The sequence below is a fragment of the Vigna umbellata genome, chromosome 5 (assembly GCF_029865625.1).
Source record: "Vigna umbellata cultivar VRB3 chromosome 5, Vumbellata_1.0, whole genome shotgun sequence".
Lineage (NCBI taxonomy): Eukaryota > Viridiplantae > Streptophyta > Magnoliopsida > Fabales > Fabaceae > Vigna > Vigna umbellata.
Window position 1 is genome coordinate 69,516,984 of NC_142169.1, and position 57,249 is coordinate 69,574,232.

General features: G+C 31.3%; 6 protein-coding genes across 9 annotated transcripts; 3 read left to right on the forward strand and 3 right to left on the reverse strand.

The window, feature by feature from the left end:
- Nucleotides 1-4,854: 4,854 nt before the first annotated feature.
- Nucleotides 4,855-7,367, forward strand: LOC124831119 (transcription factor GTE7-like). The gene is made up of 4 exons (XM_047305017.2): nt 4,855-6,402; nt 6,514-6,733; nt 6,822-6,994; nt 7,077-7,367. The coding sequence occupies exons 1-3, from the start codon at nt 5,089-5,091 to the stop codon at nt 6,878-6,880; spliced, it is 1,593 nt and encodes a 530-aa protein (XP_047160973.1). The 5' UTR covers nt 4,855-5,088; the 3' UTR covers nt 6,881-6,994; nt 7,077-7,367.
- Nucleotides 7,368-7,761: 394 nt separating this feature from the next.
- On the reverse strand, nt 7,762-15,044 carry LOC124831118 (DNA polymerase V family). Its single transcript, XM_047305016.2, has 8 exons — nt 14,431-15,044; nt 13,828-13,953; nt 13,534-13,731; nt 12,744-12,971; nt 11,529-12,653; nt 10,437-10,721; nt 9,120-9,555; nt 7,762-8,867 (listed from the first exon to the last, which is right to left on the reverse strand). The coding sequence occupies exons 1-8, from the start codon at nt 14,941-14,943 to the stop codon at nt 8,035-8,037; spliced, it is 3,744 nt and encodes a 1,247-aa protein (XP_047160972.1). The 5' UTR covers nt 14,944-15,044; the 3' UTR covers nt 7,762-8,034.
- A 2,652-nt stretch (nt 15,045-17,696) lies between these two features.
- LOC124831120 (heat shock 70 kDa protein, mitochondrial) lies at nt 17,697-21,326 on the reverse strand. Its single transcript, XM_047305018.2, has 6 exons — nt 21,095-21,326; nt 20,303-20,367; nt 20,136-20,214; nt 19,487-20,053; nt 18,770-19,390; nt 17,697-18,533 (listed from the first exon to the last, which is right to left on the reverse strand). Exons 1-6 carry the CDS (start codon nt 21,161-21,163, stop codon nt 17,910-17,912), a joined length of 2,025 nt encoding a protein of 674 aa, XP_047160974.2. The 5' UTR covers nt 21,164-21,326; the 3' UTR covers nt 17,697-17,909.
- A 661-nt stretch (nt 21,327-21,987) lies between these two features.
- LOC124831122 (Magnesium transporter CorA-like family protein) lies at nt 21,988-27,227 on the reverse strand. Of its 4 annotated transcripts, none has more exons than XM_088115319.1 (6): nt 26,929-27,227; nt 26,731-26,822; nt 25,681-26,621; nt 24,306-24,385; nt 23,487-23,751; nt 21,988-22,679 (listed from the first exon to the last, which is right to left on the reverse strand). In XM_088115319.1, the coding sequence occupies exons 3-6, from the start codon at nt 26,468-26,470 to the stop codon at nt 22,411-22,413; spliced, it is 1,404 nt and encodes a 467-aa protein (XP_087971445.1). In that variant the 5' UTR covers nt 26,471-26,621; nt 26,731-26,822; nt 26,929-27,227; the 3' UTR covers nt 21,988-22,410. The 4 variants fall into 4 exon arrangements, with proteins under 4 accessions (XP_087971445.1, XP_087971444.1, XP_047160976.1 ...); XM_088115318.1 differs by having other exon boundaries at nt 26,705-26,822; XM_047305020.2 differs by lacking the exon at nt 26,731-26,822.
- An 8,150-nt stretch (nt 27,228-35,377) lies between these two features.
- LOC124831123 (oligopeptide transporter 4-like) lies at nt 35,378-40,919 on the forward strand. Its single transcript, XM_047305021.2, has 6 exons — nt 35,378-35,948; nt 36,636-36,733; nt 37,965-38,531; nt 39,028-39,280; nt 39,807-39,989; nt 40,113-40,919. Exons 1-6 carry the CDS (start codon nt 35,439-35,441, stop codon nt 40,725-40,727), a joined length of 2,226 nt encoding a protein of 741 aa, XP_047160977.2. The 5' UTR covers nt 35,378-35,438; the 3' UTR covers nt 40,728-40,919.
- A 2,972-nt stretch (nt 40,920-43,891) lies between these two features.
- LOC124831124 (oligopeptide transporter 4-like) lies at nt 43,892-53,209 on the forward strand. The gene is made up of 6 exons (XM_047305023.2): nt 43,892-44,575; nt 44,647-44,744; nt 50,462-51,022; nt 51,403-51,655; nt 52,128-52,310; nt 52,436-53,209. The coding sequence occupies exons 1-6, from the start codon at nt 43,892-43,894 to the stop codon at nt 53,045-53,047; spliced, it is 2,391 nt and encodes a 796-aa protein (XP_047160979.2). The 3' UTR covers nt 53,048-53,209.
- Nucleotides 53,210-57,249: the final 4,040 nt, after the last annotated feature.

Sequence of the window (57,249 nt, forward strand, 5' to 3'; positions counted from 1 at the left end):
ATAAATAATAAACATCTACAATCTATGTAAGCTTTTTATTTTATATCTATTTAAAAATTATCTCAACTAAAAGTTCAGATCTTATAAAGTTAATAATAATTAATTATGTATTTTCTAGTTAAATTAATATTGATTTAATATACAATTTTAAACATATAGTACAAGAAGCGCTTTAATGTACTATTCATGCTAAAATAAATCACTATTTCTTAATTTTAACCGAAAAGTAAGAATATAATTCATATTTCATGGTGATAGTAATACAAAAATGACTAATTGATGAAACAAAAAAATAACATTAAATGACTAGTAAAATCATCCTTGATTTTTTTTTTAAGATTAAAATTGGAATGAAGCATGTTTAAGATTAAAATTGGAAAATTTAAGTAGATATGAAAAATCATAACAATATATACTAAATAGAGAAAATGTTGATCACACATTCCAAATGCAAAACCAAACAAAAGTAAACGATGCAATAGTAAAACGAAATTGTCAAAAAAAAAAGTGTAGAAGGACCAAAAGGACCAACCCATGGAAATCTCATTCTCTGTACGAACAATTCAAAAGCATAAGCATATATATATATATATATATTAACGACTTTTATATCTTAAATGGAATGAAAGATAAGTTGAAGTAGTTATGGAAAATAATTTAATTAAAATTAAAATGTGAAATATTACTAATTTATCTACTAACACTAAACCCTGATTAACAATTATTTGGTAGTGAAAAATCAGTTACGTAATAGCACTTTTGGAAGTTAAATAATAATAATAATAATAATAATAATAATAATAATAATAATAATAATAATAATAATAATAATAGTAATAGTAATAGGTAAATGAACATTACAAAACTAATTAATTTTCTATAAAATCGCCTAAGGTTAATTAATATGAAACAAAATCATTTAACCTATGTATCAGTGAATTAATAGCAAACTTAACTATTATTAATATTAATATTAATATTAATATTACTTTTAAAATATGAAAATAATAATAAATGCTGTGTATTTCTATGTTAAAATTTAGTTAAGCTTTTATCCTAAATCAGCATTTCACATCATACGGTACAAATGTTATAGATGCGTATTTATAGATATAATGATAAATAATTTATATAATGATAAAGACATGCTTTACGTCATGTGAAATTTTAGATAAGGATTTAGCTTTTTTCTTTTAAATAACAAGTGTTTACCTTAAATCAACCTGTTATGTCATTCCCAACCAGATTGTGCTTCTACCAATGATTTTAATAAGTGCTTGTGCAGTATGATACCAGCCTGCACATTTTCTAGGGGATAGTTATATAGATTTTTTCTATTAATTTTGCATTCTTATAAAATGAAAATTTGGCTTTTATAAAAGCATGATTAGTTCTTTATATGTTATGAAAATTATAGATTTTTTTTTCATATTTTCTTACAATTTTTTTTATGAACAAAATTTCTTGTAACCTTTTTACTAAAAGGATTACAGATAAATTTTATAGTTTTTGTTCAATTCCAGACAAAGATAAAAATCCATAAAAATAAAATATAGTATCCAAAATATTCATTTAACTTTTTAATAAACATTTCGTTAAATAGCATAGTATAAACTTATTTAAAAAATATTCATTTAACTTATCTATAAAATTATAATAAATATAATGTTGTGTCACTCTTCTTGACTATGTGCGGACTGCTATTGACTCATTACGGTTATTAAATGTCTGTATTTCCATCTTCACTGGTAACAGAATAATTTTTTTTATCATAAATAACAGTGTTAATACAGTATTAATTATACATTTAAGTAAAATAAATGTAAAATTTAAAATATTAGTATCGTGATTAATTTTAGTTTTATCTATTATTAATACAGACATAGTTTAAAATAAATATATTTAAACTAAAAAAAGCAAAATAATATGAAATTTGTTGAGAAATATATTAAAAATTTTACTAGCAGATAAATACATTTTATCCAAAAATAAATGGTATTTTAACTCACTGTTATTTTAAAACGTGGGATTAAAAAATAAATCTTGAAATTTATGAATTTTGAAAAAAAAAATTGTTTCCTTTTCTTTGGTTGCAGATGAGCATGTGATATATATATTTAAATTGTTTCAATTGGCAAAACTCTTTTTTTTTTCCGTCTTTGTAATTTCAATAACATATTTATTATATTTGATATATTATAATCTTAATACTTACAACAACTTTTAAATAATTTATTGCCAACTTTATGAAAAAAAAGTAGACTCCAAAATAGAAAAGTGCATAATTATTTCATTAAAATAAAATAATTTATTATGTTGGTTGATTCTTACAAAAATATTTTAGAAAACATAACAAAATAAGAGAGGACAAAGTAATGAACACAAAAACCTAAGATGCAACAAATGTTAGGAAATTAAGTTATAATGTGTGTAGGAATGAAGTAAGGGAGGCATGCATGAGCCACATTGCTTTTCTAACGCCAAATGGCTCCCAAATATGTCCACTTCCATGACCACAAAACATTCTATACTATAAATATTTTGATACCTGTTTTTTTTTTTATATATAAATTTTTCTATTATATAGACAACACCAAAACGAGATAAATTTTAAGGATATACATTGATGAAAATATAATATATAATAATATACAAAACAAGATAAAATATAGAGTGGTATTGTTGATGTGCTTTTATAAACACGTATATAATATATGTCGTTCATGATGAATAGTTAGAATATTTGATTATGTTTTTAACGTATTTGTCAAAAATATATATATTAATTTTAGTATGCATATACATTCAATTATAATTTTCTTTTACAATTAAAATTCTTGTCCAAGTGATTTAAAAACTAGTGGAATCTTTAAAATTCAGTTAGACCAATTATCTACTAAATTATTATAAATCAGCTTAATATTAAGGGTATTCATAAGATGAGATTACTTAATAATCCAATTCAGTCCAACCTAATTGGGTTAAATTCTATTTATTATTGGGTCAACTCAATTCAACAAAAAAACTAATCTCATATAATATTGATATTTAAGACCTGATCCAACATTCATTTTTATATTTTTTATGAACAAATTGTTCATGATTTTACTTTTCATGTTCTGAATTAATTTGATTAAGCTAATTATAGTTTGACTTGCTAGTTTGATATCTTGAATTATTTTTTGAAACTATTATATTATTTTTCTAATTATATTGATATTTGAAAATTATAATTTTTAATTAATTCAAAATAGTAACCAAACCTAATCCAAACGAGTTGATTTGAACTGGATTTAATATAAAAAAACTGCAAAAACCTAACTCATGAATCCTAAAAAATATATTAGTATATCAATCAAATTAAATAAAAAAATGGTTGATGAAGTAACATAGATTTTTCATTTATTGAATATTTTTTAATTTAATTTCCAATTTCATCTTTACAGCTCTTAAATCTTATTTCTTTTATGCTCTGAAGTAAAAAACAAATATTTTAGCTTTTATACAAACTTTTAATCCAAATGCATATTTTCTTAATCCTGCTGTTTAAATTTTATAGAAACTAAAGGAATTGAAATGATTTGTATCAGAACTAAATAACTTATTTTTTAAATATTAAATAAGTAACATATAATTTATTCACATATAACTTGGTCCGTCTCTTTATTTTCTTCAATTACAAATTCTTGTTTTTTTTTTCTTTTTCTGTTTTATCATTTAATATACATTTCATCACACCCCTATGCATAAACATCTCTTTCTCAATCATTCGAATTATTATTATTATTTATCATTATCCTTATATTCATTATTATTAATATCTTACTTACATTTTTTCCCTATCTATAGAGAAAACCATAGTCAATTAACTGTGACATTATATAACAATTTAACTTATTCATTACAAATATATTTTATATGTTTAAAGAATGATTTATATTGAATTTAGTAAAATCTACATGTTTAAATATTTGTTTACATAAATTTAATTATATAAAAGAAGTTGAAATGTTAAAGTTCTGGTACAAGTCTTAAAACCAGTAAAAAAAGTGGCAACTGAATTTAATATCACTTCAACAAAATCGCTTTTGCAGCCCCTTTTAGCCAGGTTGCTGCACCATCCCTATGATTAACTAAAATAATAGATATTAAATTAAGAGTATAACTTTTAAACAGCTAATTTTTTAAGGTAGTTTTTAAAAATAATACGAAATGCTTATTATTTTCTTAAATAAATAAATGAGATACTAAATTTCAGAATGCATTTTCAGATTTGACAGATTCTAAATTGATAAGTGAGTTGATTAAATTTTATTTGCGTCAGAAAAATGATGGTTCAGAAAATAATAAAAAGCGCCAATATGGGTGATATTATAATTAGGTGAAAACATAAGAATCAAAGAACCGGTCTTCTTCCAAACTACACGTTATTTACTATACTACCCTTCATGCTGACACGCGTTGTCCTCGTAACCACGCGCTGCGCGTAACTTCCCTCCCACACGCTGGAAACGCCAGTTTGGCCTCTATCCACGTCACCAATGTGGGCCCCATCCACTGTCAAACCCTAAATGCACAACACATTCACCCCAAATGCACTTCAAACTCAAATCCAAATCAAAACACGGGTCTACTCCATCTAGCGGTTCAAAATGCAACACGTGGAAGAATCAAGAAATCATCACCCTCCGTGCCAGATCTTGCGGTCAGCTTTCGGGACAGCTGAGAAAACGACGCCATCCGTTAGATCATGAATCAAGAACGAATCAACGGTAGATAGAGCTTCCCGAAGCACCCACGGGCAGATCTCATTGCCTTTAAGAAGCGGCTCTTGCCCCTTTCATTCCTCGCACAGATTAGGGTAACCCGAGCTACAAACCCTAAACGCTACGTCTAAACTTTTCCGACCTTCTCTTTCAATTCGGTGACTCCGCCGGCGGCGCGTAAGGGATTCCGTCAGCGCGTGAGGGTACAGTTCGCGCGTGATTCCTAGTTCACCGCTGACCTATGCGTTGTTCGACCCGCATTGGAGAGTTCACGCCGGAGGGACGGTGGAATCTCACCGGACGGCCGTGATTTCGCACCTCTATGGCTTCCGCCGTCCTTGCTAACCGGAACGAACCGAATTGGCCACAGCATAGAGGCGGTGGAGCTGGATTCATGGGAAAAGTACCTTTTTCTAACCCTAACCCTAATTCTAATCCTAAATTAGCGAATAGCAAAAGGACCCAATCGGCGTCCGACGATGCTTCCTCTATCAACAGGAGATCGAACGACGCTGGCGTAAGTCACTCTCAATACGTGTGCTTCAGCATATCTACGTGCACAAAGAAGGAGCTCAACGACATCAAAAATCGCCTTGTGTCGGAGCTTGAACAGGTTCGCAAGTGCAGAAATCGAATCGAATCCGGCGAGTTACAGCCCGGGCAGAGCTCCAACGGCCACCCGAAGAAACCGTCAAGCAAAAAGGTTTCCGGCAACAAACGACCCTTACCGTTGAATTCCGTTAAGGAATTGAAACGGTCGCATTCGGAAGTTGGGAACACGATGAAGGTTTGCTCGCAGATTTTGCAGAAGCTGATGAAACACAAACATGGGTGGATCTTCAATGTTCCTGTTGATGTTGTCGGAATGGGACTCCACGATTACTATGATATAATTAAGCAACCCATGGATCTGGGTACTGTGAAGTTGAATCTCTCTAAGAACGTGTACTCCACGCCTTCGGATTTCGCTTCTGATGTGAGGTTAACTTTCAACAATGCACTGACTTATAACCCTAAGGGCCATGACGTATACACCATGGCGGAGCAGCTTCTGGCAAGGTTTGAGGAGCTGTATCGGCCGATGCGCGACAAATCTGAAGGTTGGATTAGACAAGATCAAGATTACGATGAGGAATTGCAGGCTAGTTCTTGGAGCCACGTGGAGCCGGAGAGGGTGAAAAAGAAGGAGAATCCAATCCCTCCTCCGAAATTGCAACAAGAGCCTCCCCAGCCCCCTGCGAGTTCATCAAACCCCCCATTGTTGCAGTCTCCTGTGCGCACGCCATCTCCAATGCGAGCCCCTCCTGTGAAGCCTTTGAAACAACCGAAGCCAAAGGCTAAGGATCCCAACAAGAGGGAGATGAGTCTGGAGGAGAAACACAAATTGGGGTTAGGGTTGCAGAGTTTGCCAGCAGAGAAAATGGAACAGGTGGTGCAGATCATAAGGAGGAGGAACGGGCATTTGAAGCAGGATGGGGATGAGATCGAGCTAGATATTGAGGCTGTTGACACAGAGACCCTTTGGGAACTTGATCGGTTAGTGACTAATTATAAGAAGATGGTTAGCAAGATTAAGAGGCAGGCATTGATGGGCAATATTAACAACAACAATGAGCAGTCTAGCAGAGGGAACGGGGTAAATTATCTGCCTAATTTTTGCTTAATGGGTTTGCATAATTGCCTAGCACTGACGATAGGGTTGAACAGGATATTAACTTTGTTGATTTTTATACCATTCAAATGACAGGAATTGGCTGCTAGCGAGAAGGTTGATGGGGGTGCAATTGAGGTGAAGAAGCCGAAGAAAGTAGAAGCAGGGGATGAGGATATTGACATTGGAGACGAGATGCCAATGAGTATGTTTCCCCCTGTGGAGATTGAGAAAGATAAAGATGTTGGTGGAGGGCATGCAAGCAGTAGTTCTAGTAGCTCTGGCAGTTCAAGCAGTGATTCATCATCGTCAAGTGGTATTCACTTGTTCTCAATATAGCCTTTGGTTTGCATTTGAAAATAGTTTTCCGAAGTAAAAATGCTAATGTTTGATGGCTATTGCAGATTCGGATTCAGGGAGTTCCTCGGGGAGCGATTCTGAAGCAGACAATGGGCATTTGTAGCAGTCCACCCCTTGTGATTTTGGAACTTATGATCAAACTGATCTTTTGGGGTAGGCGGGTAAAGAAAATGGTTGCTTTATTTGCTTCCTCTGAGGGCTCGCTTGAATGCATGAGGTATGCAACGCCCATTCCATGTTGTGTTATTTTCAAAGGTTATGGATTGTTACACTAAATTTGTGATTATCTTTATTTTCAGGGATTGTGACCGTTTGTTAGTTCGTTTTGGTGAAAGTAGTAACGGTTGGATTGTGGCGCCGACCACTTGCTCCAGGACTTGTGGTGTCATAGTTGTACAAATGATTTGGAAACCGAAGTAATCGTCAAAACAATCTGTAGGCCAGAAAGTAGGCTTAAATGTGGTGAAAATTCTAGGATAGAATCGTTAAAGGTTAGGAATAGATCCGAGAGAATTAGTGTTTTTTGAGTTTTACCTTGTACACATTACAACAGTAAATAGAATGGAACAACCTTCTTTGAAAAAGCTTTACTTTTTTGTGTTGTGCTTTTTAAATTTTCGCATTGTGTCGAAAGGAATTTTGGGATGTCTCATTTTATGTACTCGTTTATTGTATTTAATGTGACGAGCACATGCTTGATCAACCAAGGAACATTCATAAAATTTTGACATGGAAACTAATTGAATAATTTAACTGAGATGGGAGAATCACAACAAGAAGCAGTATAATTTGTGCCTGCGATGGAAGGACGCTTTGCCCATAGAATTAGAAATCCAGCACCCTAGGTAATTAATACAGGATAATTGATACCAAATTCTTAATGAAAAATTACTAAATGCAGAGAACAAGCACACTTCAACGAAGCTGCGCCTTTTGCAACTTGGGAGGACAAAACTTCTTTGAATTTAGTAATTGCTCGCGGGAGACAATAAAATTTGAAACGAATTCTTTCACCAGATAATAATAGTTTACAAAATCCATAGCATGTCCAAAAGAACAATTAAAAAAAATAACATCTAAACAATTAAGTTATACCAAAAATTCTCACTGCTAACACCTCAAGGGTGTTAGTAGCACCGTTTTCATCACCATACAAGTCGAGCAGAATGAATTCAAGTATCTCCTGAACAGCACTGTCTATTTCTAATTGTTTCCTTTTCTTCTGTCGCGTGTGGCAGCAATTGTAAAGTGTGATGTTTATTTCTCCAGCTTCTTCAAACTAATGAATTGCTCACCAAGTTGAGCCTGAAGGGCAGCTTCGGTATCAGGTGCCAAAGCTTTAAAATATTGCTTGGTGAGGTTAAGCTTAGACAGGATCTCCAAAACCTTTACATAAAACTTCTGTACCTCTGTCCGCCTTGCCGGTTTACTTGGCACATTAGTTGCTAATTCTTTCATTAGATGACAAAGTTTATCCAAATTGTTTTTAAGAATCTTTTTCGATGCAGTCTGTTCATCACTGTTGCCTGACGTCAGCGACTTCATTATTTCCATTACCAAATCAAGAGCCTCCACTCGTCGAAAATCTGACTTGGCACTTCCACACCTCTCCAAAATAAAGCCAAATACAGCATGTCCAATCCATGGTCGTCTTCGAAATATTTCTTTCAAAAACCCAGATTTGATTTGAGATTTCTTATTTTCAAAATATCCCATTAATACGTCGCGGAAAATTTGAATAATCTTCTCCAATTCAGACGGAGAGAAATTTCTTGAATCAATAATCTTCAAAATCCAGAAGGTCGAGGTTTGGGCAAGAGATGAAACCATTCTTTGTCTGTTCCAGGCAGCTGATTGCTTTGACTTCTGTCTTTTAAATGGTTTTGAAGCTAGTTTTAGACTTTTTTCCAACAGAGATTCAATGATGGATAAATGGACACCGTCACCTCTTGGATAATCCTTTGCTTTAAATATTTGCTTTTGTAATATTCCCCATATCCGCTGTGCAAGCTGCTCACTAACTTCTGCTGTGTGAGGGTTAACAAAAGCCTGAGCCAAATTTGAGTAGACCATAAGAACCTGAGGCTTACCTGTAGAGTAGCAAAACATCATGAGCAATACACTAGAAGAACGACACTTTAAAGGTGAGAAAATCACGTCAATAACTCGTTAGTATTGCAACAAATCAGGAACTATTGAACCTTAGTAAAATGTAATTGTAAAATATGAAATAGTATTATTCATTTTTTAACTTTTCTTATTACATGCATGTATATATAACAGTTCTCCAAGAATAAAGCTAACCCAAAAAGTGATAAATATTATGAGTAATGTATAATTACCTGGATTTTCATGAAGGAAAATTTCCAACAATGAAAGGATTCGAAGTTTGAACAATACAAGCTGGGAATGTGCAGTTTCACCTCCAGCATGATTTTTCTTTTCTTTGAATATCTGGGCAAGATATGTATCAATCCTGAACATAGCATCATCATCCATCCCACTATCAGAATCATCAGAAGCTTCAGAGTGGCCATGATCAGCCTCCTCCACCTCAACGACTAACTCAGAGTCATCTGTCTGGACGTCACTCTCACCTGTTTCAGCTTGATCAATTTCATCTTCAATATTAATAAAGTCATCATCTTCCTCCTCCTCCTCATCATCATCTGCACTCGCTGTATCTGGATGTCTTGCAGGCTTTATTTCTTTCTTGATGATCCGCAACATTCGGATCAATCCATCATCAGTGATATCACCACAAAAATATTTAAATACCTACACATATATAGCCGTTTTAGATAAAAAAAAAACAGTAGATAAGACATGATATCTAGATCAAATTTAAATTACAAGTCCAACCCCCTACTATGTCTTCTTAAAGGATATTTTCTTGCAACAAATCTCTTTCTAACACTGCACAATTGTCAATCCATCTAAAACAAATCTACATGACATGTTCAAAACTCAGACCCCAATCAAGATTGTATTCATTATACTAACTAGCATGTCTATAGCCTCCATTCAAGATTTCAAGACAAGTAATACCAAACCGGTTAAGCTATTTGAAATGGGAATATAATACTGGAAGAATGGCCTCAATCAACATACAGTTCAAGAATCATAACTGGCACAAACAAGGTGAAAAAATTCATCTGAGACTTGCAAATGCTCGTTTTAGATATGATGAGAAAAAAGGAAAGAAATCTAGAGTAGATGGTGTCTGAAATTCAACAAATGAGTTGGGAATGGGGCATTCTGGTTTTGAAGGCTCCATAAAGCCCATATAAAGAATTACTTCCAACCATAGAAATCTAGTAAATTTCATTTAAACTAAACAAAATAATACATGCCTGTTGGAAAAATAATGACTTGTTTCACTATAGCGGCGGTTTATGTTATAGATAAATTTGAAAGGATTTTAAATAGGGGAGAAGTTTGACAACATACTTTTCATTGTTAATAGAATATCTAAACATCTAAACTGTCCCATCAAAAACAAAATCAAGAATCACTTGTTACACTTTCTGCATGTAGTCCTAGGTGAAGTTGTTATTCTAATCTACCGAATGTAGAATTGTGAAGTTGGAAAAGATCATTTTCTTCGAATCACTTCAATGAAAGTTGTAAAACATAAACCCCACATATTTTATCATAACCTGTTCTATGGAAGATCGCATAGGAGCTGATGATTGTGGTAGCAGAGAGAGTAATGTATCCACAAGAACGTCCATCAGTTTGGGAGCATCATCAGCCTCCACATCTTCTCCAGAGGACTCAGGAAGATCAGAACCACAAAATGTCTTTTTACAACAAATAATGAGTTCAGATGCAGCTTCGGCGTACTCCCCTGGACAAAGAAGTACTTGCAGAAGCAGTTGGATGAGCAGGTATCTCAATGCAAACAATTTATTAGCATCAGTGTTACAATCATGGCTCCGTTCCTGATTAGGACAATATAAAAGAGAAGAGTATAATTAGGATATATATATATATATATATATATTGAATAAATGTCATTCAACAAAAAAAATTATTTCATTGTAAAAATACAGAAGCACACAGACAGTAAAAGATGCTTCTACTCATCGTCCTAATTCTTCATAACTACAGTATAAATTGAAAACGTAAACGCATTTAATATATTCAGAACACAATGATAAGCAATACTTTCTTCATTTAGAGAATAACAAGATAATCAGACTATAAAACATAATACATATGGAGGTCAAAGATTACAAGAATATATATATATATATATATATATATATATATATATATATATAAAATAACCACAATATCTTAGGTTTACCATCATCACCCAGTTATTTTTCCTACTTTCGTTTTGTTGAACAGAACAAAATTTTGATCCTCACCATGTAAATTGCAAAGAATGTATTAGCCTTTTTATCTTTCATATTCCTAACTTACCAACAATAAACACAACAGACTACACTTTCTGCTAATCTGCCCAGAGTCACTAAGAAGCTAAATATACCAGATCTTGGGAAACAATCATACAAGTATAAAAAATTCTAAAAACAATGCCTTAAATATTCTAAAAAGAATTATACAAGCCCAAAATACAGCGATGGTAGGTACATACACAAGGAAAAACAACTAACAAACCACCCTCCTATTCAACTTCAACATTTTGGGGATTCTTACACATGGGACAACACTCATTAACAAATGGAATTACCTAGCTTTAACTTTTTATCTAAGTATCAAAAGGTCACAAGATTCATTACCTCTCTGGATAATCTTGTTTCCACTGCCTGCAAACTTTTTACTGCCTTTTGATCTACATCATCTAAAGACCGGAAGAGGGAAACAGAAGGAATGTTGCAAAAGGTGCCAAAGAATTTCATGAAGTATGAACCAAGATCATTTGGCTCAGAACTATTAGCCAAAGGACGAGAGCCCTCCCCTTTCTGAGCATTTGCCAATAATAATTGCAGCTGGTTTATACACATCTTGCAGAGAGAATTTGATGTGGGGGATTTTGGCCATCTGAATTTCTCCACTAACTCAAATGACGTTACCTCAGAGCCAAGAGAGGCAGTGAATAGACCCTGAACAGCCAGAAACTTCATGATTTCTTTCTGTACTCGGAACTTCTCATCATCATCTAGCTTCAAGAATTTTAAAATACTGGGAAGGGATTCTATAACCCAACTCTTCAAAAAGTCAGAATTCCCATTGGACCTGGGAGAATCCTTATCCTCAATAGATCCTATTTCAGAATTTTCATCTGTGGTTTGACTCTGGTCTGAAGGTTCCTCCACAGCGTTACCTTCATCCACAAACAGGTTAATTAAGTTCTGAACAAAGAGCATGCAACCAGGTTCAGTTTTGAACTGTGACATAAAATCTTTAACATGTTTTGTTCGTGTTACACGATCAAATTTTCCACTGCTGTGCTTCTGAATAGCCACTATAACAGCAACTCTTCTGACATCGTCATCCCCCACCCAATCTGACAACTGTTTAAGAAAATGCTGAGCTACTTTATACAGCCATGTGTTCTTTGCGGATAGTACGTCAACCATGCACTGAACAACTTTATATGACAAAACAACGGGAAGTAATGACGCAGGCAGCTTTTGGAGTAGAAGAAAGAGAACATCAAAAGCTAAGTGTTTCCGGTCATGAGATGACATGAGAAGGGATTCTTCAATAATTATTTCACAAAAAGACTGAAGATTCCCCGCAATTTCTTCATCAGAAGAGCTAGATTTTCGGCTTTTTTTGTGTTTCTTTAATGAATTTGAAGCGGATGCTGCATCTTCAATTTGCACAATAGTATTAGGTAAAAGAATATTTATCAAAACTGGCCAGACACTATGAAGCCGAGGTTGACAAAATGTTGATTCCTGCCAAATTCGGAAAATAAGTTGTAAATTCTTTCTATTACTACATCCAAAACAGTATTGGTCACATATTAGTGAATTTATATAATCTACCTTCAAGCAATTACTTAAAGAGGACAGGTGATCGGCAGAGAAAAGCTGGCTAGAGCTGAATGGATTTGGTAGTAATTTGCCAAACAAGGAGCTGTCCATACCGCTCTTCTCTCTAAGTTTTAAAGCCAGGAACAGAGCATCAGGGTTTCCTACTTCTATAGCAGCTTCAAACCACTCATGCAGCCCTGGAGCTTCAAGAACATGATTCACCAAGGCTTCAACGGGCAACTATGATAATAAAATAAGTAATAAGCAATAAGCAATAAGCAATAAGCAATAAGCAATAAGCAATAACGTGTAACAGTGTAAGGTGAGTTTCAGAATAAACCATTAGTCAAATAAAACACTTGTAAAAGAAATAACCAATGAGAGAATTTCAAGGTTTTGCACGTGCTATGAGAACGTATGCAGTTGCATGTATGCATACATGGATATGCTAAGAGTACAAATGTTTGTGAATCATAAAATAGCACCAAAAGGAGAATAATAATAGCCTGAAACCCAGAAGAAATTGAAGAATATCATAACAATATCCAAGAATCTGACATAAAATGCACCAGCAATTTAGTCCTGAATGCATCAAAATATCCCATAAGTCAAAAGGCTACTTTCACTTTATTACATATATACATACTAGGAAACAAGCCATGGCTATAGAAAATCTCTCCCAAGCATAGTTTTACCCATGTATATGGGTGGATAGAAAAATCTTTTTGCGGGAATGTAAGTAAAGAATGATCATGTCATGACTGAATTATAAGAAAAACTCTGAAGATTTTAATATACAAACCTTTTCAACCATATCTAATATTATTAGAACAACAGGCTCTTGCAAGTATCGCTTTTTATTGGCAAGAGAAATAAGAACCGTAATAAATTCTCTTATGTAAGGAGTGTTTTTATCTATATTCCACTCCATTATAAGTCTTCCTGATCTTGCCAGAGCTCCATAGGCAAATAAGCGCCCTAATAGACAATCTTTTGCTTCCTGCAATTTCACGAGAAACATGCAAATATTATAATATAGCACTTATCATGCTGGGTAACGATCTAAAACAAAATAACCATGCCACTGATTTCTTACCTGACCCTTCATTGATGAAGTTACTTCCAGCAAATTGACTACAAGTTTAAGGAAGGATTCAACCTTAATGTTATGAACAGTGCCAGTTAAAACAGTTAAACCTAATGCAAAGCCTTGTCGCGCACACTGAAAAAGAAATAAAAAGTGTTATTTTAGCAAAAGATCAGCAAGCAACTTCCCGCGTCAACGAGCAGATTTTACTTATTCCAGCAAAAACCTATATAATCAACGTCAAGATAAAAATTAATCATGATCAGCAACATTTTCCTGGCACAATTCAGAGAGAGACGATTGATTATCGTCAGATCTCTTTCTAAATAAAAGTTGCAACAAAAAGCCTTATGATCCATGCTAACATCATATAAACGGCATTTCAAATACGAAAAGCCGGAATATCCATACATGCTTCTTTCATTTAAAAGCCTAAAACATAGCCTTCTTCGAACCAGTTTAACAGAACGTCTATAAAAAAGAAAACATCATAAAATAGGAACAAATAAATCTTAAAAACATAAAGCATATTCAAACTTTTAAATTAAAAGACAAAACTAGTTCCCACATTCCAATACCCAAAACAGAACAATATTACACAATACCACAAACCTCTCTGGACGAAGAAACACCGCGAATGAGCCTACGAACAGCGTATCTCACAGACGGAGCACAGTTATCCAATCCATCGTCTTTCTCTGCTTCCAACTTGAATCCACCCTCGTCATTCTCCTTCTCCTCACGCGTATCATAGGCGCTCTGAACCGCCTTCAACTCCGTCACCATTTGTTTTGCGGCGGCTTCCCTCGCCGCCTCGGACGCCGCCGCAAGGTCCTTGAATACACCAATGTGAAACTCCGGGAGAGCGCCGCCGGCGGTACTAGGTACTGGTTTGGATTCAGAAGCTACAGGCTCGGGTTGCGGTTGTGATGACGTACGGTGCCGCTTTTTGTCCAAGGCTTTGCGCTTCTTCTTCCTCTCCATTGGCTTGACTGAAGGTTCTTGCTGGCCATCACCGGAGGCGGCAGTGTTCTTGAATTTTTTGTTGAGCGGTTTGGGAGAATCTTCGGTGGCGAGGGTTTGTTCCTCGGCCACGAAACTCTTCTTCTTACTGCCACTACCCATTGGTTTTGCGGCGGAAGACGGCGTCGTTCGAGGGTTTAGGTTAGGGTTAGGTCCGCTTCAATTCTTAAACCTCTCAAACACTCTCACACTCCTCTCTGCCAGCAAAGCTAACAATATTGGAGTCTAGACTTTGAATTCATATTTATTTCTTTATTTCGAAATCTACTTTTTACTTTTATGGAATTTCTTTTCAAAAATATAAAATATTAATAAATATGTAGAAAATATATATGTATTTATTTAATTAAAAGACATTTATAGAGATGCAAGGCCTCTACTAAGTTACAAGATTAAAGCAGAATTCCTGTGTATTCATAATAAATAAATAAAGCAATATATAAATTATTTTATATTTTATTTTAAGTCCTATTTTCTAATTTGTAATAAATAGAAAATTTTAAAAAAATTAAGAAGAGGGAAAACAAAGTCAGTGGCATTGGACAAAATACCAATTTACCCCTCTTTTTTCTTGTAAATATATATTTGTGCATTTCGCAAACCAAATCAATTTAGCATTGTGAAAAAGAAAAAACATTCACTTTATAATTTAAGTAATAATATTTTAATTATTTACCTTAAAATTTTAATATATAATATTATATTGCAAAAAAATTGTAAAATAAAAATATTTTCTGTGAGTGTATTCTTTTTATATAATAGAATATATTGAGATTTTTAGTTAAAAAATAAAATAAATATTATTAAAACATTATTATTTAAAATATTGTTATAATATTTATATCTGTGTGTTATCATTAAGTGGAAATACAGAGATAAAGTGTTGGAAATATCTGTAAGTTGAATTTAGTTCTGCACCAATATGTGTAGAAATTCCTTAATCTTGTATGTATGTATAAGCTTTTCATTATAAATAGAATATTGTGAGATGGGTCATTTAACTCTTCTAAACATAAACATGTATATTTTTTCTATTTTGAATTTTAAGTTATGTTTTTGGTTTAAAGATGTGAAAATAACATCATCCTTACAGAATATCCTTTTAATTTTTATATAACTTAAGGCAAGTAAACTTGAACAACTTATTTTATTTTTTAAATTATATTTTATTATACTAATTATTAATATATATATATATATATATATATATATATATACATATAATAGTTAAATATGTTTTTAGGTTTTAAATTTGGATACAAAATTAAAATTAGTTTATTTTAAAACTTGTAAATGAATATAATTTTTTAGGTTAAATTATTTTCGAGAAATTCTTATTTTTTTTATTTTTCTTAAATAGATCTCTTGATTATTTTTTAACCTATTGAGTATATATCTTTTAAAAATTAATACAAGTAGGTGATATCGTTAATGTTGTACTAACACGATTAAAGAGAGTATCATGCGTCGAGTCATTATTTTTTTCATTTTTTAAAATATATTTTTAGTTATTTTTTATATTTTATATATTTTTTGTAAAAGAAAATATTGTCATATATCAAACTAACATTATATCACACACGACAATGTCATATCAAATGTCATTATATTAGTCTTTATTTAGTCGTATATTTTTGTTTGGTAGTGTATTTTTATTGTTTAAATTTAGTTCTATTTTTTTAAAAAATTAAATCATTTTGATCCACCTAAATTAAAATGAAATTTAGTTTCTATATACATGTAAAATTTGTATTTAGATTTTTCAAATGATATGATTGTGTAAACAAATTAATAATGTAAAATTTTATTCTTTTAAATAAAAAATTGGAGAAAATTCCATAAAAATTTTAATTACATAATCTAATCCATTACTAGTAGATAATAAAAAAATCCATATACTCGTGAATAAAATCCACGATAAATAATTGGTACCCGTGAATACTTACTATTAGGTTGCGAGTATTTTAATATCCACTTATATATGGATTAAATGCGAATATTATACTATTCATACTCACATATATTCCGTTACCCACATAAAAATCAATTTATATTTTATTAAGTTAAATTTAATTAAAATTAACATTAATTTATATTTATAAGATTAAATTTAATTAATTTATAAAAATATATTTTTAAAATATTTGTGAATATCCATTCACAAATATTTTTTAGCATTATTGATGCCGACCCAACTTCTCCAACTCGTTGTGATCTCTAGTTATCAACTTGTAGATAGAAATAGAAACTAAAAACATAATACTTTGGCTCACTAATCATAATAAATTTATCTTTTTTAAGATTAGAATCATTTGATGAATAAAATGTTCCATATAATTTCTAAAGAGGAAAACTTAATTTTGTAAAGTAAAATATTGAAATCACACAACATATGTACTACAACAACAAATTTTGAACAAAAAAAAATACACATGAATAATTATAATATACACAATTCATAATAAACAGAAAAAATTATAGAAAAATGTAATGATTGGAATGCATATAAAAATATAATAAACCTATATTTCTCTAAACTCACTTTTGTATATCAGATGTGATGGTAAAATGGTGCAAGTAAAGAGAATGACATGTTTATTCTTGTTTTGCTAACAAGAAAAGTCACTTTATATACACACTCAATGACTAGAAAAGTCACACAACATACTACCCATGTCAGTGTTATACTGCAACGGTACTCATTAATAATTCCAATCGCTTTTACTATTCATATTTCGAAACATTTTCTCACTGATCAAGTGCTACTAAAACTCCCACCCATAACTCAGTGATATTACAAAATTTAAATTGAATGATTGTTGGAAGTTTGGCTTCGTCTGCGGAGGCAAGGCACGAGAAGGCAAAACTTTGAATATCGTCATTCAAGTAGGAGCATAATCCAGTACTACACATAGGAAAGGCCTCAAAGTAAAAAAATGAACTCCAACCTTTAGTACAAAAATAAGTGACCTTATATGATATGCTAAATGACAAAAAGATGATTCATCTCTCTAACTTATGATCTAAACAATACATCATAATGTAGTGGGACGTAACCCTTCCTCGCCTCACTTCTTGACCTCCTCATACTCTGCCTCTGGAGCCTGGTCCCCACCCTGTGAACCACCGGCTGAGGAACCGTCACTAGAACCACCTGACATGTGCTGCCCAATTTTGGATACAGCTTTGTTTGCAGCGTCAAGCTTAGACTTAATTTCATCAACATTATCCCCAGATATCGCCTTTCTCAAATCTGAAACTGCATCCTCAATTTCTTTGGCCACTTCACTGGGAATCTTCTCCCTGTATTCTCCTAAACTCTTCTCAATGCTATATATAGTAGTGTCAGCACTATTTCTAACGTCAATAAGAGCCTTTCTTTCTTGGTCTTTCTGAGCGTGCAATTCTGCTTCTTTGACCATCTTTTCAATCTCATCTTCCGAGAGTCCGCCAGATGACCGAATGGTGATTTGTTGTTCTTTCCCAGTAGACTTGTCTTTGGCAGAGACGGTAACAATACCATTGGCATCAATGTCAAACGTGACCTCAATCTGAGGAAGACCCCTGGGAGCAGGAGGAATACCAACAAGGTCAAATTCTCCAAGCATTTTGTTGTCTGTAGCCATTTCCCGCTCACCTTGTAGCACCTTGATACCGACCTGAGTTTGATTGTCGGCTGCAGTTGAAAAGACCTGAAACAATGATGCTCAGAAAAGATTCAACAACATAGCAATAATGCATACTCCGGAGAAGAAGAGCCTGTATATTTAAACCTAAACAGTGTATATATATTGCAGTAGATACACAATACTTCATGGGGAACTTTAACTAAACAACCTTGACTGTATATATTGACTGTATACGTATGATTTCAAGGTTAAATTAGAAAGAATTTTCTAAAGCAATCGTTAGTAGCATTAAGGATTACCTGACTCTTCTTAGTGGGAATAGTTGTGTTGCGGTTGATCAACCTAGTAAAGATACCTCCCAAAGTCTCAATACCCAGAGAAAGCGGAGTTACATCCAGGAGCAGTAGCTCTTTAACATCTCCACGTAGGATACCACCTTGGATTGCCGCCCCCATGGCAACTGCCTCATCAGGATTTACACCTTTGCTGGGAGACTTTCCAAATATCTCTGAAACCACCTCTTGAACTTTGGGTACCCTAGTCATCCCTCCGACAAGAAGAACCTCATCAACATCCTTGACAGAGATGTTAGCATCCTTCAAACAGCTTTTGCATGGTGCCTTGGTCCTTTCGATCAAGTTATTTACCAAGGCCTCAAACTTAGATCTAGTCAATGTTATGTTCAGATGCTTAGCACCAGAAGCATCAGCAGTAATGAAAGGCAGGTTGATCTCAGTTTGAGATGTTGAAGACAGCTCTATCTTGGCTTTCTCAGCAGCTTCACGAAGCCTCTGCAGTGCAAGTCTGTCCTTTGAAAGGTCAATACTCTCGGTTCTTTTAAATTCGTTCACCAGAAAATCCAACAAGGCATTGTCAAAATCCTCTCCTCCCAAGAAAGTATCACCATTTGTTGCTTTCACCTTAATACGAAGATGATGTCAGTACAATCTCGTCCTATTATTAATTTTGACAGGTTAAGAAGGAATGAAAGACGTAGAAGAGACAAATCAGCATACCTCAAACACGCCATTCGAAATTTCTAAGATGGATACATCAAATGTTCCACCTCCAAGGTCAAAAACAGCAATGAGACCCTCCTTGTTGTTCATTCCGTATGAAAGTGCAGCAGCAGTGGGTTCATTGATAATTCTCTGCACATCAAGACCTGCAATTCTACCAGCATCTTTTGTTGCCTGCCTTTGAGCATCATTGAAATAAGCCGGTACAGTAATTACCGCCTTCGTAACTGACTTTCCAAGATAAGCTTCTGCTGTTTCCTTCATCTTGGTGAGAACAAAAGCACCAATTTGGCTAGGAGAATACTGTTGTCCATTAGCCTCAACCCACGCATCACCATTTGGAGCCTTAACAATCTTGAACGGAACCATTTTCATCTCCTTTTGTGTTTGAGGATCATCAAATCGTCTACCGATCAAACGCTTGGTACCAAAGACAGTGTTTGTCGGGTTAGTTACAGCTTGACGTTTGGCTGGGGTACCAACAAGCAGCTCCCCTTTCTGGTTAAAAGCAACCACAGACGGTGTTGTTCTAGCACCCTCAGAATTCTCAATAACTTTGGGGTTCTGAAAAGATATATCTTGAGTCAGCACAAATAGCATACATACACGAACAAACAATCCAAAAGTGAACACACATTACTGTTACCTTTCCTTCCATGACGGAAACACATGAATTAGTTGTACCTAAATCAATACCAATGACATCATTTCCAGCAGGTCTTGAACTGTAGTGAAGATGAAAAACCACAGTGAATAATTTTGATCAACACCTAATGAGGAGGATTATTACAAAACCATAACAACTAATCGCACCTGAATGGTCGAGCCAAACAAGACCACTTCTGAGCTACATATGCAGGCTTAGTGCTTCCCGTCAACTGCACAAAAACGTGAAAGTAAGAAAAATCTTCCACCAAAACTACAGTTGTCACTCATTATTCAGAACACAATTCAAAATGAACAACGGCATAATGACAACAATAACCCGAGTACTTCTTTCGGTACCCAAAAGTCCAAAATAAAAAATAAAAGAAGGGAGACGAGGTTTAAGGTTAGATGTAGAATAAAGAAATCAAAGAATTGCTAGAAAAGCAGGTCATGATTCATGAAAAACAAAGATTAAAACTGACAAAAGCACTATCATCGAGCAGCTACGAAGTCCACTAAAACACGGATGATTTAGAAAAAACTTCAGTCAGTACAATTACTGCTTATATAAGCCGTATACAATTTTGGCATAAAATTCACATTCATAACACAATTTCTAAAGACTCATATTCAAGGATCTAGAGCATAAGGACTGGTGAACTATAGATGTTTTTCCTTAACCATAAGTTTGCACGCAGCGACACATCGATATCCCACAACCAAGAAAACACAAGATAAAAAATTAGAATAACGAAAAATAGAAATCTAAAATTATAAGCAATTCTAGCCATGATCAAAATCAATAAATAGATAGCTCAAAACAAAACATGAGAAACAGAAATAGTTAAGGCCTATATGAATCAAATCGGGAAAACCAGGTAACATGGAGCAACCATCACAACAAGTAATCATATAAATAATGAAAAGAAGAAGGCAGGGAAAAGGCAAAGGAGCTACCGAGCGATAAGCAGAGAAGGTGGCGGAGGCGACATCACGGCGGCGGAGAGAGCGAAGCACGGCAGCCATAACCAAGAGGGGAGATTGATCAGAAGTAAATGGAGATACGTGAAGGTGGTGAGATGTGTTTTTATATCTCTGAGAAGAAGGGTTTAGGGTTTTGGTGCTTGTAATAGAAAAAAAAGAAAAGAAAACGGTGTCGGTTCCAGAGGAAGGTGGCAGATTGTTCTAGTTCTTCTACTTTGAATGATAGAGAAACTCAGACTAGGAAGGTTCTAGATGATCACTCCAAACGGTGTCGTCACGGGTGTTTGGTTGGGTTATGTGGCACGTAGGACTACCACGCACACAACTCCATTGGTTGGTAGGTACTCTTTTGTTTTGACAGTGTCATAGTTCTATATTTAGATGGAATGCAGTACATGTTTATGATACAGTAAATACTGATGAATTGTTAATTTTAATAAATTATATATTAGCAATTTTAAGTAGAGATTTTATTTTTTTCTTTCTATTTTTCATACTTAGACTTAGGGCAGCCTGAATATTGCCAAATTTTCTTTCTATTTTTTTCTTATAATATTGCCAATTTTGTTAATCTTCTTTTAAGTACCACAGCTAACTGTGTGAATCACACTTCAAAATCGGTACAGTTTTTAAAGTTCTTTCAGATAAAATATAACTCATAAAAAGTAGCTATAATTTTATTATTTTGTTGTTCAAATAATTAGAGTTTAATATAAAAAAAAATTACGGATGAAATGCAAGAATTCGTCATTACTATTTAAGGAAAAAAATTGAAGCTTTTGGATTAAATATATGTCTTACTTCAAATTATAAAAAAATAATTAAGGATTATCTTAAAAGTAAACTAATTTAAGAACTAAAGAATGTAAATAAATAAATAAAATTGAATTGTTGGGAATGGATATGGCATGGTTCTCATGATCTATCAGTGACAATTAATAATATCAGAAATTAAACCAAAAAAGAAAATTACACTGTACAAGTTTGAAATGTAGTCATGACAGAAAGGAATGGACCCTCTTCTAAACGTGGGGGAAGGGAACAATGAAAGAATCACAATCTCCATTTTACTCAACCTGAGAAGTCGTGGCTCGTGAGAATTTCATTTAGACTTCAGATGATTGTTTTACGGACAACAATTGTCAGTTTATTAAGTTTCTTATGCATGTGTCTTTGAAAAGCAGCTGATAAAATGGCTTTCAAGCGAGGCATTCTGGGAAAACAGATGTATGTACTGATCGACTTAAATGTTGTTCATTCGTAGATGAAATAGGCAATGACATGAACCATTAAATCCGCAGATAGCCTCCTCTGTCTTGATCTCCCATTCTCAATGATCTCCTCAGCAATGACTTCCTGTTCAGTGACCAGTTTCTTCTCAGAGCCCTCTTATTTCGCCATGCAGCAGCTATACGAGTATAAAGGGCTGGGAAAATGAAACAGAGAAGTACAAGAAATAACATTGCAACGCAGAGTAAGATGACATTGCGAAAACCATCTTTTAGTTCTGGGGCATTTTGACCTGTCCATGGAACTCCTCCAACATTCATGCCAAAGACTGCAATCACAGTTCAAGAATAACAAAATCAAACCAGTATGGAATGGTCGGTGGACATTGATAAAAAAAAGTTCATAACAAATATACTATGATTAAGCATTTGTGGTTAATAAGAGTTGACCATTGGACGGAGTGCTTATGGAGTTTCAGTGAGACACCAGTAAATATCCGTGCAAAAATCTTTTAACCTGTTTGGTTTCATGTTTACAGGCAAAAAATCACATCCAAACTAATTAATTAGCTTTTCCATCAAAGGAAAAACGGACGCGGTTTTTTATTAAAACTGACATGAATCTGAGCATGCAATTTGTTGTGGACTATGGACCATGATTGTGTACTTCTATAAACAAGTAAAAATTAGTGATGTGTAATCGTAAAGGAGAAAAGTTGCTTAAAATGTCAGATTAAGATGTGAGGTTTGAGAGAAAAGTTTGTTTCGTAGTGAAGTGAACAATAAAATTAAGTTTTGCATGATGGCGGGACCAACTTAAAACATTCTCTAAAAGGAAGTTAACTCTAACTGAATCCTTACGGTGAAACATTATCTCCACTTATAAATATTTTGGCATTATATGCCGTCAAAGTAAGATTTGAATTTGTCTCTCTCAATAGTGTCCAATACTAGAGAAGACTCTAATACTGTTATAGATTTAAATCTAACTCAACCCTACAAAACCAATTTATTTGATGAAAATTATTCCTTCTTATATACAATATTTTCTTGTTATCTCGATATGGAATTTAAGTTTTTCCAAACACATGTAAAGAAACAAGAAAAAGAAAGAAACCGGGTTGAGATGCTCTAACCTCCTGTTACTATCGACAAAGGGAGGAATATTATTGAAAGGAAAGAGAGATAATACAGCTTCCTGTTTATTTGCTCCGATTGCCAGCTGTCTAAACCGGCCTGAATTGCTGTGACACGATTTACTATAAACCCTACATTCTCCTTCATCCTCCTTAACCTTCCAATTAGTTCTTCGAGGGAGTTAAGATCATCACTGGCAAACCATTTTTTTGAAGAACATTTTTCTTTGACTCGGAGATATACTTGCTCTCCATGGGCAATCACCTGAATAGAGTTTAATTAAAACAAAACCAAAAGGAAGTTTAGTTCATACAAATAAATTTTGATTCGATAAATATGAGAACATATCAGATGGAAACAGTCATGTCATTCCAATCATGGTAACAGTACTAATTAATGTAATTTGTTATATATGCTGACAACCTGCTCTTTCCTTCTTCATTTTCCACCCTAATACAATAAAGCAGAATCATTTTCCAGTAGCAATTATGTTTACATAAAGTCTTACTATTTTTAATTTTGAAAGTAATTTTAAGAAAGGAGTTAGAATTGTGACAAAAGGAAGATGAACACCCTATTTTCCTGCATGCAGAATGAAAGGCGTAACTATCTTTTTATACCTCCCCTCTTCCAGATCTATCTGCATCTCTGAATTCAAAAGACAATTCTATCCTGATGCCAATGAATATACTATGATATGACGATGAAATTGACAACCCTTATGTCTGGATCACAAAAAATAAGATGTTTAATTATTCATGATCAACCAATGAATATGCTTTCTACAAGAGGGAATGAACAGATGAGTGAAGTATCACCTGCAAGAGACGCTGCAAATTAATATGCAGTTTGGGGAATCTTCTGTCATCTAGCATTTGTTTCTTCAGAGCATAACCACCTACAATACGCAGAACAATTGTTCCTTACTCAATTCTATAAAACCATTTCAAAATATAGCACATCGAGGAAGTTGTCTAGAAGAAACTTCCACAAAACATCTTGGAAGCAGAAATTTAAGTTTACTATAACCAGCTATACAAGGAATTACTTCCCTCTTTTCACCTTTTGGCTAGGGGAAGGAGGAGTAAACAACTAACAATTTGATGTCCATCAAAAACAGTCACTTCCTGTCAAACACTATGCTCTAAAAGGTATCCACTTAGCCTCCTCATTGCATAGTAATGGGCAAAACATTTAAAGATACGAATAATTTGCCAAGCATATGATAACCTCAAACACTACACTTAACAAAAGGAGGCACCAGGATGCATGTGCAAGGATGGCAATGCCATATTTTGGAGTCAAAATATATTAAGTGAGCCTTGAAATGTATGGGCAAACACACACACATATAGGTTTTCACAAAATCAGTAATCATATTACCATTAACTAAACGTATGCCTAAATACTGCGAAAAAATATGAACCAAATCTTTTGAACTTCACACAAAATTTGGTGAAATACATGGATTTCACCCAAAAAAACGTTTGTTATTCATTTCTCTTTTCCCGATAAATAGTTAGTAATTTGCGTCATCTGATTAATAATCCATTGAGATACAATCCCAATCCCTATGTAGTGGGTACTGCTACTACATGGACTTTACTCAAAATAAAAAGTGTGTTGTTTACATTTCTCTTTAACTGATAATTAGTTAGTAATTTGTTCCGTTAGATTAATAATCCATTGAGATCAATGCAAGAATGAACAAGCCCACAATGAAAAGACTAGTAGTGCACCATATAGAATATTTCGAAGGAGAAGCATCATTAAGATACTAGATAAAGAAATCATTTAATTCAGTTAACAGACATGGAAAAATAAAATCAGAAAGAGGCTTTGGGGTAACGCTTTTATTTGGCAACTTGGTTTCTTTCATCTCTTCTCATGCACAAATATAACAACTTATATTTGTAGAATGAAATCAGAGGTAAAAATATCAAACAAATCAATCATCAGAAACTTCAAAATGTCATCTGCTAGACAATTTTGACTCTTCTATACTAGAATGGCCACAGAGTATGTCTAAATTCACATCAGTGTTTTTTCCAAGTCAGTTTACAGAAAGTTAAAAACTGAGGCATTCTTTCAGGAATCAGGAATAGAACAAATTTGCTACTGAAACTCTGAAGAGTACTGAAAGTTGAGAACATATAGGGAGGGCGAGGATCAGGAGAGTATAATGAAAATTACCTTTATCCAAGTCCAGCTCCACAGAGTCCAACTCCATCTCAAGCTTAGTCACAAGATCTTGAAGCTGATCTACATGTGTGTCAATTATGTGAACTACAAGATTTGAGACAGATCTGGGCACAGGGTTGTCAGCTTCCTCAGAGTGATTCATAGTCAATAAGAATTCAAGAACATGCTCCTTAATAACTATACCCCCTCTTTCCCCCTGCTGACCTCTTAAAGAAGAGGAACTTTCGAGACTAGGAATCTCTGATAGAAGAGATTCACCCACGCGTGAGAAGCCTAACCTGGGAACACGTCCCAATGACACGGTAATTACTGAATGTTCACTAACTCTAGCAGCAATCCTAAATGTGAAGTCACTGGAGGGAGGACCAGGCGAATTAACACGGAAGACAAGCGCCCCATCTACATGTGCACAAAAGGGTCCGTTGCTAACAAGTGAAAGAATGTCTTGGAGTTTCAATGGGGGGCAGAAAACACCAATCAGGTCTTCTGCAGATTGTGACAACTTCTGATTTCCTTTCGGTAATTCCACATGGTACCAAGAAAACTCCTTCCCTCTACCTTCCCGTAACTCCAGTTCCTTCTCTTTTTTCTGAAAAAGGTCTGCCAGATCCCAATCCTTGTTATAAAAGTTCCCGGTGCCGTCAAATATATAAGCCCTCTTCCTCACCAAGCCTGCAGGATTGCCAGGGTAGACACGGCGATCCCTGAGAGGAACCCGTGCAGAAGTTTCACTGTCCTCGCCCAACCCATTCTCGTTAACTCTATGCTGAGCTAGTTCCATGAACCTTCTGCAGCTACCCTGAATACCCTCCCAACAAATGAACAAAAAATTAAATGTGCTGAACAGCTTGATCCAGAACCCCCCAACTTAGAGACTCAATTTTCCTATCTCATAAACTTGACATTGAAAATCTCACGTCCTTTAGAACAACCTACAAGCAATGGATGCGAGATTATTCGCAGTCTCGAAACCAAAGTCAACAAATACAACGCAATCCAATTAATTGACACAAACCCAAATTGGTTGGAAGTAAGGTACACCTAGAATTGTATACAAACATCCAACAACCCCCAATACGTCGGTTCGCAATAATCTTCTAACAAAACCCACCAAGTTCACAACGAACCAAACCCTGAACCAAATTTGCAGTCTTTCAGATTCTACTCAACTCAGCAAAGTAACACAACCAAATTAAAAGAAAAAAAAAACATATATATACTGGAGAAGAAATGCATTACCTCGTTGAATTCCCAGATTATGAAACTATGAATGAATTTCCAAAAACCTCAAACGTTGAAACTGGCTAAAGCGAAAGCGACTTAGTATTGAAAAGTTCAAAAGGTTTTAAGGGTATTATTTATTCCTTTTTTAGGTAACGACAGAGGGGATTTGAGAACAATAAGCTAATTAAGTAGTACCAGAATATGAATTGTAATGTAGAATAGTTGAGGTTCTTGGAAACTTCCCTTTGTTATGAAAATTCAATTCTTATCTGTCTTCGGTAGCAGTTATGATGAACTCCCAGATTTGGCATTCTTTTTAAAATTGAAATTTTGTGCAAAGTAAGATTAGTTTTTTATAGTTTATACCTTATTTAGTATAATATTAAACATTAGTTTATCCGAATTCGCCTAGGGACACAAGTCATTGTCTCATCTCATCCCGGATTTACAAGCTATTTCATATGATTCCACTCAATGAAATTAAACTCGAATAATTTATTTCATAAATATTTTATTTTGAGAGCGTCAAAATTTTTATCGAAACATATAAATTTTGTTGAGATACTAAATATATAAAAAATATTTTAAATTATACATTAAATTTTATACACATAAAGAAAAAATTGGGAAGGTAAAAGCACATTTCAATCCAAAAAAATCCGTCCTTCTTGAGTATATTGATAAATAATAACTTATTCCTTAATTTTATTTTTTATTCGGATTTAAATTTATTTTTATTTTCAATAATTTGTTAAGATATAATTTTGGGAGGTGAGTTTGACGTGTAAAGTCGTTATTAAAACATATTTTATTTATTATTAAAAAATAATTTATTGATCATCCTCTTTAAATGTCAAGTTACATGATCTTTTTCTGCCCTAAAATAACTTAATCCGTTCCTGTAATTTCGAATTTTATAAAAAATCTATCCCTCAATTTTCTAAAATTGAAATAATTATTCCATGATTATTAATTAATATGTTAACTCTTATATTCAACTTCGTTGTTAATATTTTATGTTAATAACTTATCAACATGAAACTTAAATGTTGTTGTTATTATTATTTTACGTTAAGCAGTGATTGACACGATTACAACTGACAGACATGCACATTTTTCTATAAAAATTGGATAGTATAATAATAGATCAAGAAATTTTGTGAAATTAAAGAATTAAATGTATATTTAAACATTTTACATAAATTAAAGTTATACATTCACAAAATTATAAGATAAAATGAATTTACATTTCGTATTAATTTAGTTATATTTAATGATGCGATATTTTTTACTGTTAAGTTAATTTGCTTAGCATATTAGTCATCATATTATTAACTATGATATATTTGTTAACTTAAATACTATGATATACTTTTTAAAATCTATGTTAGCAACAACAAAATTCTACAACTTTTACTTTTTCATATCTACCTTAATATCCTTGTAAAATAAAATATAGTATTATGTTTTTGCTATATTTAAACACACAATATACTCATTCGTTATGATTTTCTAGTTGTATCAAATCTTCCTACTTTGAAGGCTGATATTTTTCATTTAAGTCCAAGTATTTATAGATCTAAAATATAGTTGTTAATACACTTTAACACCGAAGTCAAATATTTATGAAAAAATCACAAAAAATGTAATTATGAATGCATAACTTCACCAATATTATTTATAATATCTTTATCGTAGAGTTTTGATGTGAACTTATATTATGTAGGTTATTATCTATCATGTGTTTTTTTAGAGTTTTACTAACATGACTTGTTCACCAAATCTTTAATTAATCATATTAACCTTAAATTGGTTTCTACATTTTAATTTATATTTATTGTTTGATAATAATTTTTATATACATCTGTCTATTTTTATTGCATGTACTGTTACATTTATAGGAAAAAAAATTGTTATGTAAAATGGAAAAAATCTGAATTACACCGAAATATAATTAACGATAGTTTGTTTTGTTTAGTAAACGTGAACAGTACCTTTGTTATGTATTTTTTACGTACTTTTTATTATGGATGAAAAGTTTAGGAATCTGTAGATTGAGTTTTTATTAAATGAATGTTTTACATCATATTTTAATATAAATAACTATAACAAGAAATTTAAAATTCTGTTATAAATAAAATGTAAGCAGATTGTACTTCTCATTGGCAATGTATTAATGAATAAAAAATAAATCGTATTAAGAAAAAAAATCACAAATAAAGTAGATTTTGATTATTTTCTATCAAAGGAATCACCAATACGTTTATGCAACATATAAATAAAGTAAATTAAACTGATTGGGTTTTGTCTAAATGTTGCACAGATAGTTTTTTCTTATTGGATGCTAAATATGTTAAATTATATTGTTTCATACAGATATACACATAATTACAATTTTTTATCTTATAATATCACACCTACTTAATTATAAATTCCATGTCATGATAAATTCTAGTTATAATTCTGTACCTTGGAATATATTTTTAAGTAACAATGAAAGGTGCGCTGAATAAATGTGATAAACAGATTTTCACTAACATTTATCTCATTTTTTACAGCTTAATACCTGCACATAATTTTTAATTTAAATAATGTAAATATGAATTTATTTCAAAATTCATTTAAATATTCATCACTTTATTAATTTTGAGTACTTGTAAAATCAGAGTCTAGTTAAAATTTAAGTTTGGAAACGTAATTGTTTTAGTTTTGTTATTAAAATATTTTTACTCAGTCAAAGATATTCAAACTCGATGTAGTATTTAAATATTTTAAAACAAGTACAAAGATATCATACAAGATTTTCAACTTAAAAGATATTATTAACAAAAATACTCAAAAATTAATTTTATTTAATTTATTCATGTAATTTTTCATCATAATTTGTAAAATAATAACCATACTAAAATTAATAAAAACTGTGAACATTATTGTTGCCGAAATGCCAAATTGGTGGTTAATACAGGCCTCAACCATTAATTGGGCTAATAATGAAAAAAAATTGTTGAGACTATTTGGGCCTTGAGCTTTGCAATAGTCTTCGGGTGTTGCTTCCTCCACCACCCCAAGTGCTCCTGTATCTTCCCATTATTTTTTTTTTATTCTAAAAATACTCTACACATTTTCACTATTTTCTTTTATTTTAAAAATATCCTACACCTTCCCACTATCCTCAATAATCTTTAGATTTGAACTTGTGATATATTGCAAAATATAAAATTCAGAAAAACTTCAATATTAGTGCTTCTATCACTTCCACTTTATAAACTTAAAAGTTAGATGCAAATATAAAATAATAAACATAATAATATTAATAGTAAATAATAATAATATATTATTATTATATACTAACTTTATAATAACGAAATAACTAAATAAATTCCAAATATTTAACAAATAACTTTTCTTTTATATTTTAAGTATTTAATAATATTTTTATATTATTTATCTAATAAATTAAATACTTTATTCAAGTTATTTGAGTCATGTAAATAATATTCAAGTTATTTTACATTTTGCAATATATCCCAAATTCAAATCTGAGCCATGTAAATGCTCCATTAATGCAGAGAGAGAAAGAGAAAGATCGTTGAGAATATAAATGTTCTATTAATGCAGAGAAAGAAAGAGAAAGATTGTTGAGGATAGTGGGAAGATGTAGGGTATTTTTGGAATAAAAAAAAATAGTAAAGAGGTGTAGAATATTTTTGGAATAAATGAAAATAATGAGGAGATGCAGGAGCACTTGGGGTGGTGGAGGAAGCAACACATAGTCTTCTTATGGTCACAGTAACAAGTTTCCAGCTTGTGTATTGTGATGTAGGGAGATTACTTTCTGCACCACCGTATTTTCTTTACGCATTGCATAAATCCAAAGACTTTCAACTTTTATTAAAAAAATATTCTAAATTATACAATTCATGAGTTTTTTATTTATTTTCAGAATATTTAATATGTAATATATTTTACTTTTGGAAATTTTGTGACTCGTACCATCAAAATTATCTCTAACATTCAAATTATGTAATTCAAATATTTTTTTGTTATTAAATTGTGTAATTTATAAATATATTTTACATCAAAGCTTTCCAAATACACAATATAAAAGTCATTTTTTTCACAAGAAAAACTTATAGATAATGTAATATCTAACTGTCTTTTCAATTACTACTTTATTATATCATATTAATTATATTATTTATATTCATATAATAATTAACTATTCATTTTTTTATATATAAAAAATAGATAATCGATTATATATGTATATAGAGAGAACTGGAAAATCAAATATTTATACATATAAATAAAATGAAATAATAAATTTCACAATCATTCTTCTTTTTCTTTTCGAATCATAGAATCTCTTTTTGAGCCAAAAATATAAGGGTAAGAACGTAATTGATGTAGGAATGATATTTATTTTATACATGGATCGGATGGAAGTATTATATTCATTCGAAAAAATAAATTAATATATAATTTATTAATTTAAATTTAGTAAAAATTAAAATAATTTTATAATTTATTCAAAATTAAAAAAAAATTATATTATATTTTTTAATTTTATTTAATTTTTATTTTAAAATTTTATAAAATATATTTTTAAATATTTTTTGATATCCACGTTTATTTGCTAATTTTAAAATATTGGTGAATATATTTTAAATGAATATCACAAATATGGACAAATTTTTTTATTATAGTTTAGATAGACAATATTGACGATAACGAGTTGTCATTTTTATTTTTAATTTATTTTACTTGTACTAATAATATTTTAAAATCAAATCGGGATTGAGAAAATATGCCCACTTACTTTGTTTAAGTTTTCTCAAATTGTATTATAATGTATTTTTTCATATATTAATAGCTTTTATTATTATGTAGTTTTTATCTTTTTAACACTATCAAATAGAATGAATTATTTGCGAGTAGTTTTCATTGGAAAAAAAATGTCATTAAAAATCTAATTCAAAGTGTGAATGATTCCCAATTTTTTCTATGAATAGACTTTTAGAGAGTGAAAAGGACCATCGGAGGGTCAGCATTGAAATTGATATCAATCAAAAACGTGTTTCAGTATATCACTTTAAAATTTGTCAAATAGTATTTAATTATACTTGAAAAGTATACATTTTAATTAAAGTTCCGTTTTTTAAATAATAAAAGGAACCCTTAAATTTTTAAAATAAATTCGATTGATAAAACTTAAATTTTAAATTCATTTTAATTTCACAAAATTTATTCTAAAATAAGGTTTGTATTTATTTATATTTTGTAAATTAATTTATTTTTAATTAAATAAAAATTTCAATACATTTTTTTACATTGAAGCATACATATTTTGAATACGAAATTTAAATTAATAAATAATTCGATAACAAATAAATTGATAAATTTAATAAATTAAAATTTTTATTAAAATAATTTTTAATATTATGTTAAATATTAAATTTTAAATTCAACTTAATTATAAATAACAAACTTATAAAATCGATATTTACATCCATCCATCTACATGTTATAAACTAATTTTTGACAATCATAATAACTAATGCTGAATTGGTATTTCTTGAGAATGATAATTTGCACGAGCATACAATATTAATCACTTATCAAATAAAAAAAAATAAAACTAATAATGTTAATTTGGTAAAATTCAAGTGCTCCCCAGATATTCTCGAAGGTCAATAAACATCTTATATAATTTATATACATCATTCTGATCAGAAAACATATGTTTTGTGTATAATACCAGATGCATACTAAACTTATTGACTTACATTTTATCTGTATCAAGGAATAGATTGTTTGGATACGGAAAAAGGTGAAAATAAATTAACGTAAGATAATGGGTATAGACTCATCTACTAAAAAAATAATAAAAAACAAATTCATGATACCTATATATATCTATAACGTTCTTCATTTCAAATAATGAAATTGGCATGGAATATAATCACTTTACGACTTTTGTCTTTGCTGCACCTTTTCTGATATCACAATTTCATTATACCATGATTTTTTTAGAATTTCATTTAGCAGCTAAAAAAACAGTTATTTTATTTTTCTGAACCTGAAAAAATATATATTTTCATGTAAATGAAGAAAAAAAATGATGATAAAAATAATAAATTTTACTATTCAATAAGATATATATTTAATTTTTCTATATTAGTCACTTTTAACTCTGTTTTTTTTTTTTTGTTTTTCTTTTAAAACCAGTGTATCCTTTAACGACTTTGATAAATATGATGATTGTCTTTATATATTTTTGTATCCATTACTTAGTTTATTCTAAGAGCATTTTTAGTGCAATGTATTATTTTGAGATCTTAAGTTTGTTTTTTTATTTTTTCGGAAAGCACTTCGTGTCATATAAGATACAAAATCTTATTTAATTTTGTTTTAACCGAACATTTCAATTCAGTAAAATCATAACATTATCCATATTTTCTAGTCTTATTATTGTCTTAAAATGATTGATTAAGAAATGAATGGTTTAATTAGAAATAGTATGAGATTATTGAGATATAATTTAAAAGTAGAAAAAAGAGATCACACATATTTTTATCAATGATAAAAGTATCTTAAATATTGAAAAAAATATATTTGGAATTATTATTTTTTATTTTATTTATATATTGTGTTTATACATGCCTATATATTTTTAGTTAAGTGTCTAATTTTTTATTTTTTCTTAACAATAGTGGCATAAAGGGTTAGTTTTGACGGCATCTATGGACTAATATCCTTAATATGTACGCTAATCAAGTGGTGCTCACATGAAGCATTTATATACATGCAAAGTCCAAATTGGTGTCTCAATTTTTTTTAATATTTTTAATTCAACATTTAAAAATATATAAATTTATTTGTGATATTATCTTAATATTTTTGAATTAATAATTTTCATAATATTACTTCTTATCATATATGTCATGCTCATAACTTAATAGCTTAATATTACAACTAACATATTCATTAAATATTAATATTAAAACTGAAAAAAAATTAGTATTAACAATAGCCATGATAAAAATATGATTTTACTTTTTATTCTTTGGGTTAAATATGTTTTTAGTTCCTAAACTATTGGCCGTTTTTTGTTTTCGTTCCTCTTTCAAAATAAGGTACAATTGTTAAAAATATGGTAGTTTTCGAGGACTAAAACCAAATTTTTGAAGAGTAAAACTAGAGTTTCGAAAAAAAATGAAGACCAAATTGTACCTTATTTTGAAAGAGTGACGAAAATCAGAAACTGTTAATAATTTAGGGACTAAAAACATATTTAACCCTTATTCTTTTAGTTATAACACTTATTATATTTTTAAAAAATATACGTTTTAAACGTAAGGTGTTTATCCTTATTTTTTTAAGTACATTAATATTTTTCTATTAACAGTGTCAACTTGAAACAATTTTAGGAACAGAGCATATTTATTTTACAATAGCAAATTTCTAGTTGGAACGATTTTGGAAATATAAAAACCCGTGAGTTATCGTTTAAAGGCAACTTCACTGGAAAGAAACTTTTGGTGAAATAGAGTAAAGGAATCATGCGTTTACATGTGCTGACCGCGTATATGCATAAAGCCACTTGCCATAATCTTACCAAAAAAATAACCCATTTGGCCGATAAAGTTGAAAAACAAGTAGCACACAATCCAAAAGATATTCATTCCTTTTGGGATCATACAAAAGATAATATTTTCCAATAAGTATTTTTAGATGTATCGTATGTGCGTATGATCTCCACACATGTGGTGATGAAAGCGACAAACTAGACTGTTGCAGTTTTAAATAATCTTTAATCAAATTTATTAGTCTTAGTTATGGGATGATAGACCATAATTAGGTTATTATTACAAGTTTATTTAGGTAATTATAAATTCAGGTAAAAAGTAAAAAAAAATATGTAATTATATTTATTATGAATTCTTGATTAATTAGATTACTAACTTTAAGTAGCAATACTCTCATTCGTACAATAAAATTAATTAAAAACATTCAAATAACCTAAACGAAAAAAGTGTGAAAAAATGTTTTTTAAGTATAATCGCTTCTGTACCTAAAACAATAGATAATTTATTAAATAAAAAATAAAATAATATATTTGATAAATATAAATTTCGCTAAAGAATTGGCTTATTTCTACTTTTACAATTTAGAATAAAAGTAGTATGATATTTATTGTCATTCATTTAACATATCTAACAAAAGTAAAATGATGTGGGTGAACTTTTGTAATTTTTAGAAACCCAAGAAAGTAAAAAATAAGAAAAAATAATGTAAAATGAATATAAAAATATTATTTCAAATATCATTTCTCTGCCATGTAACATCAGTTAACACATTTTGAAATAGATTATCATTTAATATTTTTGTGGAAGGAGTGTCTACCCCACAGAAGGACTTGAAAGGTGGAAATCCAAATCCTTTTCATTTTATATCTTCCAAATCCAACGTAACAGAAGACAGTGATAATTTTTTCGCATCACCCAAGACCACTCTCTCTAACCATGACCACCGCTTCTGACCCAGAGAAGCCGGTCACGGCCCAAGTGCCAGACGAAGAAGACGACGACGTTTCTCCAATCGAACAGGTCCGTCTCACGGTCACCAACACAGACGATCCGACCCAACCCGTATGGACCTTCCGGATGTGGTTCCTGGGTCTCCTCTCCTGCTCCCTCCTCTCCTTCCTCAACCAGTTCTTCGCCTACCGTACGGAGCCTCTCATCATTACTCAAATCACCATTCAAGTCGCCACACTCCCTATTGGGCACTTCATGGCCGCAGTTCTTCCCGAAACCAAGTTCACTGTTCCCGGGTTCGGGTCCAAGACATTCTCCTTCAACCCGGGCCCGTTTAACATGAAGGAGCACGTCCTCATTACCATCTTCGCCAACGCCGGAAGCGCTTTCGGAAACGGGTCGCCCTACGCTGTTAGTATCGTGAACATTGTCAAAGCTTTTTACGGACGCAGTATCTCCTTTTTCGCTTCTTGGCTCCTCATCGTTACTACACAGGTTACTCTCAACCACACTTCATTCACCTACTAATTGTTTTAATTACTTTAATTATTCTTAAACTATTCTCCAATTACTATAAAATCATATATAATTATCCATGATTCGTCTTCTCCCACCGGTCCTTTTCACGATGGTTGTAATGATTTGCCGATTTCATGCTATTATTTTAATCAAGTCTTTTGCGTCTCTTTTGTAAATTCTATTCGGCATATATTAATTTTTTCCCTCTTGACCCCAGTTGAATCATTTGATTCAAAGTTTAGATTTTGTTAAAAAATAAAGTAATATTCTGTAGAAAAATAATACGGATTTAAAATTTTCATATAATCTTCTCTATTTGAACTCTTTTTCTTCTATATTTTTTTAATCGATTGTACAATTCAAGTCAATGATAACAACAATTTTCTAGAGTTCCTGTATGTAAGAGAATAATTATTTTTTTATAATTATCATGTTGTGTAAAGTAACGTATATATAATTTTCTAATTTGGAGTTTACTTTAATGTAGTAATCACTGAAGTGCTGTGCAACTAGCAAAACTCATTGAATACTTAGTTTAATTAGATTTTTAATGACTGTTATCAGTACATAGAAAGTATTTAATCGATTTTTGTAGATGACTAAAATTGTGAAAAATGTTGACAAAATAAAATTAATTGGCCTTAATTGACGGCGCGTTTGCAGGTACTAGGATATGGATGGGCCGGATTACTGAGGAAATACGTGGTGGAACCGGCCCATATGTGGTGGCCCAGCACCCTCGTCCAAGTTTCACTTTTCCGGTATGTCATATACTTCCTATTGCGTTTTTTTATCCTAATGTTTTTATCATTTTTTACAAGCATCTTTCTTTTCACTGTACTATTGTATTATATTTTCTATGAGTAGTAAAATGAATTCTTTTAATACTTATAATTTATATTTCTTCAAAATTCAATGATGCACATAGTAAACTTGCTGGTAGAATGTTTTGTAACATGCACATGTTCCTTACATCCCCGCAGTAAATATTTATAGAGCGTGGATAGATTTAAACAAAAGGGAGAGTTTATTAATACCTCTCTAATGTAAAGTTACCCAATAAATGAACCTGACTTGAATTTTAGATAAAGTTCACTCACAAAAAAAGCAATTTGTATGAGGGTAAAGTGCAAGTGGGTGGGGGATTCATTATTTGTGTATAAAAATAGTTTAGCCAAATCGTCACTGATTTTCCTAGAATGCGTAAAGTGAGGAAAACACATAAAAGAAGACTTTGTTCAAATAAAGACACTGAGCTGGGACAGCTGGTTTCTAAGATTCTAGTCTAACTATAGCACAGTTGACTTTAGAACTACCCCACAGTTGACTGCATTAACGTTAATATCAAACATTTAATCTCACTTTTTTCTATTTTTTAAACACGTGGTTCTGAATTGATCAATATTAAGCATAACAGCTATGTGCAGACGACTTACGACACTAAGAAGCAGCAGCATGTGACCCGTCGTGCTAGTTTCGCAATCAATTTTGAATTTATATTTTTAAAAAGGAAGATATAATTTAATATTTACAAGATCCTTTGTCATCTTTATTTTACTTGACTTGGATTCTGATATGGACTACCGATACAAGATTTTTTATCATCACTGTTTTACTTGACTTGAACTCTGATATATTGAAAATGACAACCCATATATAGGAAACATTTTTTTTATAATACAGACTATTTGATTTTGACCAATTGCTAATAACATGCAGTCAAAACTTGATAACTCTTTTAAACGTGTCAAACGGTGATCCTTGTGTGGATGTTTAAGATGGTCTTATACACCTTTAAGGAAGTAGGACATGAAACTCGTATATCTGTAGCTTTATGAGCTACGTACTACTGTTCGAGAAATAAGTATGTAACAAGGGAAACATGTGCGAAGCAATAAAAGTTTCACATGCAATCACATAGTGTGCAGACTCTGTATTTTGATGTACTAACGAATCAATATACTTACATAAATGAATTCTTGATATACGCAGAGCATTGCATGAGAAAGATGACCCAGGACTTACATCACGGTCCAAGTTTTTCTTTATTGCACTATCATGCAGTTTTTTGTGGTACGTGGTCCCTGGATACTTGTTCACAACGCTCACAAATATCTCATGGGTGTGTTGGATATTCTCCAAGTCAGTCACAGCTCAGCAGATAGGATCAGGCATGAGGGGGCTTGGAGTTGGAGCCCTCACACTTGATTGGGCTGCTGTGGCATCATTCTTGTTCAGCCCTCTTATATCACCCTTCTTTGCCATTGCCAATGTTTTTGTGGGTTATGCATTAATAGTGTATGTCGTTACTCCTATAGCATATTGGGGCCTCAATGTGTACAATGCCAATAGGTTTCCCATTTTCTCCTCACACTTGTTTACAGCCCAAGGTCAAAAGTACAACATATCTGCCATTGTAGACAATCATTTTGAGTTGAATGTTGCAGAGTATGAAAAGCAAGGTAGAATTCATCTCAGTGTGTTTTTCGCTCTCACTTATGGCTTTGGATTTGCCACCGTAGCATCCACCCTCACACATGTGTTCTGCTTCTACGGAAGGTAATACCCCTCAAATTATTTTTCTGTGATGCTAAATTTCTTACTGTGTTAATTTAGTACGACGAGAGTTAAAAAGACTGATGTTATTGCATTTGAAATTCTGGAATAAAAATATAGTAGAATGTGTTAAATTCTAAATTGCTCAGGTTGTAAAAATTTGAATGTGATTTAATGTAATGTATACTCCACAGTTGCATGTTCTGCAAAGCAATAAATGTCTTACATTTGAGAAATTATTCTCAGAACACTAGATTAGACAATATACTTATATAAGCTGGAGCTTAATAAATTATATGGTTTACAGGATATATAACTTGAAAAGTTGTGTCAACTCAGGTTAGAATCATATTACGTTTTCCACAATTTTCTTGAAGTTCATATGCAATGTCTTAACATGTAACTCCATGAAACATTACCACAACAGTTTATATTTTTTAGACTATCAGGTATATCATTAAACAAAATATTGTATGTTGATGTATAACCAAATATGCAGGGAGATTATGGAGCGCTATCGTGCTTCTTCCAACGGGAAAAAAGATATTCACACAAAATTGATGAAAAGATACCAAGACATACCTTCCTGGTGGTTTTATTTATTGCTGTTTGTGACCCTTGTGGTTTCTCTCGCACTATGCATCTTTCTCAACGACCAGGTTCAAATGCCGTGGTGGGGACTTCTCTTTGCTGCAGCCCTAGCTTTCGGATTTACCCTTCCTATTAGCATCATCACTGCCACCACAAACCAGGTTAGAGACTACAACTTTTGCACCTCGTTATGTGGTAGCACATGACATATATAGTTGTGCAGAAATTAAACTTGACTAGAAAGACCACGGATGGTATAGATCGAGCTACAAGCCAATTCATCATAGGATTTCTAATGTTATTTCAAATACTAACTGTGCTAAAAAGATTGAGCTTTTCCATACACATGATATATTTTTTTTCTCATGTTTACCCACGAAATGATATGAATATACACACATTTCAATTTCATATAGATAAACAACTACTTTCTGAATTGACATGGAATTAGAAAACTTCATCTTTTCACGTGTCTCGTGACAAAACTAGATACAATAATGCTTAAAAGGCTTTCTCGATGGTTACTTCAGAATTTAAGAACAATGTGAGATAAGATGAAAATAGAGCATTTACGTCTTGTATTTAATTTTAGCTCAAGAGCTTTCCTGGCGTTTAAAACTAGGTTTGTTGTTCATGGGACCACAGCATTTGAAGTTTTAACTATCGCCCTCTTTGTTGTGTGTTCAGACACCAGGATTGAATGTCATAACTGAGTATGTCTTTGGTCTCATTTATCCCGGAAGACCGATTGCAAATGTATGCTTCAAAACTTTTGGTTACATCAGCATGTCTCAGGCTGTCTCTTTCCTCGCTGATTTCAAACTTGGGCACTACATGAAAATCCCTCCAAGATCAATGTTCTTAATTCAGGTACGCTCTTGAAGCACACACACAAAAACAGCTCACCTTGTATATATGCCGACAAAGATAATGCATTTATTCTGTAGTTTTTGTACAGTAAATTTATTGACACATGTATATACGCATGCATAGTTCATAGGTACAATGCTCGCTGGAACCATCAACATTGGGGTAGCATGGTGGTTGCTGAACTCCATAAAGAACATATGTCATGACGATCTCCTTCCAGAAGACAGTCCCTGGACATGCCCAGGTGACCGTGTATTTTTTGATGCATCAGTTATTTGGGGCCTTGTGGGACCAAAGCGGATCTTTGGTTCTCTAGGAAACTACAGTGCATTGAATTGGTTTTTCCTTGGAGGTGCATTGGGACCTATAATTGTTTGGCTATTGCACAAAGCATTTCCAAAAAATTCATGGATTCCACTGATAAACCTCCCAGTTCTCCTAGGAGCAACTGCATATATGCCACCAGCAACACCATTGAACTACAATTCATGGATTTTGATTGGGACAATTTTCAACTTCTTTATCTTCCGTTACAGAAAGAAGTGGTGGCAAAGGTACAACTATGTTCTGTCAGCAGCACTTGACAGCGGAGTTGCTTTTATGACAGTCTTGCTCTACTTCTCATTGGGTTTGGAAAACAAGAATCTAAATTGGTGGGGAAATGATGGAGAACATTGTCCACTCGCAGTTTGCCCAACTGCAAAAGGCGTAATCGTTGATGGTTGTCCCGCAAAGTAATGATACCACTTGTTTGTAGCACATGCAAAATGTAAAAAATAAAAGACCTATACTTTGAATTCAAGTAAATAGCAAGCGTCGCATGGTTTATAGCACTTGTCATTGGATATGGACTGCTTTCTTAGTGTGTTGTATAATCAGTGACAGAAAAGGTTAGTAATTTTGAGTATTACATGATTCACCTTTCTATAATTTATTCTCTTTCAAAATAGTTACTCTTTTTTAAAAAAAGTTTTATCTACCACCACATTTCTTGTATTTTTAATGTTTAGCAAAGATTGTGGGCGTTGTGCCTGTAATTAAAGTTTCATTGAGGTGTGAGATGCGCTTCCAGTGTGATTAATTTGTCAAAACTTGACAAAATCTTTTATTAATTTTTTTCCCAATAAATCCAATCAAATAGATAGAGAAAACGTTTAGGAGTGTTGATAATAATAAAATAATAGTTGGACTGTAATATTGAGTTTTATGTTTTTGAGTTTCTATGTTGTCGGATTGATAGGACGCGGAGTTTCTATGAAATGCTTACATTTTCTCTATTTGTGAGTCACAAGGCATAGTTACAAGCATGTATTTGCTTTTGGATAACTTTTGGTTGACATACTTTTAGTTATAATTTTGTCATTAATTAATGAGATCGTTATTAGCTTAGCGAAATTACTATTACCTTAAATGAAATATAATTACAATTGTAATATTTTATAATTCTGATACTAAAACTTTTATATAAGTTGAGCTACTTTTATCGATAAAAAAATAAAAAAAATGAGTTTTATTTAAAATATTAGAGTTTATCTATTTTAACTTTATGAAAGTGAATCTCCTAAATTTTTGGTTTTATCAAAGCTCTTTCATTTATTTTTGTGTGTTTACACTCTTAGACTTATCTTTTATAATTCAAAGTGTAATGTCTATCAATTTTTACTCTATATTCTTGTCTATTTTTATTTTCTCGTTTTAATCACCAAACAACAATTTATTAAACTTAATTTTTACCAATCACATTTTATTTCAATATAATTTTATCATTTTTTTTCAATTTAATGAAATAACTAATTTTACATTTATCATATTTTATTTTATTTTTCTTTTATAATTAATGGGAAAATGGTAATTTTTTTATTTTAACAATTAAACTCTTTTTAATTTATCAATCTCATCACATCATTAAGAAACTTTCATAAACTCTTATCTTAAATCCTTTCATTTCTTACCGTATTTTTCGTAATCCAAATAATCCCACGTTCACATCTCTTTCCTCTTAAATCAACTCTCTTAAATTTGTTTTTAGAAACAAACGGTTTTTTTCTTTTTTTTATAATGACCAGTGATTTGTGTGAAAGTCAGAATCATACACAAACTTTCAAATCCAAATTCATTTTGCAATTGAATGCAGTTTAATAGTACAAAATGTTAAAGTTCTAAATAAAGTTTGATAAAAATATAAAAGTTTCATAAATAATTGTCTCTACCCTAAAGTGTGATGTATGTTAACAAAATGTTTAATCTATATTTTTTAGACACAAGCTAATGCATTTGAATTCAATAATCGTGTGTCGTTAAAAATATGTAACTAGTGATTGAAGTTATGATAAATCTTTGTGTGAGTAATAAATTATTTTATAAATATATTAGTGATTTGTGCCATGGATATGAATTCAACTTCTTTTTATACTATTTTACATGACATATTAATCACATTGATAATTTTTAATTTTTTTATTACACCATGCTCATAATAAAGTTAGATTAATTAAACGATAATAAAAAAATAAATAAACTTAGACATATAACCATCTTTATATCTAGTCGTTGAATGTTGATTTTGCGTAAAATAATAAATGAAAGACAACTAAAAATGTCACATTATAACACTACTTTTACAAAATGGATTTTTTTGTTGTTGTTAATGTTCCAAAACATTTTAATTTCAATTTATTTTATTAAAATGAGAACATATATTTACTACTGTGATTTTAATTTTACCATATTACATTTAATTAGCAATAATTTGATTAATTAATTAAATTATCTAAAATTATAAAAATGAAAATTACAACATTATATTCAACTGTTTTTTTAATCTAGTAAACCAAATTCAAAAAATTACACCCAATAAAATAACCACAACTAAACATAAAAAGTGATTTCTAAAAAAGTTATTTCCAAACTTGCAAATTAAACAAAAAGTACAAGCATTGAAAAAAAAATCATAAGTAATAAATTAGTGTACTAAATCACAACTCTTTCAAAAAATTTGTTAAAAATATAAAAAAGCATCGATAAGCACGAATAAAAAAATGTAAGAAATGAAAAAAGAAATCAAAGTAAAATTACGCTGTACAAGACGACTTCTTCATTTTGTTTTTCCAAACACGTGGCAATTTTATTTTTAAAAAAAGTTTACGTAAAAGCAAATTGCACAGTTAATTTACACAACAAATCGCCATCTCAAAAGTCTGGATAACCTAAAATAATCTTAACAATAAGACCTTTTTATTTATTAATATAATAATTTATATTAAAATGTATTATAATTTTATTTAAAATTTATTTTTCAATTTTTTGTGATACAAGATTATATATTAACTTATCATAATTAATTAATATTTATTTTTAAATAAATAATAAAATCAATTGCGACATTATTAATCATAAATAATTTTTTATGGGTTTTATGGTTTTCTGAAATTGTTCCATAATATATATATATATATATATATATATATATATTGTATTATTAAATATTTTAATTGATTTTATTATTTTTCAATCCTATATTTTTATTTGAAATGTTTAATTATGTGAATAAATTTAATATATCAATATCCAACAAATCATAATAATTTTTTAAGGTTTAAATATTTTTCAAATGTCTAAAATAATTCATTGAAGAAATCTATAGCACTGATTTTTAAAAGACGTAAAATAAGAACTTTACTTGCATTCCTATAATATATATAGTTTGTTCATGTGGTGGAGTGGAGATGTTAATTTATTAAAATTGCGTTTCAAAATCTTGAATAAAAAGATAATAATTAAATTTTGTAGAGAAAAACCAACTTTTTTTAAGCAGACAGTGGAAACGATTCTTTCAAGCACATCTTTTTCTCTTCTTTACGTCCATATTAAAGACAGCTCAGTCTTCCCCGAAACGTGTATGCATGGAAAGATCTTGTGAAAGACTTGGAAGACTAATCTGCGACTTTTCCATGGTCAACTCCGATGGAAAACTCGAACTCTTTTCTTATATTACAATTTCCAAATCTAGCCGAACAGAAAACAGCACTTCCAAACTTTTCGAAACCTTGATCAAGCATAAAAACCTATCGTCTCTTACACTACACCACAGCATGTGGTCCGACACAGAGAATCCAACCACTAGTGAAGCGGACGAAGGCGAGGTGTCTCCCGTTGAGGAGGTTCGTCTCACGGTACCCACCACTGACGACCCGACCCAACCTATATGGACCTTCCGTATGTGGTTCCTGGGTCTCCTCTCCTGCTCCTTCCTCTCTTCCACCAACCAGTTCTTCGCCTACCGCACCGAGCGTATTATCATAACACAGGTCACCGTTCAGGTCGCTGTCCTCCCCGTCGCGCATTTCATGGCCGCGGTTCTACCCAAGACAAAGTTCACAATCCGTGGGTTCGGGTCCAGGACCTTCTCCTTCAACCCGGGTCCGTTTAACGTGAAGGAGCACGTGCTCATTACCATGTTCGCCAACGCCGGAAGCGCTTTCGGAAACGGGTCTCCGTACGCGGTTGGCATCGTTAACATTATCAAAGCCTTTTACGGACGCAACATCTCCTTTTTCGCCTCTTGGCTTCTCATCGTTACTACACAGGTTAGAGGCGTGAATCACTCGTTCACTCACTCACTCGCTGACTCACCATGATAAGATGCGTTTGTGTGCAGGTGTTAGGATACGGGTGGGCTGGGATACTGAGGAAATACGTGGTTGAACCAGCCCATATGTGGTGGCCCAGCACCCTCGTCCAAGTATCGCTTTTCCGGTAAGTCAATCAAAATTATTTTCGACTATTATTTTTCAATCAATTCATAATTTATATCTTCCCAACTATTTTAATAGTTTAGTGTCAGTATATACACTGTTTTAAACTATAAACCAATCAAAATTATTATCGACTTTTTTTTAAACGCTAATTATAAAACTTAACAAATATATAAAATAATAATTTATTTTTAAATAAACTTTTTAACATAACTTATATGTAAAAATTATTTTCTCTTATTTTACTATTGTTTTTATCAATAGAGTGAACAATTTAAAATAAACGATTTATTAATTTTTATTAAATAAAAAGAAAACAGAAAAGTCTCATGTTGAAAGAGAAAACAATATTTAAGATAGGTTTAATGTCTCGGTAGGTATTTAATTTTGGTTCAGAATCTCAAATAGGTTCCTTTCTTTTTCGCCGTCTCAATTGGATCCTTATTTTTCTAAAATTGAATCATAGAGGGATTTGCCGTCAAATTATTGAAAAGACGCAGTTAAGGAGGATGTTACGTGACATGCTGATAATGTCTTTTTAAATTATGTGACATTAAAAATGCGTGTGAAGTGTATTTTTTTAATTTGTGAATTAAAAATGAAGTGCAAAGAAGGAAATTAAAATTTAAATAAGGACAAAGTGGTCAAAAGAATCTAAATTAACTGCAATAGCTCCTTTCTGTGTAATTGCCAATTCGAAATCAGACTTCGTACCAGGGTTTGTGAGAGAAAAGAGTGCTTTGTGGATTCGGAGGAAGAGGAGGAATGGAGCTTGGTGATGAAATGGTTAAGATAATCGTAGGGCATGATGGAGCGAAGTCTCCATTTGAGATTGGACATGACCCAAAGCTCCATTCTTTGAATCGTTTTGGAGCAAAGATTAAGTTAAATTCGAAGCAGGTCCAATAAGAACGGGACATGAAGAGAGGCATGCCACTAGTAGAAGCTGAAAAGGCCACTCACTCGATTGCTGCCACAAAATGAAAGTAAATTAAAATAAAAAATTATAAAATAATAAACAATAATAATGTCTAACTTTATCCCTAAAAAGCGTGACATTTTCGAGAAAAAAACGAAAGAAGAAAAGTGCATTACGGGAAGAGAACATAGAGAGAGGAAACGGTCCAAATAGTTGACGGAGAGAAACGCCGTCATCGGAGAAAACTTGTAGAATGCTTGAATCTCCATTGCCAAAAACAAATCACTCGTTCATGCATCTAAACCAAAGTGCTTCTGCCCAATCTCTCACGAACCCTAATTCAAAGTTTTAATCTTCTTCCCAAATTTGATTTCGAATTGACAATTGCACAGAAAGGGGTTGCTGCAGTTAATTTATATTATTTTGACCATTTTACCCTTATTTAAATTTTAATTCCCCTCTCTTTGCATTCCATTTTTTAATTCATAAATTAAAAAAAATACACTTCACACACGTTTTTAATGCCACGTCATTTAAAAAGACACTCTCAGCATGTCAAATAACACTCTCCTTAACAATTTCTTTTCAATCTAACGATAAACCTCTGTTTAATTTAATTTTACAAAATAAGAATCTAAAAAAAAAAGAAGATTTATTTGAGATTATCGACAAAAATAGGAACTTACCGAAATATTAAAGCTTTAAAATAAATAAAACAATTGAAAGACAAAAATATTAAAATTTAAAAAAATTAAAAAGTAATTTGGTGGTGCAAGAACTAACATAACAATTTGTCAGAGAAAAAATTACCACTTGATGATCAAATCATTAACAGTTTAGTTACATATTTTTTAAAACTATATATTAATGTATTATTGTATTGATAGATTGAATTATAACGAGAAGAAGGTGGTTGAAGTATTATTTTCCAACAATACAGAAAGACTTACAAAGTATAAGAGAAGTCAATAGCTACGGGGCCAATATAAACCCTAATCAACGCATAGTACTACTAATCAACGCATCGTACTGATAGCTATAGGCTCCTAGTCTAGTTGGACTTATTGTTGCATAAAACGTCAAAGGTTATTACTTCTGTTCCGGAACATAATTCTTCCACTAAATATTTGATTAGTTCTCTCTTCATTTCTCAATTTTCATTTTGCATCTCTAAAATATTATAAATACCTTTATCAGCATTTGAAAATCCATTAAAAAATTTACTTAACTAACACTCAAACGCCGGTTAAAAAATTTGGTTAAGAAATTTATTTAACTGACTTTTGAACATGATTAAGGTTTTTTAATTTACTTATTTTGTTTTTATTTAATAATAATAATAATAATAAAACATATTAAAAAATTAAAAATTAATATTTTTAATTAAAAATTTATTTATTTCAATTTAATAATAAAAAGTTCTTTCTTTTAATATAATAAATATTTAATTAATTTAATATTTTTCATATAACTAAATATAAATTAATATTTTAATTTATAAAATATTTATTATAAAAAATAAAAATAAATATATTATAAAATAAATAAAAAACTTAAAAAAATAACACGGTTAATTAAATTTAGATTATTCAATATGTTATATATCATATTTCCAAATACGGTTAATACATTTTTATAATTTTTTAATATGTTTTATTTATTTTTGTTTAATACATAATATTCTAATTTAAAATATTAAATTTTATTTTATAATCTTTTAATATGTTTTATTATTATTAAATAAAGAAATAAATTAAAAGAAATTAAAAAAAAAATTCTTAACGAAAGCGTTAAGGTTTATATGGTTTTTAAAATTTTATATATTTTATTTCTTTTAATATTACTATTATTGTAGCATCCCATCTTTAATAATAAAATACTACTAAAATGAATATTACATATATGATAAATTAACTAATATAAGAAACAAACCTACAAAAGACAATATCTACACATGTAGATTCGTCCGACTTCTTTACTGAATTCCCTCAAACACCTAACACTGAAGTAACTGAAACAGATGTCTCCCTAAGCTCACACCAATCAGATGATCATCGCAAAAGAGAAAACATACAAGGACAGACAACAGGAAAGCAAGGGTAAGCTAGTTTAAAAAAGATTAATCATATACTCATTTACTAAGTTTCATACAAGCATACTTATTCATTCACACCACATAACTCTTCATACATAACACCACACTGAATTTGACTGTCTGAACTTAGAATGATTGCCGAGCTATGACGGGTTGTGCACTCGTGGTGGCTTCTACTGCTTTGCAAAGCCATTGCCAATGGGTTTCACCCTACCACACTCACGAGGTTAGTCCGTCATCACTCACCTTGGATCATACTGGAAGCACCCAAGACTAGGACCTCTTGCTACTCCTCACCACATGGATCAATCCTCTCTACTTGAGAATGAAAGACCATTGAAGTTTTAGGATAACCCCCAAGACTAAGCTCTTGCATTCATTCTAAACATACTTGAAACTCAACAAGAGAGTTCACTTTGGATCACAACATAAGACACCACCATGTAACCTCCCTGTGAGGTCCATGGAATTACGTCCATAACATAGGGCACCACCATGTAACCTCCCTTTGAGATCCATGGAATTATGTCCATAACATAGGACATCACCATGTAACCTTCCTTTGAGATCCATGGAATTACGTCCATCAACCATACTTTGAAAATCACATACTTTCACTTTGAACCCATACTTCAAGTCTTTGATAATTATAAAATCCATTACATATAATCTTTCACTTTTACATTGCATACAAACATAGATATAATACTAATTATACTTCAAAAGACCACAAACAACTTAACAAGTCATCAAAATTCACACGAAACCATTCCATGTACATTAACAGACAATAACAGTCCAAGAAGAACCACTAAACAACACAAAACCCCTTAAACTCATACTTAGACAAGGAAAACAACTTTGAAACCATCACCAACAATTCCGAAAAGGTCCAAAACCCCCAAAACGACCTAAAGGACATCCAAAACGCACATCCAGAACCCTGAAAACCACCCAAAACTGGTGTAGTGACATCCAGTACGACAATAATCGATTATCACATCTGATAATCGATTATTGACGAGAGCATTGAAGGAAATATGACCCTCTCACTAGAATAATCGATTATCAAGTGAGATAATCGATTATTCTTATCAGTTTTTTACAGCAACTTGGTTTTTCTGGTTTTGGTGCATCTTAGACATATTCAAATGATCAGTTTAGAATTTGTAACACTAATATTGATATGAAACATGTTTATAGATGAAAGTAGAGTATTGCATTGGTCATTTAGATAGGAATTAGATTTACCAAACCAACTCAATAACTCAACCTCCAAAAGAGACTAAAAACCAACCTAAGATGCAACTTTCACCTTCATGACAGATTTTCACTGGTTTGAACCTCTATCCAAGTCCTAATTAGTATCATAACCTGTTCAAAACTCTGCAAAACATATTAAACCCCTTACTTTAAAATCTCACTACTCAAAACTCTATTTTTCCACTAAAAACACTCTAAACTTCAACTATACACTACCTTTTCATTACAGATTAGATTTCAATCATCTTATACTTCCAACAAGTCTTAATTTACCTCATGACAGCACCTCAAAACAATTTTCTCACATCAGCCCCAACTTCCTACACTCACATATGAAACACTCCCCCCCCCTTTTTAGGCTTAAAACTCAATAATTTGACCAACTCTCACTCCAATCACTTGAGTTCAGTTTTCAAACATCAAACCAACATTATCACACAAAATCTTAACAGCACAGAACATCAATTTCACACCATTCCAATCATACACACATCATACTATCAAGATCACAAATTAACATACACATTATACACCTAATCATACATATTTCTCAAAATCATCTATAAATCATAGAAATACTAAATTTATAATACTAACACCACTAAACATGGTCTAGCTTCCCTTACCTAAAACTCTTCTTCTTCACGGCAACACTCAAGATCACGAGACGTGGAAAGAAATCTTCTTTGAAACCCTAAATCCTAAACTCCAAATCACCACAAACTCTAAATCCTCCTGCAACTCCTTTTTCCTCAAGTCCACATCCTTCTATGACCCTAGGGTTTTAAGAGAAGACGGGAAGGAGAGTGACAGAGGAAAAGAAGGAAAGAACGAGTTTTTACAATTATTATTACTGATATTATTATTATTAATATTGTTATTATTACTAATATTATTATTATACTAATATTTTTATTATTATTAAAAAAACTAAAATAAAAAAACTTTAATCCGCGTTTCAAAACTGGTTAAATTGGGAGTTAAATAAACTCGTTAATCGGCTTTCGAACATTGGTGGGTACTGATATTTTAGAGGTGCAAGATGATTGGGAGCCACAGGGAGAACTGCTCCAAACTTTTTCATGCTCTTTTTACATTTACTGTTTGATTCTTTAATCTCTCTTTTTTTATAAAAATAAAAATTAATTTTTTCAACAAACAAAATATCCCTGAAAATGGACTAGGAACCTGTTAAAGTGATATAAAAAAAAGTATTTACCTTAAAATAACTTCTGAAATTTATTGATGTTTGAACAAGGTTGGACCGAGGGTGGAAGTGGTGTGGGTGCACTTGAGTTGAAATATGTTTGGTGTTGTCATTTCAGATCGATTGTGGATCATTTAGACTTACCATGGATTTTCTATGGGTGGATGAATTAGTAATATAAAAAGTTTGGTTTTACCTTTGTCATGCATACTTATAGATATTGTTGAAATGCAGAGCAATGCATGAGACATATGACAATAGAGCAAGAACAAAGTTTTTCTTTTTTGCACACATATGCAGTATTTTGTGGTACGCGGTCCCTGGATACTTGTTCACAACGCTCACAAATATCTCATGGGTGTGTTGGATATTCTCCAAGTCAGTTACAGCTCAGCAAATAGGGTCAGGCATGAGGGGGCTTGGAGTTGGAGCCCTCACACTTGATTGGGCTGCTGTGGCATCATTCTTGTTCAGCCCTCTTATATCACCCTTCTTTGTCATTGCCAATGTTTTTGTGGGCTATGCATTAATAGTCTATGTTGTTACTCCTATAGCATATTGGGGCCTCAACGTGTACAATGCCAATAGGTTTCCCATTCTCTCCTCACACTTGTTTACAGCCCAAGGTCAAAAGTACAACATATCTGCCATTGTAGACAATCATTTTGAGTTGAATGTTGCAGAGTATGAAAAGCAAGGTAGAATTCATCTCAGTGTGGTTTTTGCCCTCGCTTATGGCTTTGGATTTGCCACCATAGCATCCACTCTCACACATGTGTTCTGCTTCCATGGAAGGTAATGCCACTCAAATTATTTTGCCCTGATACTTAATTTCTTACTGTATTAACCTATCAAAATTATTAGAGAACATCTATGTCATTAATACCTTTACAGTTGCATATTATGCAAACCAAAATGTATAATATTTGTGAATTTATTGTCAGACGTAGATAAATAATGTACTCATATAAGCTAAAGCTTTGTAAATTATATGCTTTACATGATAACTCAAACACTTGTGTAATATCATGTTAAAGCAAATATTTTTCCACAATTTTCTTAAAGTTCATCCAGTCTCTTAATACGTAACACCATGAAGCAACTAAAGCTCAAAATGAAACATTATGCCAACCATTTATATTCCTTTAGATTATTACGTATAACTAAACATGCAGAGAGATTATGGATCGCTATCGTGCTTCTTCCAACGAGGAAGAAGATATTCACACAAAATTGATGAAAAGATACAAAGACATACCTTCCTGGTGGTTTTATTTATTGCTGTTTGTGACCCTTGTGGTTTCTCTCGCACTATGCATCTTTCTCAAGGACCAGGTTCAAATGCCATGGTGGGGACTTCTCTTTGCTGCAACCCTAGCTTTCGGATTTACCCTTCCTATTAGCATCATCACTGCCACCACAAACCAGGTTAGAGACATGGATGGTACAGATCGAGCTACGAGCCATACATATATGATATGTTTTATTTCTGATGTTTATCAAAGACATAGTGTTGTGTGGGTTTAATATACATGTATAACCATATATCTTTACATTACTAAGATATTGTCCGCTAGGTCCTCACGGATTTATTTTTGATTTAACTCCAAAAAGTCTCTTAATAAGGAATATATCTTATGTGTATATAAATTCATGTGTATTTCATATTTTATGTAATGTGAGACTTTATTTGTATTCAACAAGAAATGCTAAAAGCTAAAGGTGCACTAATGCTGAAGGCTTTCTCGACGGTAACTTCGGAATTTAAGGAACAATGTGAGATAAGATGAAAATAGAGCATTTACATCTTGGATTTAATTTTAGCTTTAAACTAGGTCCGTTGTTCATGGGACCACAAAATTTAAAGTTTTAACTATCACCCTCTTTGTTGTGTGTTCAGACACCAGGATCGAATATCATCACTGAGTATGTCTTTGGTCTCATTTACCCGGGAAGACCGATTGCAAATGTATGCTTCAAAACTTTTGGTTACATCAGCATGTCCCAGGCTGTCTCTTTCCTCGGTGATTTCAAACTTGGGCACTACATGAAAATCCCTCCAAGATCAATGTTCTTAATTCAGGTACGCTCTTGAAGCACACACACAAAAACAGCTCACCTTGTGTATATGCCGACAAAGATAATGCATTTATATTCTGTAGTTTTTGTACAGTAAATTTATTGACACATGTATATACGCATGCATAGTTCATAGGTACAATGCTCGCTGGAACCATCAACATTGGGGTAGCATGGTGGTTGCTGAACTCCATAAAGAACATATGTCATGACGATCTCCTTCCAGAAGACAGTCCCTGGACATGCCCAGATGACCGTGTATTCTTTGATGCATCAGTTATTTGGGGCCTTGTGGGACCAAAGCGAATCTTTGGTTCTCTAGGAAACTACAGTGTATTGAATTGGTTTTTCCTTGGAGGTGCATTGGGACCTATAATTGTTTGGCTATTGCACAAAGCATTTCCAAAAAAGTCATGGATTCCACTTATAAACCTCCCAGTTCTCCTAGGAGCAACTGCATATATGCCACCAGCAACACCATTGAACTACAATTCATGGATTTTGGTTGGGACAATTTTCAATTTCTTTATCTTCCGTTACAGAAAGAAGTGGTGGCAAAGGTACAACTATGTTCTGTCAGCGGCACTTGACAGCGGGGTTGCTTTTATGACTGTCATACTCTACTTTTCATTGGGTATGGAAAACAAAAGTCTAAATTGGTGGGGAAATGATGAACATTGTCCACTCGCAGCTTGTCCAACTGCTAAAGGTGTAATAGTTGATGGTTGCCCCGCAAAGTAGTTGTAGGTTTTATGCCTCTTAATGGTTTCATTACAATATCACACACACTTGTTGGTAGCATATGTAAAATGCAAAATATTGAAGACCTTAATATTAAAGTAAATAGCTAGCTTCACATAGTGTATAACACTTGTCGTTGAATATAGATGTGCTTTCTTCTTACCATATGGTGTATAATTAAGGAAAAACATTCTTTGACAAAAAAAAATCATTTAACATTGTTATAAGGAGTAAAATTATCATAAAGAAATGAAGTTTTTAATTTATAAAGAAAAAAAATGATTGAAGAGTGGTGAAGGATAGTAAATGAAAATAAAATTTGTTCTGTCAAAATATTAGGGTTTCTATAACTAATGACTGAAATGGTAGGTAATTTTGAGTATTACAAATATAAAAGTATTAGAATTTATTTGAAAAGTTTTATTTAGAAAATAAATATAAAATTAGAAGCGGGAGCTTTTCTATGTAAATTTTTTAATATATATATATTTTTTAAATTTTAAGAAGTTTGAGTATTATAAAATTTATTTTTCCTTTTGTTAAATAAAAAAAAACATTTAAAACTCTAACTAAATTTTGATTTAATAGTGTAGAGTGAACACATTAATGGTACGACTTTGGTTTCCAAAAGACTAAATTCCGAGTAGAAATAAAGACACGTTAGATCTATAATTAATACTAGGCACAATGTATTATGTTGGAAAAAACAAACTCTAACTATTCTATGTAAAAAAAAAAAAACTACAGAAAGAAAAATCAAAGAAAAAACATCTTCATATTTAAATAATTAAATAATAAAAAACTATATCTTTTTAAAAAAAATCATTTACATATTTAATACGATAAAAATAACTAAATTTATTTTAAATATCTTAAATTGCTATATTTTTTAATTTTAATTTTTATATTTCTTTTAAAATAAAATTTCTTAAATAAATTTCTATACTTTTTCTATTTTCAAAATTTTATCAATTTCAATGAAAAATTCTTTATTTTTCTACATTTTCTAAATTTCTACTTTCATATCTTTTCTAAATATTTAATAAATTTTAGTACTTGTTCTATTTTAAAAAATTTATAAATTTCAATTAATTTTTTTTTATATTTTTATGTTTGTTTTCTAACTACAACTTATTTCTAAGCAAAAGTTTCTATATTTATATAATTTTAAATATTTTTATATTTTTTCTAAATAGAAATTTATATTTTTTTTAAAATGAAAATTTAATTTAAAGAATCTAGTTGAAAAAATAAACAAAAATAAAATGTATGTGTGTCTAATGATGATAAAGATACGAAATAATCTATTTTAGAAAGAAAAAAACGTCAAAATTTATAGTAAAGTCTAATTTGAAAAATTATAATTAAAAATATTTAATTATAATTTACTCTCTCACTTATTAAATATATAATTAAAGTTTGTCTTTATAAAAAAATTTAAAAAATATGTAAAAAATTATACTTTACTCTCACCTAATAAATATGTAAAAACTTATATTGAAAAACACTTTTAAGTAATAATTTAAATGTGTCCAAAAATACATATTAGAATAGGTAAATAGCTACTATTCTTTAGTTTATAACGAATTCTTATAAGGATAATGAATAATTAACTTCCTTTTACTTAATTTCAATTTATAACAAGTTTGGATACAATTTTTTATAAACGTTTATAACAAAGAAAAATAAATAATTAAAATAGAAATGTGTTCTACATACTGAATTTAAAGGTATTATTTATAAAAAATTGTTATTTTTTTTCTTTCATTATGATACATATATTTTAGTCAATAAATCAAACTGATTTACAAGTTGACTAAATTGATCACTCAAACCTATTGACAGACCAACCAATATACTTTTGAGTCGATCACCATTTTATTAATCACTTTTAACTGATTATCTTTAGGCTTATTTATTACCTTGGACAATCATCCTTTGATCAATCATTTTCTTGGTTAATCATATTGACTGATCATTCAAGTCAACTGACAAATCAATCAAGTACATTATTAAGTCAATCACCAGGCAAACCAACCAATTGCAAAATAAAAATCAGATTAATGCTTAGTGAATAATAATTATGAATCGAAGTGTGTTGAGTAGGATATAATTCATGCCAAAAAAAATTAAAAATCTATAATAACTATTATAAAAAATATATAAAATGTAATACTTTAGGTGCATTTAGTACTATTTTAATCACTTACATAATGATTTAAATATCATAGTACTTGTGCAAATACTATCTAAACGATTTTGTAGAAACGAAAGATTTATACCGAGAAAATGTATTAAAAACATCTGATACCGAGAGTACAAGGATGTTGGTTAATCCAACCAATTTCACCCTCATTTAATTCATTATCATAGAAACATGATCTACCACAATATTCTAGAGCTTCTTATTTCGAGGTCACATGTTATCAGAAAAAGTTAATAAATTTACAATTATATTTTTCATACAAAAAGCTTACTATAATACTTGTATTTTTTTATTATATCAACCATATATTTAATCCTATATTATTCTAAAAAATTTCGCGTGCAGCCCACTGAGAGGTATTAAACTTTTGTGATCTTAAAACTCATATCCAAGCTTTAACCAAAGTCCAGTCAAATTGAGCTCATAAATATGAATATTAAAAGCCACCTTTTAAGTTCTGTCCTACTACTTGTTCTAATAGCTTATTCCAAATTAAACTACCACTTGTAAACCCTTCAAGCAAACGACCACTTGGTCCAGTGTATATTGATTAATTGATTAACGTAAATAAGAACAAATTAATAAAAAAAACATTCACATCTCTGTATCATTAATAAAGACATTCCTTATTTTATTTCTATTTATGCATGTATCAAGATTATACTATATAACTATGAACGAATTGATTTAATCATATAATGTAATCATTTATTTATTTTATATTAAAATAATAACTTTTCAAAAAATCATATTTTTATTTTTTTATCAGATAATTTATAATCCAGTGTCAGTATAAATTTTATAATTTTTCAATATATTATAAATACTTATATTTTAATTTTTTTTACATTTTGAACTTAATATATTTTTTATTTACAATTAATTTAAAAATTTAAAATAAAATAATTGAAGTGAATGCCACTTTATTGAAATATGAGGGTATGTTATCTATTAAAAACATAAAGTATGAGTATTTTTTATTAAGAATATTAATTTAAAAGCTAATATAAATGTCATTTCACTACAAAAATATATATAAAAAACTGTGAACTTTTTAATTTAAAACTAAAAAAAACAAACGTAATTTAAAATAAGCTCTGAAGGAGTTAGATACAATTTCTGATGTTTAGAATAATTTCCAAACACTTGTAGATTAACACATGTATAATTCATGGTTATCAACATGTTGATTGTTAAGTAGTGAAGATAAGTGGAAGTTGGACCACTAAGAGGAATATTTTGTTTTCTTAAATGCACAAATATTAATAATTTTTAAGCATTGGAGGTTGCCAAAGCTACATGAATTATGCTAAAGTCGTCCACATTCAGTGGCAAAAAGTCAAAGAAGGAACCATTCAGTTGCCAAAGCTACATGAATATAAACCAAACAAGCTGACCACAAAACTTCCCGATCTATAGTTTTATATATTAAAAAAAAAGTTGTAATCTGGCCTTTAATCTGAATTCTTCCCCAGTATTGTATAGATGATGAAAAAATAGATTCACTATTATCTTTTTATTCATACGCAATACTCGGATATTTCGGTTGCGAGATCGAGTCATCAAACACCTTCACAATTTGCTATCTCCTGTTGTCCGGTCTCGCTATAAGATCTTGTGTCTAGCTCTCCCGTTCGGAGGTGTAAGTGCTAAAGGTTCTCTGATGCCAAAGTCAGTATGTCCGATGCCAAAGTCAGTATGAGTACCGGTAATTCAATATAACAGCAATAAATACGCAATAAATGCAACCAACCTACCTCTTACCTGTATTTATAGTTTTCGTCGTGGGCTTGAGATTAGTGAGATGTTAATCACAGCCCAATTTCAGCCCAATGATTTTAATCATTACTTACCTTAATCTTCGCATAAATAATCTACAGAGTTTTTGCGGTCGTTCATTTTCAATCGTCCGGAATAGTTTTATGACCGTCCGATCAGATCAACCACTCCTGTGACCTTATGACCGTCCGGCCTATATCTATAAATAACTATATAT

Excerpts from the sequence above, each read along its gene's own strand:
- LOC124831119 (XM_047305017.2), top strand. The coding sequence starts at position 5,089 with ATGGCTTCCGCCGTCCTTGCTAACCGGAACGAACCGAATTGGCCACAG. Across the intron at positions 6,403-6,513 it reads AGTCTAGCAGAGGGAACGGG|GAATTGGCTGCTAGCGAGAA; the intron begins GTAAATTATCTG and ends TTCAAATGACAG. Across the intron at positions 6,734-6,821 it reads TGATTCATCATCGTCAAGTG|ATTCGGATTCAGGGAGTTCC; the intron begins GTATTCACTTGT and ends TGGCTATTGCAG.
- LOC124831118 (XM_047305016.2), bottom strand. The coding sequence starts at position 14,943 with ATGGGTAGTGGCAGTAAGAAGAAGAGTTTCGTGGCCGAGGAACAAACC. Across the intron at positions 13,732-13,827 it reads CTTCATCAATGAAGGGTCAG|GAAGCAAAAGATTGTCTATT; the intron begins GTAAGAAATCAG and ends GTGAAATTGCAG. Across the intron at positions 10,722-11,528 it reads AAACAAGATTATCCAGAGAG|GAACGGAGCCATGATTGTAA; the intron begins GTAATGAATCTT and ends TGTCCTAATCAG.
- LOC124831120 (XM_047305018.2), bottom strand. The coding sequence starts at position 21,163 with ATGGCTGCCGTGCTTCGCTCTCTCCGCCGCCGTGATGTCGCCTCCGCC. Across the intron at positions 20,368-21,094 it reads CCTTCTCTGCTTATCGCTCG|TTGACGGGAAGCACTAAGCC; the intron begins GTAGCTCCTTTG and ends GTTTTTGTGCAG. Across the intron at positions 19,391-19,486 it reads TTTCGAATGGCGTGTTTGAG|GTGAAAGCAACAAATGGTGA; the intron begins GTATGCTGATTT and ends CTTCGTATTAAG.
- LOC124831122 (XM_047305020.2), bottom strand. The coding sequence starts at position 26,470 with ATGGAACTAGCTCAGCATAGAGTTAACGAGAATGGGTTGGGCGAGGAC. Across the intron at positions 24,386-25,680 it reads GGAGCTGGACTTGGATAAAG|GTGGTTATGCTCTGAAGAAA; the intron begins GTAATTTTCATT and ends TGCGTATTGTAG. Across the intron at positions 22,680-23,486 it reads TTTGTCGATAGTAACAGGAG|TCTTTGGCATGAATGTTGGA; the intron begins GTTAGAGCATCT and ends CTGTGATTGCAG.
- LOC124831123 (XM_047305021.2), top strand. The coding sequence starts at position 35,439 with ATGACCACCGCTTCTGACCCAGAGAAGCCGGTCACGGCCCAAGTGCCA. Across the intron at positions 35,949-36,635 it reads TCCTCATCGTTACTACACAG|GTACTAGGATATGGATGGGC; the intron begins GTTACTCTCAAC and ends GCGCGTTTGCAG. Across the intron at positions 38,532-39,027 it reads GTGTTCTGCTTCTACGGAAG|GGAGATTATGGAGCGCTATC; the intron begins GTAATACCCCTC and ends CCAAATATGCAG.
- LOC124831124 (XM_047305023.2), top strand. The coding sequence starts at position 43,892 with ATGGAAAGATCTTGTGAAAGACTTGGAAGACTAATCTGCGACTTTTCC. Across the intron at positions 44,576-44,646 it reads TTCTCATCGTTACTACACAG|GTGTTAGGATACGGGTGGGC; the intron begins GTTAGAGGCGTG and ends GTTTGTGTGCAG. Across the intron at positions 52,311-52,435 it reads GATCAATGTTCTTAATTCAG|TTCATAGGTACAATGCTCGC; the intron begins GTACGCTCTTGA and ends ACGCATGCATAG.